Here is a 72,089-nt window from a genome sequence, read left to right as displayed (position 1 = left end):
CTGGTTTGTTCTCACTGGAACGACGGAGGTTAAGGGGCGACCTGATAGAAGTCTGCAAGATTATGAAAGGCATGGACAGAGTGGATAGTCAGAAGCTTTTTCCCAGGGTGGAAGAGTCAATTACTAGGGGGCACAGGTTAAAGGTGCGAGGGGTAAGGCTTAAAGGAGATGTACGAAGCAAGTTTTTTCCACAGAAGGTGGTGGGTGCCTGGAACTCGTTGCCAGGGAGATAGTGGAAGCAGATACGATAGTGACTTTTAAGGGGCGTCTTGACAAATACATGAATAGGATGGGAGTGGAGGGATATGATCCCATGAAGGGTAGGGGGTTTTAGTTCAATCGGGCAGCATGGTCGGTGCAGGCTTGGAGGGCCAAAGGGCCTGTTCCTGTGCTGTAATTTTCTTTGTTCTTCGTTCTCTTCGTTCTAACAGTTTAGATATAATCAAAAATAAAAGCAAAATACTGCGGATGCTGGAATCTGAAACGAAAACAGAAAATGCTGGAAAATCTCAGCAGGTCTGATAGCATCTGTGGAGAGTAAAGTAAAGTAAAGTAAAGTTTATTTATTAGTCACAAGTCTTACATTAACACTGCAATGAAGTTACTGTGAAATTCCCCTAGTCGCCACACTCTGGCATCTGTTCGTGTCAATGCACCTAACCAGCACGTCTTTCAGAATAGAGCCAATGTTTCGAGTCTGGATGACCCTTCATCCGAGCTGACAGTTTAGATATGATGCATTAACTGATTAGAAAGAATGTGAGAGTTGAGAGCAGTGTAGTGATCCCAGAGGACGGACAGATGGTTTACCCAGATTAGGTTGATCAAAGTTGCTTATGAAAACCACATGCTGCTCTCTGGTCAAAGTGTTAGGGATCACTTCCACCAACCTTCCTCCTCCTCGTCCATCTGAAGAAGGCGGCTGCCGACGAGTACTGCAACTTCACCGGGATCCGTTACCAGGATCTGACCAGGACCTGAGCTGGGCCCGGCCCCGGTGTCTGAGCACTTGTTAATATATTCTTATTCAGGGAACTGGTCGCTTACCTAATGCCAATCATCTATCCAAACTCTTCTGACCAATGGATACAGAACATGTAGCCAATCAGTCAGGGTGGTTACCATCCCCCCTGCGCGAGGTCAGCCTTTTAGTTGACATTATGTTAAGTGTTGTATACTTGTCCTTTCTAAACCATTTCTAAACCATTGCACAGATAAGACACCATCCTACCAGCTTAGGAATGTCAACATGGCAGGTTGAACCAAGTGACACTGATGTTTCCAGGCACAGTTTATATATTGAAACGTTTAGAAATTGCTTTCCAGAGAAAGCTCTTCCAGTTCTTTGTTGCTGTCTACTGACGTATGCATCTTTGTCTGCAAGAAAGATGGAAATGTGACAGTGGATATTGGTGCGCGATTAAATCACTCGGGAGGCTGGATCGTACCCGGGAAATAAAGGCTTTTATTAGTAACAAGAATGGAGCATACTGCATAACAATACAATCCCAGACTAAAGGGTCACCAGGCAGTGCAGTGACCTTTATACTCCTACAAGTAGGCGGAGCCAACCGGAGTGTACCACAGAACAATACCAACAGGTAGAACACCCCAACCCTAACCCCAACAGTGACAACAGCAACATATGTACAAGTACCCATAGTGCTAACCATCTATGGTTCAGTACCCATAGTGGTAACCATCTATGGTTCACCACAGATATCTTCCAAAATGTATGAGTTGTGCTGTTATGGTTGAATAACTGTAGTGTGTACAAGTTGTAAGTTGTGAGTATGAGGCTCGCAATAGTGCAAGTTGTGAGAGTGAGGTAAAGCATATTAATTTCAGGGTTGAGTACTGATTGATAGAGATTAATGGCGATGGGGCTCTGCAATCAATTGGGTGGGTGGATGAGATTAATAGTGCTATTGGCGGGACAGGCCATTTAAAGATGAACTCACTCATCCTGACAATTCATGTGATTGTTAAATTTCTTGCGGCACCGCATCCATGTTCTTGCAGCGTGACTCCTGGTACTTACCTCCATCATTACTTGTTCCCACTGCCTCACATGCACCTCTCCATTAAAAGGTGCAGACTTCCTTTCATACTAACCAATCATAATATCAACCCCCCACCACCCCCTACACCCCCACTCCCTTCCCGCTGATGCTTGCAGCCAGTGAATAGCACTGGTAGCACTGTCTATACATAACAATGATGTAATTCCAACAGTAAGAGGTCCCACAGCACCAAGTTAAAGTCCAATAGGTTTATTTAGTAGCACAAGCCACAAGCTTTCGGAGCGCTGCCCCTTCATCAGGTGAGTGGGAGTTCTGTTCACAAACAGGGCATATAAAGACACAAACTCAATTTACAAAATAATGAATTTGTGTCTTTATATGCCCTGTTTGTGAACAGAATTCCCACTCACCTGATGAAGAGGCAGTGCTCCGAAAGCTTGTGGCTTGTGCTACCAAATAAACCTGTTGGACTTTAACCTGGTATTGTGAGACCTCTTATTGTGCTTACCCCAGTCCAACACCGGCATCGCCACATCATCGTAATTCCAACAGGCAGCACACACGTAACATGCTCTCTGCAACACCATGAATAGCCATGGGTTAATCGCACACTGCAATTCTTGCACATGTTTTCAGGGTCTCTCTCATTTCTTTCCCCAGCCTGCGTTGCTCTGCAGCAAGTCTTTTTGTTAACGTCTGATGCACAAATAGAATTCCTACGTGTCAATACGAAAGCACTCCAAAAATACGCATGGAGGGCCTAATTAATATATATTTGATTTCTGTCACCAAAAAGAATACTCAGTGTCATGCCCAGAGGCTGTCTGTAACACACAGCATAGCTGTACCAATGTTGACAAATGCCCCATGATGGAAATCACACCAATATGTGACTCTGGAAGTCACTTGTGAAAAACAATAGCTTATATGCCTTCAGCCAGTGACATGAGCAGACAATAGAACAGGGGCAAAGTAACCACTGAGCATAGTCAATCATCTGTGTAAAATGACTGCAAAAAAATTAGTTGTCTTCTCAAAAGAAGATCACTTTAGTCGAAAGGATGTCGAGCTAACCTATATTCTTTGTTTACAAAAACAGGAGAAAGTGGCAGAAATCAGACTGAAATGCATAATTTGCACATGAATTCATTAAAGCGACACACTCGGCAAAATGTCACTTTTTCTTGATGGTTGCATAACGTGTGATATTGATTCAGTCGCCCATATACCTTTGTCCAGATTTTGAAGTCAATGGAAATTAAAATTAGGAGAGATGTATATCGGGCAGCTGAACTAATTTCACCCAGTTTACGCAATCTCCCCAAGTTACTCCCACAGTTCTTCTTTCTCACCAAACCAATGAGGCTTTGCCGTGCACTTTGATATTGACATTCCATTTAAGTAGGTTGATGACCTAGGGTACAATAAAGTAAAACAAAGACTGGTCACAGTTTTCAGAAAAGAAGATTAACCATTGATTCTTGGATTCCAAGAGTGACCTTGAATGTGCAACAAAGGCATTGATTGAATTTCTTTAACCCTGAATCAGTAACACCATAGTTTGAAAAATGCCATCAACATTTTTCATATATAGATTATTTAAAAATCCTCTCATTATGGATTTTATATTATACATATTATAGATACAATGCATAGTTGAAACTTTTATAGTTCAATAATAATTGCATACTTAACACTTTTATTGTTAAATACATGCAATCAAAAAGAAAACAATTATATGAACATTAAATACCATAGAATTTAAAACATCTGATATCATCTCGCAAGTGATAAGAATTAGATTTGAAAATATGCCCTTGTGAATGTGAATTTTTGATTGATGTTAACATTAAAACGGCAGCAGAATTGTGTGTGTTTTAAGAATGTCTGGTCCTCAGCACTACTTGCTGCCTTTCCCATAAAACCACATAGCAGCTCTCCTCAAATATTTACAATGGTTATACATCAGTGCTGTGTAGGTTTTACTCTTCACTGTCATGGTCAAGACACGATAACATTCCTTATATTTCATCCCTAACAGCGTAGTCTGTTCCGTGTGTCTTTGTTCATAAAGCAATCATTAGGATTAAACAAAGGTTTCATAAATCATCTGAGCCCTTTGTACCATTCTTCTACCTCCAAGACCTGTTTAATGCTTCTGCGTCACCTAATCGAGTGGTTTCATTCTGAACTGCTTTACCACATTAGGCTGTGCAAATAAAGAAAACAGATATTAAAGGGTTCTGCCATCTGCCTTTCTCTCCTTTCACTGGAGTTTTAAAAAATAACTCCTCTCACACGGAAAGAATGAGGCTGTGAAATTGATAAAGATGGACACACAACACACTCTTTTATCACAACAAAATCCCATCGAAATGCAATTCTGATGAATGGTAAAAGCCAGCTTTGTGGATTTTTAAGTGGTCTCAAGACTTGCAATGATGTCTAATGATTATTTAATGGTGCCGTACTTGACGCAGCCTTATGTGAAAGCCTTCTCTTTTGATTTTGATGAATAGGTTTTGTGACAGCCATTTAGGAGTAAACATGAATTCAGCGTCCTGCATGTGAAGAGGCCAGTTTGTAGATTAAGTTTCCAGAAGTAATTCACAACTTTCTGAGGTCACATTCCCATTCAGTTGGCTAGAGACTGAAAGACTATCACAGTCCATCTTTTGAGACTGGCTGCACTAAGGAGTCACTCTAAATGGACCTCTCCAGCACAAAGCACTCTTTCAGGGAGAAGCCTGAATTTTTATGACCTACTCTTTGGAAGCCCATCAACATGCCACTATGAGTATCTGCTAGGGCAAGACCTCATCAGACTATTAAAGAGTCCTGTGACCCTATTGATTTGAGGCATTTAAAGCACAGTTGAAGTTCAAAGCAATTTCTTTTCTTTTCTATTACTCAAGCTCTAGGTGCCAGCACTGAAACATCTGCCATTAGTTTTTGTCACAGGCCACCTCGTGAATCTGTCAGAGGACTACAGAGCAGTTTAATTCTTAATAAATTTGATTCCTTTTCAATTTTTCATTCAGTGATGAATATTCAACACCCTCTACATCTGCTACAAGCCATAACTTCAGAATACTTCCCTATAGTCTTCTCACAGAAGAAGATTGACGTTTGCAGTTGAAAGCACAGTGTTCCTTATAAACTCCTCTCTCTCTCTTTGGTGCCTCGAGGCAATTATGTTAATCTTCACCATAAAGTGTCGAAGGATTCAGTGTGGAAAAGTTTCACTTTTGCTATCTGCATTTTTATTGGTAATTAACTCTTCGTGCTAATTTTGTTTTATGCTTGGAACTCACATTCTTGTTATTCCATAGTATTAAATGTTAAGGTATTAACTGAATTACAATGCAAAGATATCACAATAAAAGGTTGTGTTCATTTGGAGTAGTGATCTTCCTCTCGAATTTTGTAAAATAAGGATCTTTTTGGGTGAATGTTATTTCTCCTTCACCATCCAGTTGTATCGTCAAACATTTCATAGAATCCCTACAGTACAGAAGGTGTCCATTCGGCCCATCAAGTCTATCCCGACCACAAGCCCACCCAGGCTCTATTCCCGTAGCCTTCATTTACTCTGCTAATCTCCCTGACACTAGGGTCAATTTAGCATGGCCAATCAAAACTAACCCACACATCTTTGGACTGTGGGAGGAAACCGGAGCACCCGGAGGAAACCCACGCAGACACGGGGAGAATGTGCAAACTCCACACAGACAGTGACCCGAGGCGGGATTTGAACTTGGGTCCCTGACGCTGTGAGGCAGCAGATTTCCCAGATCAGATACAGCAGGGTCAGATGTAGAGTAATACTCCTACCATTCTTTTCCTAACAATGTACTTTAACCCAAACCTCAGAAGAGTACGCCCTAATTTACATGTGTGAATGTTCCTTTATCACAGCATTATTATGTCTCTGATTGAGCCCACTAATTTTATGTCTGACATTTATGCTTTATGGCCAGTTTTATGCTGTGGGTCCATACCGATTAAACTCTTGGTTAGGACTGCAAAAAGCCATTTCACTTCATTAGTATATTTAAATAATCCTTGTATTATGATAGCCCCAAGGGATGGCACACTCATAATACAACATGCTTTGCTATGAACTAGTAGATTATAGTTTTTGCACTGATAATTTCACACAGTTCAGAGTCATTTTGAATTTTGCGATTTGTGTAAAATGGGCATTAGTAAATCAGCAGCCCCTCTTCTGATTTTTATTTAAGAATGTGAGCAAGAAAGTTATATCTCAAATGGAACAATGTTTCAGCATGCTGATTGTGACGAAGATCTAAAGATTATTGGGAATAAGCCTACCACATTGTTAGAACATGGCTCAAGAACAATAAAAATATGGTGCTGGTTTGCATTAGTTGATGGATTGGAGAACAAATCCAAAATGATTTTGGGCCAGATTCTCCAACCTCGCCCACGGCTGCGATTATCCAGGCCCGCTGCAGTGAATGGAGTTTTGGCTGAGCGCCAAATTCTCGCTGGCAGCCGTACTATGGCATGCAAGACCAGAGAATCCTGGCCTCTATTTTTACTGTGTACAATAAATGTCAGATCACACCTCGAGGGGAGTTTACCTGTCCCCCCCCCCCCCCCCCCCCCCCCGCCCACAGGAATCGTAGCGAAGGGGGGGGGGACTATGAAAAGGTCCATTGATCTCAGGTGGAATTTCCAGTTTTGGGGCGAGCCCAGCTGGAAAATCCCATCCCTACACTCTCACAGGACTGATAACATTGAAAGGGAACTGAGGTGAGCCACAAAGATGATTTCAGCTATCATAATATAATGCAAAGCAAGATTCAGGAAGTTAGAAGCGTTTTCTTTCAAAATACACTTCGAGGTAACCTAATTGAAATGTTCAAAGTCAGGAAGAGAGTTGGCAGAATGAAAATTAATGATCAGCCATGTAAAAGGTTCAAAAACCTGGGAAGACAAGTTAATAATTTAGGAGCATAGGAGTAGAAGGATATCACCTGAAGGATATCAGAGTTTGAGAATAAGTATCCAGAGAAAGCCTTTGAAGCAAAGAATATAATTGGGTTCAAATGACAATTGATTTAATTTCTGAAGACAGGGAGGATTCAGTGATAATGATCTGATTGCTACGTTTATCAAAACCGGAAAGCATTCTTATTGCGCACATATATGTTGCTGCTTATGATAACCAGATCATTTCTTTCCCTCCGAGGGACAGCAAAAAGGTGAGGTTGATCCATGCGAAAGCCTTGTACAAGTGTAATGTTTATTTCCTCCTTATAAATATCTTTTACTGAAAAATTGGATTCTGAGAGATAAAAGATTTTATGTTCCAGGTAGAATATATGAAGTCACTGCAGATGATCGACTGCAGACCTGTCCAAGCAGCGACCTATGGGCCAGACTGTGGCCAGCCAAACCATCCTGTTTTGCCCCGGAGACAGATTTCAAACAGGCAATCAGACAGGTGAGTAGAGTGAGAGATTATGCAAGGAGCTGCTCCTCCAATCACAGGCCGTGTGTGTGTGTGTGTTTGAGTGAAGGAGTGTGTGTGTGTGTGCGTGTGTGTGTGTGTGTGTGTGTGTTTGAGTGAAGGAGTGTATGTGTGTGTGTGCATGCGTGTGTGTGTGTGTGTGTTTGAGTGAAGGAGTGTGTGTGTGTGTGTGTTTGAGTGAGGGAGTGAATGTGTGTATGGGCATGAGAAAATACGTGCGTGTTTACCTTAACATAGAAACATAGAAAATCGAAGCAGGAGTAGGCCATTGAGCCCTTCAAGCTTGCTCTACCATTCAACGTGATTATGTCTGATCTTCTATCTCACCGCCATACTCCAGCACTCTCCGCATATCCCTCCCCACACCTCATCTACTGCCTTCTGTGTGACAATGCAAACACAAAATTTTGCAGATGCTGGAAATCTGAAATAAAAATGGGAAAAGCTGGAAATACTCAACATGATCTGGGCAATATTCAGACTTGGGCTGACAAGTGGCAAGTAACATTCATGCCACACAAATGCCAGGCAATGACCATCACCAATAAGAGACACTCTAACCACCATCCGCTGACATTCAATGGTTTAACCATCACTGAATCCCCCACTGTCAACATCGTTGGGGTTACCATTGACCAGAAACTCAACTGGACTTACAACATAAACACAGTGGCTACAAGAGCAGATCAGAGGCTAGGAATACTGTGGCAAGCAACTCACCTCTTGACTCCCCAAAGCCTATCCAACATCTACAAGGCACAAGTCAGGAGTGTGATGGAATACTCCCCACTTGCCCGGATGGGTGCAGCTCCAAGAACACTCAAGAAGCTTGACACCATCCAGGACAAAGCAGCCCGCTTAATTGGCACCACATCTACAAACATTCAATCCCTCCACCACCGACGCTCAGTAGCAGCAGTGTGTTCTATCTACAAGATGCACTGCAGCAATTCACCAAAGATCCTTAGACAGCACCTTCCAAACCCACGACCACTGCCATCTAGAAGGACAAGGGCAGCAGATAAATGGGAACACCACCTCCTGCAAGTTCCCCTCCAAGCCACTCACCATCCTGACTAGGAAAAATATCGCCTTTCCTTCACAGTCGCTGGGCCAAAAATCCTGGAATTCCCTCCCTAACGGCATTGTGGGTCAACCCACAGAACATGGACTGCAGCGATTTAAGGCGGCAGCTCACCACCACCTTCTCAAGGGCAACTAGGGATGGGCAATAAATGCTGGCCAGCCAGCGATGTCCATGTCCCACCAATGAATAAGAAAGACTCAACAAGTCGGGCAGCGTCTGTAGAGAGAAATGGTTAACATTACAGGTTGGTGCTCTTTCATCAGATGAAGAATGGATGAGGATTCTTACCAGACCTATTTCACTCACTCTCACCACCACACACCAACACATTCACACACCCACTCACAGTGAGTGAGTGAATGAGTGAGTGAGTGAGCACCCGGAGCCCGGCAACACACTCTGACCCTCTCACACTCTGGTCATTTTTATTAATTACTTTTATTTAACCAAACTATTTTTTGCCATGACATTGCTTTATTTTTGCTCAGCAATTGTCCCCTTACCTTAATACCTGGACTTATTGAATTTCAGTTCACTGCTTTGCCAAACCTCAGCCGGAATTCTCCCATCCCGCCCGCCATGGGAATTGTGGAGGGCAGGAGGGTGGACCATACAAAGGTCCATTGACCTCGGGCAAGATTCTTCAGTTCTGGGGCGAGTGTGGTCAGAGAATCCCGCCCCTTATCTTTCTGAAATTTGCTCATCTGCCCATTGAGTGAGAAGCAAGTGGAAATGTGGCGCCTCCTCCAAGCAAAAAGGTTGGACACGTCTGACCTACTGCCTTCTGTGTGGCAACACAAAAGCAAAATTTTGCAGATGCTGGAAATCTGAACTAAAAGTCGGAAAAGCTGGAAATACTCAGCAAGTCGGGCAGTGTTTGTGGAGAGAAACAGTTAACATTTTAGGTTGGTGATCTTTCATCAGAGGAAGAATGGATGAGGATTCTTACTGGAAGGAAAAAGAAAGAGTTTGCACTGAGGGCTAAGCACTTTAGACCTTCATAAAGAACCTGGACACAAGCCAAAGTGCAAGGGGATGGGGAGAGAGGGGGCTTATTAAAAGTGGGACCAGCTGGGAGATTGAGACACCTTGTGCACTGCAGAAAGATTCCTGCTGGAGTTACAGTAAGAAGGTTGTACTAGTTACGGGTAGGATATTGTGATGTTATATCTGTTGCTAGCTGTTCCATATAAAATTATCCTGTTACTGTTAGTTAGGCAGGAAATCCAAATATTACTATCAGTTATCGGTGTAATTAGCTTCTGGTGGAATGCAAAATTCCTCCCAACTCTTGCTCCCACCAAAGATCCCTCTCCTGCCTTCATATTCATGATTCGCCTACATGTAGGTGGCCTCTGGTTCTTGCAACTTCTTGCTCAGCAACTGCTGCTGCAAATTCATGAGCAAAGATACTCAACTATAGGGACTCAGCCTTGATAAGGTAAATGCCAAAAGGTACATAATTAGACAATTTTGTTGGAATTCTCTGCCTCATCTGCGACTGGGATTCTCCAGTCCTGCTGCTGGGAATGGAGATTTGGCTGAGCACCAAATTCTCTGTTTTCACTGACAGCAGTGGCGGGGTGTATAACGATGGAGAATTCTGGCCCGTGGCCGCAATCCTCCCAAATTGGGACCAGGTTGCCATGCCAGTGGCACCTAGTGCTTCCAAGTTTCCCATTGGCGCTCGCAACGCACTATTCCGAATATAGTAATGGGCCAGTTCTCCCCCATATGTTTCATGCTGACTCCGCAATGCCTGACAACTGATCCACTGAAGTCGGGAATCAACTGTTAGCCCTTTACTGAGGTATTTCAGTGCTCCCTTTGGCATCGCTCTCAGTTCAGCCAGCAATATGGCAGGGAGAAGGTCGGCACCCAGATTCCTCGAGTCAGAGATGGAGAGGATGTTGGAAGCTACGGAGAAGAGGAGGGCCGCCCTTTTTTGAGAGTTGGCATGAGGCTGTCTTCAGCTGAGATAGCAGAGGCATGGGAAGTGGCCAAGGCAGTCAGCGCCAGAAGCTTAACCAGGAGAGTGGGCATGTAATGTCGCAAGAAGATGAACAACCTGCTCTGGTCTGCAAGGATGAGTGCCCACTACCCTGCCCCTGGCATCACTTATGTCCCTAACCTCTGCCATCTCACCTTAAACCCCTTTTATCCCACTGCACCACCTTCTAACATTGTCACACAGAATTCCCATCAGAATTACCCTCCCCCCCCGACCCACCCCACAATCCATCTCACACCCCATGATTGGACTGGCCCAATGCCCACACTTTCCACCAGCTATCAACCCCCATCCTAATCAGACCAACCTCTCATTCGGTCATCTTTGTACCCCATAGACAAAGATTGTCTTCAACAAGAAGGAGGGGGTGAAGATGGGTAGGGACATTCCCAAAATATGAATCCTCATCCCCTCCGAAGAGAGGGCCTTGGAAATTGCGGGGGAGACCCAGAAGCGAACTGCAAGGTCAGCAGGCCCCAAGCAAGTGAGAGCCCAAAGCACCGTGATCTAGATGACCTTTCTCAAGTGAGTAGATCATCCTTCTCACCCTTGACATCTCCACTAGCTGACCCCATGCACTTTATCTGGCAGGATCTCCATTGGACGAGGCCGGGTCATCTGGAGTTGCATTTCGCCATGCTACCTCTGCATAATCCCCAGGCCACAGTTCCAGGGATATCCCGTCACTGCACTTAACATCACCAAACACCAGCGCAGAGACACTCACCTCAGTGATAGACTTTAGTGGACAAGTCTGTGGGGCACTCTCTGGTAAACACCACACTGTTGCTATGGCACATCAGGTGGAGGCTGGAACATCCAAGGGAGTGGCCAGTCAGAGGGCTGGTGTCTCCCTGGGAACTGTTGGTCGCAAGGCAGATTTCGGGCCTTTGGAAAAGTTTATCTCGGTAATGGTCAATATGCAAAAGCAGAGCCAGGCTTTACAGGAGGGTTTGTCAGCGAGCTTCCAGCAAATGCAGGAGAAGTCCAGGAGTCTCATCTCACAAGCAATGGTGCCGGCATTGAGTGGGACCTAGGCCAACACTGCAAGGGTGGTATCCCCTGTGGAAAGCCTGGGCCAAGATGTCCGTACCATGATGAATAACTTCCAAGGTGTTGCCTAATCAGTGATGTCCATGGACGTGGCTCTGGGCACCAGGACCCAATCAGACACGGACATGTCACTGGCATTGAGGGAGATTGCTGATGCACACCAGAGCTTGGCCCAGTCACACAGGACTGCGGCTGAGGTCATCCACAGCAAAGCCCAATTGCTAAGGGTCATGGCTGAAGGCATGGCAACCATGGTGCAAACAATGGCGGGCCTCCAGGACTGGTAGTGCCGGATGACGGAGAGGCTTCTCCGTATCCCGCCTGCTACAATTCCCATGGCGGGTGAGATGGGAAAATTCCGCCCGGAGTCTCCTCCTCCTCTGACGAGGCTGCCTGTTCCTCCTACTCCTTCACCACCATGTCACCCCGCTGCTGTGCGAAGTTGTGCAGCACACAGCCAGCGACTACTATCCGCACCATCCTCTGGCGGCTAATTTTCAGGGTCCCGCCAGAGTGATCCAAACAGCGGACCCACATCTTGAGGAGGCCTAGGCACCGCTCAAAGATGCTGCTGGTGGCAGACCGGGTCGCAATGTCACGGGTTTCCCTCTCCATCTGGGGTCTCCGCACAGGCGTCATCAGCCATGACCTTTGGCTTTTGTGGCACATGTTGTCCGACAGCTCATTTAATGACCAGCTCCTCCTGTACAGCCATGGCCTACAGATGGGCTGTCTTCACACCCCGTCCTCAGCCCGATGGGCCGCATGCATTGAGACTCTGCGGCAGCTCCCTGATGTTCAAGGCCTGGCTCCTGTGCTGCTGGATCAGGCATGAGATGGTCCTGGCACTGTCACCAATGCCTATCTACCTCAGCAGCAGACAATCCCATGAAGGCTAGCTGGTCTGGCTGCAAGCCAAAATTCATCTTTTCTTTGTGTGGAGGATGGAGAAGGGGACAGAGAGACAGACAAAGAGAGAGAGAGAGAGAAAGACAGTCAACATCGCCAAACACTCTGTGGCCCTCAAGTCTTTTCTTATCCCAGAGAGCATTGGAAGGCTGACAAACCCTCTCCATTGCAGCTGACCAATGCAGCCTACAGGAGTTGCTTCCTCCCAGAGTGAGATAGCAGGGTCACAGACACTGGCTCTGCTCCCTCAGACCTGCCCACGGCCTCACTGGATGTTATCACACTCTAAACTGCATGTGGCCACACCAAGGAACAAGAAACAAAGAACAAGTAACACAGGCCATTCCAGCACTCTCATCTCCCTGGACAATCCTCTCCCCCCCCCCGGGTAACTGGCGGACGCTCCTTAGTGCTTGAACCCTCAGACATCAGTTACATTCCCATCCACATGGAGAACCCATGTCCACAACTGCAAAGTCCCCGCGATAGGCTCTGCTGAGCTCCTCCTGCGTTTCCCTGGCAGCGCAGTGGAGGGTAGCTCATGGAGGTACCCTGGCACATTCCTGTACACCACCACCTGGATATTCACCTCCAAGCTGCTCACCATCCTGACTTGGAAGTATATAACTGTTCCTTCACTGTCACTGGCTCAAAATTCTGGAATTTCCTCCCTAACAGCACTGTGTGTTTACAGACACCTCAGGGACTCCAGCGCTTCAAGAAGGCAGCGCACCACTACCTCCTGAAGGCAACTAGGGATGGGCGATAAATGCTGGCATAGCCAGCGATGCCAACATTCCATAAATTAATTTTTTTGAAATGAGCATGTTGATGCCACGGAGGGGTGGTGTGGGAGCCATGCCCAGGATATACTCATAGCTGATAAGTTCCAAGTGGAGTAACAGTAAGTCTAATGATCAGGAAACATCTCCTCTGGCCCTCCAAACCATTCTGTGACTTCTGAGGGAATTGTCAAACCATTGCTCAGAGGATGCATTCTCTGTAGGGAGGATGGAGAAGCGGAGGGACGGAGAGGAGAACATGGATGTGAGTCGAGGCTAGACACTCCTATGCTATGTAAGGATGCAAACAGTGTTGTGAAGGAAATGCATACCAGCGTAGGGCTCTCATTCTGAAGTGCATGTCATGTTCTGGTGAAGACAGGTGAACTGAAGCAAGTGATATGAGTGCACTGGACTGATCTTTAAACGTGGCACCAAGACCTTTGAACCCGTCAGCTGACAGCAGGCAGCGAATCAGCTGATGGCCCACCAGGTGATTCAGAGCGAAACTCGCTTGTGCATGGTTAATGAGGCTCCAAGCGCAGAATCTGGTGCGGGATCTTGCCATTCCGCCCAGCGGGAAATATGTCAATGCACTTAGTCTCGAAAATGGAGAATTCCGCCCTTTATGTGGGAGGTATGGGGAGCTAGTGCTGACTGGCATCTGAAAATCTGGTAGAACTCTGAGCAGTCAGAAGAAACTACAGGAAGTAAGCGGAATCCAAAGGGGAAAAAAAGAGGGCTTTATCTAAATCTTTGCTTCATTAAGTTATGGATCTCCAGCTTTTTCTATTATAGGAACTCTTCCGTTTTAACAGCTACCACTCTTCATTTCAACAAGTGCCTCACAGCCAATCAAGTACTTTTGATGTGTATTCATTCCTGTAATGGAGGGAAACATGGCAACAAATTGACACACAGTAAGATCCCACAGCCACCAATGAAATAAATGGGGTAACTACGTTTTGGGGCTTCTATTGTTTTTTATCTTTTATATCATCAATCTCTGCTGTTACCTGCCATACTAATCAAAAACTAACCACGGCTCCACGACATTGTCAATAATGACAAAACACTAATTTGGACCTGCTCCCAAATGACGCCATTTCCTTTGTCGATGTCTTATAACAGGTAACAGCATTCCAGCTGGCAGGGTATTCGCAGATCTCTTCAGCCTCTATTTACAACAATCTGAGGTCCCTATCTGCTTCAAGAAGCCGACCATCATCCCGGTACCAAAGAAAAGCCAGGCAGTATGCCTTAATGACTATCGTCCAGTAGCTATGGCATCCATCATTATGAAGTACTTTGAAAGGTTAGTCATGGCACAAATCAATTCCTGCCCCCCAGACTGCCTGCATCCATTACAATTTGTCTACCGCCGCAACAGTTCCACAGCAGATGTCATCTCCCTGGTCCTACACTCAACCCTGGAACACCTACATAACAAAGACACCTATGTCGGACTCCTATTCATAGACTACAGCTCAGCCTTTAACACCATTATCCCTACGAGACTCGTCTCCAAACTTCATGGCCTGGGACTCGGCTCCTCCCTCTGCAATTGGATCCTAGATTTCCAAACCCACAGACCGCAGTCAGTAAGGATAGGCAACAACGCTTCCTCCACGATCAACACCGGCTCTGCAAGGCTATGTCCTCAGCCCCCTACTATACTCCCTACACCCCTCTGAATTTGTTTGGCCAAATTCCCCTCCAACTCGATTTTCAAGTTTGCTGCCGACACCACTGTAGTGGATCGGATCTCAAACAATGATGAGATAGAGCACAGGAATGAAATAGAGAATCTGGTGAACTGGTGCGACGACAATAATCTCTCCCTCAATGTCAACAAAATGAAGGAAATAGTCAACAACTTCAGGAAGCATAGTGGAGAGTATGCCTCTGTCTATATCTATGGGGACGAAATACAAATGACCGAGAGCTTCAAGTTTCTAGGTGTCCAGATCATCAACAACCCATCCTGGTCCCTCCATGCCGACAATATAGTTAAGAAAGCCCACCAACGCCTCTACTTCCGCAGGAGACTAAGGACATTTGGCATGTCTGCTACAACTCTCACCAACTTCTACAGATGCACCATAGAAAGCATTCTTTCCGGGTGTATCACAGCTTGGTATGGCTACTACTCTGTCCAAGACCGCAAGAAACTACAAAGGGCCGTGAATGAAGCCCAGTCCATCACTCAAAGCAGCCTCCCGTCCATTGACGCTGTCTACACTTCCCGCTGCCTCAGAAAAGCAGCCAGCATAACAACGACCCCATGCACCCCGGACATACTCTCTCCCACCTTCTTCCACTGGGAAAAAGATACAAAAGTCTGAGGACACATATCAACGGACTCAAAAAACAGTTTCCTCCCTGCTGCCATCAGACTTTTGAATGGACCTACCTTGCATTAAGTTGACCTTTCTCTACACCCTAGCTACGACTGTAACACTAGATTCTGCACTATGCTTTGTATGGTGCACAAGAAACAATACTTTTCACTGTATAATAATACATGTGACAATAATAAATCAAACCAAATCACAAATTCATCACTAATGTTGAAGAATTGAGGGAATGCTTTTCAATTAATGAATTAATATTGGAGAAAAGAAAAATCTGATTTCATCATTTCACAAGATCTGGTGCAGAACCTTAGTCTCACATCCTATAATCTGCCCAGTGCTGTTCTTTGAGTGCATTGCAAAGAGATTCATTACAGCATACATTGTACATGGTCCCTGGATGTGCAATTGTTATCACTGACACATTGCTATAGCAGCATTGAATAGAAGCTTAGACACATGGAGTTAATAGGCTTTCATCCGGAGAGATTTTTAGAAGCAGCTGAATTTCATTCTCATTGTCAATTAGTAAAACTTTCTTTTCATTTTTGCAATGCTTACCAAGATTGGATTGAGATAAGGGTGACCAATCCTGTTATCAGGCTTTTCACAATAGGACCACTGTTTCAGAGTTTGGTGGGTACTGAATTCAAAGATGATAAGCACCTTTTTAATAATGATGATACGTGGAGTCTTATATTTTTGAAATTGCACTGTTTGCAAATACTCCAGCAGTTTTCAGAACCTCACAGTAGTATTGGAATTTGCAAGGCACCAACCTTAGCTCAGTATAAGTACTTTCACCTTTGACTCAGAAAGTCAAGGGTTTAAGCTCCATTCTGGATACTTAAGCACATAATCTAGGCTGACACTTCAGTTGAGGACTGAGGGAGCGCTAGATTGTCGGACATACCACCTTCCTTAATCCCAATTTTCTGCACTCTTTGTGCCAAGAATTTCAGACTCAAAGTTACTTCAATTAGGGGCTAAGTAGAATTGTACAGAAGGTTAGAAAAAGACAATGGTGAGAAAGAGAACACATGAATAAAAGAAGTATGCAAACAGGAAGGCCATTTTATCAATCTTAGCTTACAGCTATGCGAAAAAGTGTCGAATTTGGTTTCTAATAGTTTGACCGTCTCCTGTTTTTGTGTTAAGCAGTTAAACATTTATAAGGAGTTGCAAGCACGGTAAGATCGTTTTCATATGACATGGCTTACATTCGAATGTAATTGCCTTCTCAAAGTGCAATGGGTAACTTATGCTTCAGGAAACTTGTAAAAATGGCACGAGCTCTGTAAGGCCTTTGGGCAGGTTCTTGTCTCCGAGGTTGGGAACCCCGATATTGGATCCATTTCCAGGTCTTGACCCCACACCAGGATAGGGAGTAGCCACAGTTGCTGCTAATTGGCTGGAGGGTGGCTTGGCAGACAGTACGCGGTGGAGGCTTTGCGATGGAGACAGGGCTACTGAAGTGCAGGATTTATTTAAAAGCAACAGTCATTTCTGTGACAGCAGTTTTGAAGCAAAATACAGGCTCAGGAGGTGAAGCATTGCCTTGGCAGCCAGGGCACTGCTTCCCCACACTTCACAGCTGCAGACCTTGAGATACAACTGTAGGCTGTGAGAGAGAGCATCTCAGCAGGAAGGCTGAAATCAAAAGGGTGGCAGGTGAAGGCCAGCCAGTCAAACAAAACAGACCTATCTGGAGGTGGTTGAAACTGTCATAGAATCATAGAATCCCTAAGGTGCAGAAGGAGGCCATTCAGCCCATCAACAATCCCACCCAGGCCCTATCCTCGTAACCCACGTATTTACCTTGCTAGTCCTCCTAACGCTAAGGGGCAATTTAATGGCCAAGCAACCTAACCCGTACATCTTTGGACTGTGGGGGGAAACCGGAGCACCCGGAGGAAACTCACGCAGACATTGGGAAAAAGTGCAAACTCCACACAGACAATGGCCCAAGCCTGGAATTGAATCTGGGTCCCTGGTGCAGCAATGCTAGCCACTGTGCTGTCTTTGCTTTCAACAGCAAGAATATAAGATCTGGGCGCAGTGCTGTGCTGGAAGAGGTTTAATGACATTCTTCACTTTGGCAAGGTATGTGCAAAATAAAACCCTAATATCAGGCCTCGAGGTATGAAATTGCTAACAGTTTGAGGGGTGCATGCTGCTCCTTAATGTAGGGGTGGCCTCCGGCAGCAGATGGCGATGGTGGGAGAGAGCATCAAGCAGGTGAACTGATGGCCCCTTCCTGCAAGGAGCAGTGTCATTGGCAGGCTGAGGGGATGGAGCCAGGTGTCATGGGACAAGGGAGAAAGCAGCAAGGACAAGGCTAGGATGTGTGAGTGGCAGTGTTCTAGGATCCTAAGGCAGCGGCCCTTTAAGGGAGGGGGGCGTTTCCCGAGGGCCGTGTTATCGGCAAGGATCCTATGGATCGTCCCGGTGGGGAGGTGAGCCAATTGGCAGGAGGGCGTGTACCACGAGGCAAGGAGGGACTCGCAGTTGGAGACAGGGGGCTTGTGAAATTGATGAAATCTCAAAAACAGATTCAAAGACGTTCCAACAGTAAATAAAATTTTATAGCTGAGTTTTGTAAATCTGCATTCCCTTTCTTAGTTAAAAAAAAGGATCAAGACACTTTATAATTACTATTCCAGGCACTCCAGATGACCACACACCCATCTGTTGGATGAGAACTTAATCACAGAATCAATAAATCAATGTGCTCATTACAGAGCTTGTAACCAATTATTAAGTGCCTAGGAGTCTTGCTACTACTGCAGACTGAGGACTACAGATCATTCCCATTGTCAATACAATATGGCTTTTCAATGTGTTTTTGTGGCTGTATCACAAGGTTAACTGAAACGAATGACCTTGATCTAATCACAGGCTTAACTCTGAGCAGGTGCTAAGTTACAGCAGGGCAATCCTTGTTCTAGTGAGCTTGCACATTGCAAGGTGCTAGAGACAACCCAACAGCTGGTCACCGGCAGGCCCAGCCCTGGCAAATAGGTTCAATAAAGCAGGTACGAGTTTGTGGGTGTAGTTATACCCCAATGCCTACTGTTAATCTATTGGCCCGCATCTCTCTTCCCCCTTCTCAGCATGCACAACAAGCCGTGAACAGGAACCGTAACCCAATTACTTAAACACGTTTAACTGAGAGCACGCCACACTGAATGTTTCGATAGAAGGAGCTGGCCTTACAAAAATTCATTACCACTTTCATGTTATCTGACTTGGGGATTTGACTTTCAATGTGCTGCACACCTTCGCTGATGACAGTACTTACTCAATATGTTTCCCAGCACAGAGCATTTCTTTTTTATTGTCACTTTTAATTTGCAAGCTGAAAGGTGACGATGGGCACAAAGTGACAACAGTAAAGTTTCACCTTAACCTGCTGCAGCCTTCCTCAAAGAAAGACCCAATTGTCCGAAAGACGTGCTGGTTAGGTGCATTAGCCAGGCTAAATTCTCCTCAGTGTACCCAAACAGGCGCCGGAGTGTGGCAACTAGGGGATTTTCACAGTAACGTCATTGCAGTGTTAATGTAAGCCTATTTCTGACTAATAAATAAAGTTTAAACTTTGATTGTGAGCATCTCTTAAACAGATCAGGTTGTCAAAAATAATTAGCAGTAAAAAGATATTTAGAAGGACAAATTGCAGTGTTTCAGCATACAAACTTGTGAATTTTCATGATAATTACCAAATATTATGATGTTTGCACTGTTAATCCTAAATTATATAATTTACACCAGGTTTTAGTGATTGTTTAATTTAATTTGATAGAAGGAAAAGCTTTGCTAAAGGGCTATCACTGATCGAGTGGATATTATGGATATTAATTTTAGTTAATAAACCGATAAGGCAAAAATGATCTTGCCTCAGCAGCTAAGTTTGTGTCAAGGTTAAAACATTTTTGGAAAGGATTTTTAAAAAAAATCTGCTTTGTAGTGATTCACATCTGACTGGAAATGGACAACTTTAGTTTCTGCAAGGGTTTGTCCGACAGCCTTCTACAACCTTTGCTGGAGATCTATGGAAATCCTGGAGAAATGGGGGAGGGAGTTAAATTGAATTATCCCAAAAATAGGTGCAGGGATCATGATGCACAATGCCAGTAGATTGTACGGTAGGCAGAATGTCAACTTCACGCTGCCTCCTTATTTCCATGTTTTCTGTGTACAACCATCTTTCCCCAAACTGTTCATTTGCTGCACACATCATTAGTGCCCAGTGTTACTTAAAAGTTATAAACACTCTTGCAGGTAAAAAAGTGATTTGCTAGCATTTATTTTCCTTTAGTATACTATTCACTGCTCAGAGAACCAAGAATCCCCCCATAGAATCTATGCAGTACAGAAAGAGGCCATTCAGCCCATTAAGTCTGCACCAACTCTCTGAAAGCGCATCTCAACCAAGCCCTCCCCTCCAACCTATTCCCATAACCCTGTGCATTTACTATGGCTCATCCATCTAACATACACGTCTTGGGACATTAAGGGGCAATTTAGCGTGGCCAATCCACCTAACTTGCACATCTTTAGACTGTGGGAGGAAACCGGAGCATCCAGAGGAAACCCACGCAGGCACAGGGAGAACGTGCAAACTCCGCACAGATAGTGACCCAAGGCTGGGTCCCTGGTGCCCAAACACAAATTAGGTGATTACTTTGCAGTACTCTTTCATTCAGCCTACAAGCCTGGTCTTGAATTCCTGGTAATTTATCATTTTAATTATCCACCCAACTTCCATTCAGAACTCACTGTCTTTGGCTTCTTACATTGTTATAATGAAGCTCAGCAGAAACTCCAGGAACAGCACCTCACCTTTCGATTAGGCATGTTACAACCTTCTGGGATCATCATTATCTTCAATAATTTGTGGATCATAACGATGGCTCCCATTTTCTCAAACAGCCGTTATTGCTTTTGTCACTTTCAGCTCCTCTTGATTCATGTTCTGATTCTTTAATTATCCCTTTTGCACCATTATTCTCTTTGTCATTTGCCTTTTGCCCCAATCCAGATATTCCCTGTTATTCTCTCACTGTTCTTGAGTCGGTTGGTACGTGACCTCAGGCTTTTGCATCTTTTTCCCGATGGAAGAAGGTGGAAGAGGGTGTGTCCGGGGTGCGTAAGGTCCTTGATTATGCTGGCTGCTTTTCCAAGGCAGCAGGAAGTGTAGACAGAGTCAATGGATGGGAGGCTGGTTTGTGTGATGAACTGGGCTTCGCTCACGACCCTTTGTAGTTTATTGTGGTCTTTGGCAGAGCAGGAGCCATACCAAGCTGTGATACAACCAGAAAGAATGCTTTCTGTGGTGCTTCTGTAAAAGTTGGTGAGAGTCGTAGCAGACATGCCAAATTTCCTTAGCCTCCTGAGAAAGTAGAGGCATTGGTGGGCTCTCTTAACTATAGCGTCAGTGTGAAAGGAACTAGAACAGGTTGTTGGTGACCTGGATGGGAACTTAAGTAAAGCATTTTCCCAGATTTAATTCTTCTAACATTGTTTTCCCTTAAAACATTCTTGAGTTTAAGGTGTTTCCTCATAGTATTTAGCTCCCACAATTTAAAAGTACCTTCTGGTCTAGTCTAAATGCCCAACTTGTACAACTAATCAATCAAGCTTAATAAGTGTTCTGTCTCTTCTTTAGACATATGATCACCCAATATAAGTAATTGGGATGTGTGCTAAGTATCTAATTTAGATTCTGTTGTATCATCATATAAAGTTTACTCTTGCCTTTTTTACAGAGATATCTCGCGCAGAAATGTCAGAAGTGGGGATGTTTGCCGATGATTGCACAATGTTCAGCACTATTAGCGACTCCTCAGATACTGAAGCAGTTTGTTTCAAATGCAACAAGATCTGAACAATATCCAGGCTTGGTCTGACAACTGGCAAGTATCATTCATGCCACACAAATACCAGCCAATAACCATCACCAGTAAGCGACAATCGAACCACTTCCACCTAGAAGGACAAAGGCAACAGATACATGGGTACACTACCACCTGCAAGTTCCCCTCCAAGCCGCTCACCATCCTGACTTGGAAATATATCGCCATTCCTTTGCAGTCGCTGAGTCAAAATCTTAGGATTCCCTCCTTAATGGTATTGTTGGCCAACCCACAGCACATGGACTGCTGCATTTCAAGGAGGCAACTCACCACCACCTTCTCAGGGGCAACTAGGAATGGGCAATAAATGCTGACCAGCCAGCAATGCCCATGTCCCATGAATGATTGAAAAAAAGAAAGCATGCACCATGAACGTGCCGGTCGACTGGAAAGGAATTTCTAATCAACCGGGTGACCGTGAACGACATTTTGGGTACATCTGTCCGAGGCAAAAACCTGCTCACTGGTAACAGATGCATGATGGTCATTGGACACCAGTGTTGAGACAGAGGTGACTTTGGGCAGCTTTCAGCAAGTCCTCTTCAGAATATCCTCTGCTCAGCCGTGGCTGCAATTGTTAGATGAAGTGACAGTGTTTCTTTGTCAGTGGTGTGTTGATGCTCTCTTCCATATGAAACTGCTGAGGCTGGGCAGAGGTTCTTCTGTATCTGAAAGAAAAAAATATTAGAAGGGGAATATGGGTGATAGAAGTGGGATGGAATGGAAAACATTAGATTCATGGTCACATCATCTGCATCATGCATTCATGCCAGATAGCATGATGAGAGGGTGGTGGAAGTTGAGAAAGGGCATAATGCAATAACATTCCATCATTCCCAATGTTCTCAGTGATGCGGGATGCAACGCGATGCGTCAGCGCTGTTCCCATCATGTGAAGCATCACATTCATCCACAGGGCTCAAGGGATGCAGGGGTCGCTGTTTCCCACCATTTCTACTCGGCTTCTTTCTATTCTGCAATGTTTTGTATTGCAGGGGAGATGGAATAATGATTGTATCACTCTGTGTTTGAGTGATGTGTTCACCATAGCTGAATAGCTGGAGGTGTGTGAATGCAGTGAAACATAGATATAAGGCTGGCAGCATTGGAAGGAGTATGCGGGTAAGGAGGAGTATCTGACTGTAAGGTCCAAGTACTGACTGCTGAAAGTTGAGTGATAGGGATGTGGTATATTGAGCAGAGGTTGGTGATGTATGGGTATGCCATGTGGAACTGCATTCATTAACCTTGGGTGAGGTCATTCTATATTGGTGCCAGTGCCCAGGGCCAGTTTCAGTGCATAGACCCCAATCCCCACCTCCCACATCCCAGCCATCTACTCCCATTCCCATCAAATGCCATTCCTTGATCGCACCTTGAGCCCCTGCAGGAAAATAGCCTCCCTGCTCCTGTACACTTAAGTCCTCCAGCAAAGCATCCATGAACCTGGATGCCTTCTCTCTGCTCAGTGTTTCGCTTGCTTTGTTTCCAATGGCAGACAATTCTGGTACTGACACTCAACAATACCTACCTTTCAGTCAGCGCACCTCTCCTTTAAGAGGTGCGGTCCCCCTTTCAGAACTGGAGGTTAGCTGGAACACATGCAAGCGTTGAATACAGTTAAGCCCCCTGTTGAGCATGCAGCCAACCAACAGCACAGGTCACACTCAGATGCTTACTCAATCAAGCAAAGGAGGAGGCAACATGAAGTTTGTTTGCAGCTTGCCTCAACAATATCAGGCCTGGGTGAATTCCGAATTGCAGTCCCCAAGTCCAATAATTGGTGCAGATCAATTTTTAGCCCCATGATCTTTGAAGCTTCTGCAAAAAAAAGGAAATTCCATTCGTTTTTGGATGTAGAATTAGCAATATCCATGCAGGAGGGAATTCGGTGTGAAACTCCGTTACACTGCTTTTCCAGACTTCCTTGGACACTTTTGTAAATTCCATTGAGTGAGGGTCAGTAAATGAATCATCACATTTGGAGGAAGGATGGTAGATCCTGAGATCCCATGGATATCCCACAAATTCTGTCCAGGTTATAGCCAACAGTAAGTACAGCTACATAAAGAATATAAACTTGCCTTTTAACAGCCCTAAGCGGACCCCTCCACAATGTTGTATCTTAATAATGATCCAAAATCTGAAATTCCAGTGTATGAACATAGGTGATAGGAGCTGGAATATGATGAACTATTCTGAAGTTATAAAACTATCATGAAACACTCTTAGCATTATGGAGAGCACATGTTGTGCCAATTGTGAATTCAGCATGTCCAAAGTCCCAAATGATGTCAGTAAACATTGGGATTTGTGCGATATCTTCGTTAGTTGTTTTGTGAAGCTAAAATCCTGAGGGATTTTCATCTGTAAATAATTTTCCACGGGAATGGAGGAGCGGGGTGAGACATGCAACCTGCAAGTACTGGCTTAACTACATGAATGATTAGTCTTGATGTTAATCATAAATAATTTTGTAGGCACAGATGCCAGTTGGGATTGAGGCCTGCTACCACACTGAGTTGCTTCAGCAGACAGTGAAGGATCTGGAAAGCTCCAAAGATTCACAAGCCTCAAGCTTCTGAAAGAGACACAACTCTGAAACAGGAAGCACTGCTTAGGTGTTTCAAATATTGCCTAGGTAGTTGGGTTCTTGCCATTTTAATATCCCCATATTGTTATTGTATTTGCCGTAATACATTTCCAGTTTCTGACAGCCAACAAACATTTCAAAAGTAAAAGCAAATTACTGCAGGTGCTGGAATCTGAAACCAAAAGAAAAAGCACTGGAAAACCTCAGCAGGTCTGGCAGCATCTGTGAGGAGAGAAAAGAGCTGATGTTTCGAGTCCAGATGTCGGCTGCCGTCAGTGGTGGTGGAGGCGAACTCAGTAGGGTCTTTTAAGAGACTCCTGGATGAGTACATGGAGCTTAATAGGATGGAGGGTTATAGGTAGGTCTAGAAGGTAGGGATGTGTTCGGCACAACTTGTGGGCCGAAGGGCCTGTTTGTGCTGTAGTTTTTCTATGTTTCCATGACCCTTTGTCAAAGCATTTCAAAGATATTTGCAACTGATTCCTCTTCTTTCCTTTATTGGTTCATATTTGATTGGTTGTTTCCATGTGTCCTTCATTGATATTTTTTGATGGTTTTTCTCACATGATTATTATGTTATCAATCTCTGCAATTGTAATTTGGTGCTGTTTCCTGTATGCGGAATTTGAACAAATCAGTTGAAACAAGGTTGCGCTGAGATCCTGTCAGCGGCTACTGTCGAAGTTCAGTGTTTGAAGAGAAACCAGGCAGAGGGGAAAATATTAATGAACGGAAGATTCAACAGAGCTCACTGACTTTCCAACCTCAATTCCAGATATGCACTCTTATTGAATGAAGTTCCATATCAAGGATTAGAGCTTCAAACCAAATTACAACCTCCAATTAGGGCCAGGAAAGGTGTCTATGGAAAGCTTACCCCAGGGGAAGGGGTCTTAAGCCTAATTTCTGGCTTTGATGAAGGAATTTACTTTAAATTCCTCAAAATGTTTAATGTGCTTTTAGAGCCTTGGGAAGAGTACAATGTTTTAAAGAGTCTACAGCTAATTCTGATCTTGCAGTTGGCAACAATTTCTCACAAGACCTGGTTGGCAACAAGAAGCCAGGGTGATGAGGTTGGGGGGCGGCGGGGGGGGGGGGGGGGGGGGGGGGGGGGGGGGATAGTGGGAGGAAGGGGCGTGGGTGAGTGCAACAGGTCTGGAGTGATAAGGGAAAGTAGGAGGGAGTAGTGCAGAGCTACAGAGTGGGGAAGAGTCCACGGAAGCATGGGGGGGGGGGGGGGGGTGGTCCTGCTATGCCACCTAAATTGTATTGATAGGTGCAACAGACAGCTGTGACAGAAATGGAGTGACAGAAAAACACAAGTTGCAGGAAGTACAGATGCATGTTTTTGATTTGATTTGATTTATTATTGTCACATGTATTAGTATACAGTGAAAAGTATTGTTTCTTGCATGCTATACAAATAAAGCATGCCTTTCATAGAGAAAGAAAGGAGAGGGTGCAGAATGAAATGTTACAGTCATAGCAAGGGTGTAGAGAAAGATCAACTTAATGTAAGGTAGGTCCATTCAAAAGTCTGTGGCAGCAGGGAAGAAGCTGTTCTTGAGTCGGTGGTACATGATCTCAGACTTTTGTATCTTTTTCCCGACAGAAGAAGATGGAAGAGAGAATGTCTGGGGTGTGGGTTCCTTGATTAAGGATGTACATAAAACCAAGATTGCTATAATTTACCAATTTATATGCTTTTTTATGCTCTCAGGTGGACAACCTTTTATCAATCTCAATATTACGAAGCAGGAGAACCCCAGAGAAAGTTGCCTGCTTATTGTGCAAGAGGTGGCGATGGGAACCTGATTGCAGAAAAAATGATGGCCACAAATCCGCTGTCAGTGAACTCGGGGGCCAATAATTTTAAAAACAACCACAGTCAGCATCAATTTCTGTCAGGAAAATTTAGCAACCAATTTATATCATAAAAGTGGTATTCTGACCCTTCAGTGAGTCAGAAGATCATGGGTTCAAGCCCATTCCAGAGACTTGTGTACATAATCTGGACACATTTAAGTTGAAGCTGTTGGCTGGAATTTTCCGACCATTCACGCCAGCAGGAATTTTCCATCCCACTGCAGTGAATGGAGATTTGGCTGGCCGACAACTTCTTCGACTTCACTGCGGCGGGAGCGTGACGTGAACGAGTGGTAAGATCACGTCCGTTGTTCATGACTGAGGTCCAAGCTGCTTGTCCAGTTGGGCATAAAATATTCCATAGCACTATTCCATGCAGAGATAGCATGTGCTCCCAGTGTCTTGACAAGCAGTCAAGTATCAAACTATGCCACGGTAGTGACTACAAGTTCAAAACTACTTCCTTGGCTGTGAAGAACTTCAGTTTAATTTATACACCTTGATCAAAACCCATCTCTGATTTTGTGGAAAGGGTCGTTTTCATCGCAAAGGGCAAACATATTCTGAAAGTGTTAAAAGCCATGGCAGTGAATGCTCTAAGGGTTCTCCCACTTGCCCTGTCTGCTGCAGGTCCTGATGGAAGAGATGGAGAATCTCCAGAGATATTAGACTCCACCCACACACCTCGTGTATCTTCAGAATAATATCTAAAGTAAATGATCCATGGGTTATCATAATGGTTGCAGGTCGGTTGTGCTGCATTCAACATTGACATGATCTTTTAGCACGCTGCAACACATATTTAACATGCTGCAGCGAAAAATTATTTTCCTATCAGCTTTTCAGCACAGATTAATTGCTCTCTCCTTCCTGTGCCTTGGTGCTAAAGCTTTGCTTTAAGAGTATTTTTTCATATTCATTCGTGGGACATTGGCGTCACTGGCTGGCCAGCATTTATTGCCCATCCTTAGTTGCCCTTGGAGGGCAATTGAGAGTCAACCACAGTGTTGTGGCTCTGGAGTCACATGAGGCCAGACCAGGTAAGGATGGCAGATTTCCTTCCCTAGAGGACATTAGTGAACCAGATGGGTTTTTCTGACAATCTACAATGGTTTCATGGTCATCAGTAGATTCTTAATTCCAGATATTTTTACTGAATTCAAATTCCACAATCTGCCACGGTGGGATTCAAACTGGGGTCCCCAGAACATTAGCTGAGTTTCTGAATTGATAGTCTAGCGATAATACCACTCGGCCATCACCTCCCCTAAATTAGCTAAATGATGGATTGAAGGGAAAGTCTTTCCCTATTGTTTGGACTAAATGTCTTAAGCAATGCATAAAATGAGGGGCCTGGACAGGGTGGATAGGGAGCAGCATTTCCCCTTAGTTGAAGGGTCAGTAACAAGGGGACACAAGTTAAAAGTGAGGGGTGAGAGGTTTAGCAGGGATTTGAGGAAAAACTTTTTTTAACCAGAAGGTGGTGACAATCTGGAATACCACTGCCTGGGAGGGTGGTGGAGGCGGGATGCCTCACATCCTTTAAAAAGTACCTGGATGAGTACTTGGCACGCCATAACATTTAAGGCTATGGGCCAAGTGCTGGCAAGTGGGATTAGGTGGGCAGGTCAGGGCCTTTCATGCCTCGGGGCAGACTTGATGGGCCGAAGGGCCTCTCCTACACTGTAGTATTCTGTGATTCTGTAAAAACTGGACAAGTTGGGCCAAAGGGTCTTTTTCCGTGCTGTAAACCTATATGACTCTCTATATATGTGTTTATAATAATAACTGAGTGCTAGTCTAAATGAAAATAATTCCCTGAAGGACGGTACCAATGCAAAACACACTGCTGAAGCTTGGTCTTGCTGTTAGAAGAGCATAGGATGCCATAGAACCATAGAAAATTACAGCTCAGAAACAGGCCTTTTGGCCCTTCTTGTCTGTGCCGAACCATTTTTTGCCTAGTCCCACTGACCTGCACTTGGACCATATCCTTCCACACCCCTCTCATCCATGAACCCGTCCAAGTTTTTCTTAAATGTTAAAAGTGACCCCGCATTTACCACTTTATCCGGCAGCTCATTCCACACTCCCACCACTCTCTGCGTGAAGAAGCCCCCCCTAATATTCCCTTTAAACTTTTCTCCTTTCACCCTTAACCCATGCCCTCTGGTTTTTTTCTCCCCTAGCCTCAGTGGAAAAAGCCAGCTTGCATTCACTCTATCTATACCCATCAAAATCTTATACACCTCTATCAAATCTCCCCTCATTCTTCTACGCTCCAGGGAATAAAGTCCCAACCTATTCAATCTCTCTCTGTAACTCAGCTTCTCAAGTCCCGGCAACATCCTTGTGAACCTTCTCTGCACTCTTTCAACCTTATTTACATCCTTCCTGTAACTAGGTGACCAAAACTGTACACAATACTCTAAATTCGGCCTCACCAATGCCTTATATAACCTTACCATAACACTCCAACTTTTATACTCGATACTCCTTATAAACTTATAAAGGCCAATGTACCAAAGGCACTCTTTACGACCCTATCCACCTGTGACGTCACTTTTAGGGAATTCTGTACCTGTATTCCCAGATCCCTCTGTTCAACTGCACTCTTCAGAGTCCTACCATTTACCCTGTACGTTCTACTTTAGTTTGTCCTTCCAAAGTGCAATATCTCACACTTGTCTGCGTTAAATTCCATTTGCCATTTTTCAGCCCATTTTTCTAGTTGGTCCAAATCCCTCTGCAAGCTTTGAAACCCTTCCTCACTGTCCACTACACCTCCAATCTTTGTATCATCAGCAAATTTGCTGGTTCAATTTACCACATTATCATCCAGATCATTGATATAGATGACAAACAACAATGGACCCAACACCGATCCCTGCGGCACACCACTAGTCACAGGCCTCCACTCAGAGAAGCAATCCTCCACAACCACTCTCTGGCTTCTTCCATTGAACCAGTGTCTAATCCAATTTACTACCTCCCCATGTATACCCAGCGACTGAACCTTCCTACCTAACCTCCCATGAGGGACCTTGTCAAAGGCCTTGCTGAAATCCAGGTAGACAACATCCACCGCCTTCCCTTCATCCACTTTCCTGGTAACCTCCTCGAAAAACTCTAATAGATTGGTCAAACATGACCTACCATGCACAAAGCCATGTTGACTCTCCCTCATAAGTCCCTGTCTATCCAAATATTTGTAGATCCTATCCCTTATCACACCTTTCAATAACTTGCCCGCCACCGACGTCAAACTTACTGGCCTATAATTTCCTGGATTTCTTTTGGAACCTTTTTTAAACAACGGAACAACATGAGCCACCCTCCAATCATCCGGCACCTCCCCCATGAATACTGACATTTTAAATATGTCTACCAGGGCCCCTGCAAGTTCAACACGAGCTTCCCTCAAAGTCCGTGGGAATACCCTGTCCATCAAAATGCAAAAGGCAGTAAATTCCACTGGTGGTTCAATAGATACATTTAATAAACAGACTGAGGTAAAATGACCACAAAGAATCCATGTTCGGTCCCTGGTCTTTGTTGAGTTAGCTGTTTTTACAAAAAGGTGCCACAATTGGCCTCAATGCAGAAAGTTATTAAAGCAGGAAATCAGTGATTACTGATCCAGTGACCACTGATGGAAGGACACATTTATTAACTGTGGATTAGAGCAGGGTCAAGTCTGGATGGGTAGCTCCGTTAAGAAAGTCAGCAAAATGGTGAGAAAAGATTTTGGTTCAGAAGACCAAGATGTGGAGTTAATCTGGGAAGAGATGACAGATGGCAAAAGAAAGAAGTTGCTCGTGGAAATAGTTTATACCCTCCCCCTAACAATAACTACACAGTAGGACAGAGTTTGCATCAATCACTAATGGGCACTTGCAAGAACCTTCAATAATCTTCAAATCAATTCAACAAATCAGATTGGCAAAGGTAGCCTGGAGGGTGAGTCCATTGAGTATATTCAGGACAGTTCCTTAGAGTAATACATTCTGGAATCTATAAGGTTATTTTAGTCCTGGTAATGATTAATGGGACCGATTAATTAAAGACCTCATAGTTAAGGATTGTGTTGGCAGGAGTGATCATAACATGAAGAATTTTACATTTAGTTTGAGAGTGAGAGATATGTGCCCATAACTAGTGTCTTTAAGTTAAATAAAGGCAATTACAAAGGTATGAAGACGGAGTAAGCTGAAGTTGTTATATATCTGGGGACTTGTGTTGTTGCACTGTCGCTTTAAGAGTCTAGTCACGTGTATAGTTTGTTATGCCATTGACTGCTTTCACGGGCTTTTGCAGTCTAGATCAAGCCTCTGTGGAATCAACAGCTTATCAATAAACCCTGCATTGTTGTTCTCACCCAGCCCCACGTGCTATCACTTTACGTTTTTTTATCCAACAAGTGCAGTAGATAGCAGAAATGGACAAGGTAAATAGGTTAAAAGGTAAGATCTTTTAGTAGTAGAGAAAAAGCAAACATTTAAGGAGATATTTCAAACACTCAACAAAGATATATTCCAGTGAAGAAGAATGGAATACCAGAGCATGCAACTCCATGACTAACTAAGGAAGTTAAAGGTGATATCAATTTGAAAAGAAAGGTGTGCAATGCTGTGAAGATTAGTGGTAGGGCAGAAGATTGGGATATTCTAAAAGCCAGAAAAGTATGACTAAAGAAAAGAGGAAAAAACTGAAGACTGAGCAAGAAATATTGACAAGGGTATTAAGGGCGAAAGGAGACAGACAGGAAAATAGAGTTAACGATCAGATCAGCCATGAACTTACTGAATAGCAGAGGAGACTGGAGGAGCTGAATGACCTACTCCTGCTCCTATTTCTGATGTTCTTGTTCCTACAATGTACAGAATGCTGGCAGAGCAGTATTTTTTGTCCATCTCTAGTTTCTCTGAGGGTATATAAGAATCAACAACATGGGGATATTCCTCTTAGAGCAATGAAGATAAAGGGGACATTAGATAAAGGGGTTGTTCATAATTGCCAAGGGTTTTAAAGTAGAACCAATAAGGAGAAATTGGGTTGTAACTTCTGAAGACTGAACTGCCCCCCGCCCCCCAGCCAGATCGAGGCCCGGGGTGTTCCATCCCCAGAGGTTCACAGGTAAGGATTGCACAGCAATTTCCTGGAAGTGCATACTTCCCCTGCACAATTGCCCCACTCTCCCATTCATCCAAAAATTCAGAAAGCAATATAGACCCATATCCTGCAAGGTACTGATAGGGTGAATATGTAAAGGATGTTTCTTCATTTGGGAAAATCTGGTTGAGGTCGCTGTTTGAAAATATGTGGCCATCCATTTATGACTGAGATGAGATTTTTCCTCTCAAGAGAGTCGTGAGTCTTTGGAACGCTCTTCCTCCAAAAAAGCAGAGTCTTTGAATATATTAAAGGCAGCGGTAGATGGTGTGAAAGTTTATTGGGGAAGGCGGGAATGTGGAGTTGAGGCAGCCATGATCTTATTGAATGGTGGAGCAGGCTCAAGGGGCCAAGTGGCCCACTCCTGCTCCTAATTCATATGTTCATAAGTATCACTAGAAGAATGAAGGGAAAAGTCAGCAGAATTCATTTTTACATACTGGATTATTACAACATGAATGTTTGACCACAAGATGGGGGTGGGGGTTGTTTGGGGGGGCGTGCTTTCTGGCTCTGCCCACTGCCAGGATCATCCGGTTCTGCTGAAAATCAGTGGACTTTTGGCTGGAGCTGCCAAATCTCCACAGCGGGATTGGAAAAATCCCGACCTATAACATTATTAAAGGGGAATTGCATAACTATTGGAAAAGGAAGTATTTCTATTAATTTCTAGTCACATCCTAAGAACATCGCAAAGCACTTTACAGCTTGTGAAAAATGCAACACAAAAACTATCAGTAGAACGCCCCATCAGAGTAAGGATAAAGATACTGAATATTTAATTTGAATTCTGATGGCATAGGACTCATTAAAGACAAAGTGCATCTCCACAGGGAGGCTCAGAATGAAGGAGGAATCATCACAAACTCTCCTTGCACCATTTCCAGTGATATCTCCTCAAAGAGTCGTGGGAGCAGATTGGTTGCTACACTCATTGTAGTTGTACAAAATTTAGAAAATGGTGTGGCTTCAAAAAGCGGAAATCAAAATGAAACAACAAACTACGAAATGATTCCAGAACTAGATTGAACGGATTGGAGGGGGTACCAATACATCCTGGAAGAGCATGGTATGGTGCCGCAGGTGGAGGGTGGAGTAATGATTGGGCCTTTGTACTTATAGGTGAAGAGGGAAGAGAAGCCATAATACCATTGGGCACATAGCAACTGGTGGTGAGATAGCTACCTTACCCACCCTGAGCATATATGAGGTGGATGCCCTTGAGCTCGAGGGCGAATGTGGGGGAAGTGCAAGTTGTGGAAAGGCAGACGTCTCAGAGGAAGGTAAGAATTCGGTGGACAGAAACGAGACAAGTGAGGTGAGGACTTCAAAACAAGCGTCCCCAGTTATTCAATAGTCATGAAGCGACCATGATGCCATTGAAATCAGTCTCACCCAGTCAACTAGCACGGACATTGTTGAGTGATAATACTGACCAATTGTCTTCCTCCCTCAGATGAGCCATCTTCCAGAGCCAACCAGAACCCCAGGACCCTCTATTGACACCAGATCCAGCCGCATCACACCCTCTCTCACAACCAGGCACCAACAGATACAAGCAAGTCATTGGGGTTCATTTCCTTGGCTCAGATGGTCGTGCACTGTGGGTTGGGCATACCACACTTGGATGAACAGCTGGCAGAGGCAGAGAGTGCCCTGGGTGACGGCTCTCAGAGGATCGTTGAAGACCAGGACCATGATGAGTTTGAGGCAGATGATGAGCTTCTGGAGGCAGATGCTGGATGTCCAGTGGAATGCACGGGAAGAACTGATGGAGATCCATGAGACTCAGCATGCCATGGTCTCTGCCATGGAGGAATCCATGAGAAGTGTGAGCACTGCATTGACCTGGAACATCGAGCACACAGCCTCCTCCATTGAGAGAATGGAGACTGATAGAGCCATGGAATCTCTACAGTGCAGAAAAACCATTTAGCCCATCAAGTCTGCACCGATATTCCGAGTCCAATCCCGTAACCCCACACATTTACCATGGCTAATCCACCTAATGTGCACATCTTTGGACTGTGGGAGGAAACCAGAGCACCTGAAGGAAACCAACACAGGCACAGGGAGAATGTGCAAACTTCATACCGTCAACGAAAGCCAGAATTGAATCCGGGTCCCTGGTGCTGTGAAATATTTTGTTTCAATGCCCTGAGTATCCTTCATGTATTTCCTTGGTGCAGGCCTCATCAGTGTTTTATAATAGCTGGTAGGGGTAACAAACCTTATTACAGAGGTTGTGAGGTGACACTGGGATCATGGCATTGTATGGTTAGAAGTCTGTGTGAAGGAGGCTGTGGCCTTGCACTCAGATAGAGGCCATGCCTTGGTGACCAAGCTGAAAGTGTTTGAATCAAGGCCTCTCTGGTGTCCTATCTCCCTGAAATTTCATCACATCTGCCTCCTCGTCCTCACTCCATGCCTGTCCAGATCCATCTGCTGAGTCTTCCTCTAAGATGTGTGGAGTGCCTCGGTATCCTCATCCTCAAGTGGGTCTGCCCATGCCAGTGCCAGGTTGTGCAGAGTGCAGCGGACCACAATGATAAGCAGTACATGGTCTAGAGGATATTGCACAGATCTCTCACTGAGCCCTGGAAAGGTCCAGATGTGTAAACATTGAGGCTTACTGTGATCTTTGGACATTGGTTGGAGGCAATCTCTGTCCCAATCATGCGGCATAATGATATCACGGTGCCCCTAGAATGGCAGAGCCTCCTACGGCACTGGACCTCAGACATGTTGGGGTAGCTGGATCGTTGCCTGTACACTCTGGAAGCAAGATAGTAGCATCTTTTGCAGTGCCTTCTGCCTTGCCCTCCCTGCTGGCCCTGCACCTCCTGTGCCTGTGCCTCCCCTGCAAAGCTACTTGTGGACACTTGACCTTCTCTCTCTTTTGCCCCTCTCATCCTCCTCAAGGGAGGTGCGCTGCCCGGTGCACTGAAGGCTGCAATGGGCAGAAATGCTCCATCAGAATTACCAGAACAAAAAGTTCGTCAGAACAAGGCCGACTTCAGAAGAAAGCAGCAGAAATGGTCTGAAATCTCAAGACTAAAATAATGGCAAACTCTTAAACTCTGAACTGCTCACAACTCACACAGCCAGTGCTCCAGCCCCTTTTCTCCCGCCCTTGGATGAGAAAAGTGAAAGGACAGGATGGGCGCCTGTCCGTGTTGCCCCTGCACTAACCTAAAAATTGGGCGGGCAACACCAAATTTCAGTCGAGTGCCTTAACTGGCTGAATATTTGATGTAATATTTGATGGCAGGCGCTGGTTCACAGTTGCTCGCAAATGTAATGGCATTGGGACGCACACCCGATGTCCTCTCGTGATATTTGCAGTCGGACACACGCTTGCCACGGCCAGATAAAATTCTGGCCCGTGTTTTCTGATCCTCACCCAAAATTCCCCAAATGGTAAGGATTTTAGGATCATTATTTTAACAAGATTCTGCAGATCGATATTTTTCGACCATAATTTCAGTTCAAGGTTGGTTAAGATCAATTTTCTCCCATCTTTATGATTCCACGATCAATTGAAGCAGATTTTTTAATGATGTTAGGAGTGTTAGCAGATTTAATGGTTGAAGAAAAGCACTTTTGGTGCAATAAATTTGCATGTGGTGTACTTTCATTGCTAATGACCAACAGAGTGCTTAGTAATGAAACAATTAAGAGTCACTTAAGCTCCTAGTGATTTTGATGTACAGTGGGAAAACGATCATGCATTAACCGTTGGCAGTATTTAGCCTAAGTTGCAAGCGAACTAAATTTATACAGTAGTTGCAGACGCATATTCTAGTCAATGTAGCTGAAGTGCACATTGGGAAATTAGACATGGTGCTTCCTATCCATTCATTTTAATATCTATGTTCACTGATGGATTACAGTCACGGACAAAGGGGAATAGTATCTGTCAGACCTTGAATTTAAATCTTCTACCAACGAGTCAGCACTCCCATAATCTCAATATATTGGAGTAAAGGTCAAAAATGGAAAAATTTTTAAGTTGTGTTTTCTGAAATGTTATCCTGTTTGAATCGAGCGTTTGCAATGATATATTGATTTTTCCTATTATTTTAATGTTTCGCAACATCAAAACAGGGGAGACAGGATTTTTCTTTTGCCCTCTCCCACTTCCAGTCCCATGAAGCATGTATATTCAAACAACTTTGAGAATTCATTGCATTATTAATGAAATTGCAAGTGCTGGTAATGTTGATGTTTGCTCTTATCAAGGTTATTGAATTCATTGGTGGAAAGGAGACATTCTCTCTGCTTTCCTCACTCAATGTCAATCTCGAGCACAGATCACAGAGTCATTTAATGAATCATAGAACGTTAACAGCACAGGCCGGCTCTCTCTCTCTCTAAAGAGTTACCAGTCCCACTCCCCGGTCTTTACCACCAGGGCCCTGCATTTTGTTTTCAGATAATTATCCTATTCCGTTTCGAAGGCCAAGTTTGAATTAAACCTTCCTCATTCTCTCGGTGGGAGAATCTTCCCAGTCCTGAGGGGGTGGGCTTGAAGGTGGGACCAGGAGGAATGTCAGAGATATACACTGAAAACCTCCGACCTCATCCACGTCTGGGATTCTCTGGTGCTGCTGAAGTGAATGGAGTTTTGGCTGGAGCACCAAATTCTCCATTTTTGCTGGCAGCGGGGTGGGCATGGATGGAATCGGAGAATCCCACCCATAATGTGTCAACAGGCTGACACATTCCTGCCTGCGGGTGATCTTCCCGGAGGTAGGTCGTCACATACAGAGCGCGGCAAGTAGCCAATCTATATAATTAACCACCATTTGTGGGCTGATTGGGGTCTGTCACCAGGATTTACACGGTGGTGGTTGGGTAACCCCCCCCCCCCCCCCCCCCCCCCCACTGAGGGCCAAATCAGATACATGCTATGAGGTGGCCTGCCGATAGCTGGCCTGAGGGCTCATGAGGCCTCCTGTAGTCGTTGCCCCCTCCCTAAGCCTCCTGCTCCACTGTATTCAGCTGTGACTGAGGGGAAACCACACCACAGGGATGGGATGGCTTTGTGACCATCTTTTGTTTAATTAAATTCAAAATCTCTTACAAGAACACCTTACCGAGCCTTCTGATTGGGCTTGCACACTTAGCAATTCACCTCCCACTGTCCTTAATTGGATGAGGGATCTGGAAGTGACCTATTGATTGGCTGTCTCTGGAAAAATCTCCAAGGTGAGAGCACTAACATCCAGTGTATGGGATCAGCACCCAGGAATGGCTCCAATTCTCAGCTATTTTCTGAAATGCTCAAGATTGCACCCAGGCAGTGTGTTCCAGATCCAAGTCACCTGCTAAATTCAAGTTTTTCCAAATGTAGCTGCTGGCTCTTTTACCAATCGCTTGAAAGTGGTATCCTCTGTTTCTCAACCGGACTGCCCGTGGGAACAATTTCTCCCTATCTACTCTGTCTTAGACCTCTCATCATTTTGAACACCTCTATCCAATTTCCCCTCTAACTTCTCTCAGGAGATTAACTCCTGCTTTGACAATCAGTCCTCGTAACTGAAATCTTCTCTCATCCTTGGAAGGATTCTTGTAAATATTTTCTGCTCCTTCGCTAAAACCTGGATGCTGAACTGAATGCACAGGGGTCAATGTTCACTTGCCATTTAGGGTGGAAAAATGGCAGTTGTGCATCGATTGCTGATTAACAGCCCACCCAATTTTCCCATCCTATTAACTTCAAAGAAAGGAAAATTGCGAGGGAATATAGAATCAAGAGAATCCTACAGTGCAGAAGGAGACCATTTGGCCCATCAAGTCTGCACTGACCACAATCCCACCCAGGCCCAATCCCCATAACCCCATGCATTTATCCTAGCTAGTCCCCCTGACACTAAAGAGCAATTTAGCACAGCCAATCCACCTAACCCGCACATCTTTGGACTGGGGAAGGAAACCGGAGCACCTGGAGGAAACCCACGCAGACACGGGGAGAAAGTGCAAACTCCACACAGACAGTGACCCAAAGCCGAGAATCGAACCCGGGTCCCTGGCGTTGTGAGGCAACAGTGCTAACCACTGTGCTACCGTGCCATCCCCTGTGTCACTGTGCCGCCCTATAATTGGTGGTCAATCAGACATCACCACTGCCAAAAGTGAAAATGACCTTTGTTTTGCTCGATATCCAACAATGACACTTTTACTCTCCAGAATCCTTGTGTTACCTTTGGGTCAAATTGTAATTAATGAGTTGAAACTTCTCCAACTCATTTTACAAAGACTGCTTTAAATCAGCAGAGAGAGAATACTTCGCTCTTGTTCCGGGCTACAATTAGATCCAGATACCAGGACTGAGATTTTGGTTTGGAGAGTCGGTGCAAATTCAGTGGGTTGAATGACCTCTTTCTACACTGCAGGAATTCTAAAGATAAATGCCAAATATCTGAAACCAGGCAACAAGCCCAATAGCAGCAATGAGCAAGACTGGCACACAATAGGATCATGCTAAATTAGTTCTCTTGCATAAAGAAGAGCCAGCTAATGTGGTAAGGGGCGAGACCCAAGAAATTTTGAAGTGGATGAAAGCTAAGTGGCAATGATAGTGAAAATGGGCCCATTGTGAGTTTGGAAGTGAGGGGAAGAATATCAAGCGCAGGGCAAATGATGGCCAGCACAGGCTTGTAGTTTCAATGTGGAGCTACCTCTGGCTCCATTTTCATTAAAATAAAAAGATTTGTGCTTACCTTTTTGGGTGCATCCTCAACAATCCCACCTGCCATGCAGAAAACTACAAATCAGCATAACAGCCAGGAACATTTTTTTTTTGCTGCTCCTCGAAGAATAGGCCAGCACAAATTTTGATGACTTAACTCCTGTGGGTTGAAGCCACACAATAACAATGCATTCACACCTTCATATGAATTTGCTCAATCCACTATTTCAACAAAGATTTTAACCCATTTCATATTTTCAGATAAATGCCTTGACTAAAATAACAGAAAAATGAATTTTTTTATGAACCCCCTTATTGTGTTTGACCATGGATCAGCCATTTGTGGATGGTAAGTGTGTATAAAACTCAATTAATATTTACTGAAAGTGCAGTGAAACTTCAGTTTTTTACCTTTTTGAAGGTTGTTCTTTAAAGTTCATAATGGGATATGTTGTGCATGACTTGCAGTTAAAATTTGTTTGATTGGCCAATTTATGTTTTCTCATTCCATTCTTCCTAATGTTCTTCACATCAAATCCCACTAAATGAATAATAATTTTACTGTGCAAATATAAAGTAAACTTATGGTCCCAATTTCAAATATGATATGTGCAGATATGGGATCATTGTGCCAGAGAGCATACATGTGAGATGATCTTAATGCTTTGGTGTAATGTTGTTTCATAGAATCCCTACAATTCAGAAGAAGGCCATTTGGCCCATTAAGTCTGCACCAACCACAATCCCACCCAAGCCCTATCCCTGTAACCCCATGCATTTACCCTTGCTAGTCCCCCTGACACTAAGGGGCAATTTATCATGGCCAATCTACCTAACCCGCACATCTTTGGACTGTGGGAGGAAACCGGAGCACCCGGAGGAAACCCACGCAGACATGGGGAGAGCGTGCAGACTCCACACAGACAGTGACCCGAGGCTGGAATCGAACGTGGGTCCCTGGCACTGTGAGGCAGCAGTGTTAACCACTGTGCCACCGTGCCACCCCTGTAATGCTGGATTGTTTGCAAACAGTTGCATTTTAATGTGTGGCTGATGAAATATCCTCAATTTTTAAGATATATGCATATATATGATAATAAGTGCATACAGATAACAGATGATGAAGTGATGTATTCAATGGCATGAAATCAATATTATCTAAACTTCCTTCACGCACATTAAATTCACTACATATAGACTGTGGTGGTCTCCTGGTGCAGTGGGTATTAGAACAAAGAACAAAGAACAGTGCAGCACAGGAAACAGGCCCTTCGGCCCTCCAAGCCTGTGCCGCTCCTTGGTCCAACTAGACCAATCGTTTGTATCCCTCCATTCCCAGGCTGTTCATGTGACTATCCAGGTAAGTCTTAAACGATGTCAGCGTGCCTGCCTCCACCACCCTACTTGGCAGCGCATTCCAGGCCCCCACCACCCTCTGTGTAAAAAACGTCCCTCTGATATCCGAGTTATACTTCGCCCCTCTCAGCTTGAGCCCGTGACACCTCGTGATCGTCACCTCCGACCTGGGAAAAAGCTTCCCACTGTTCACCCTATCTATACCCTTCATAATCTTGTACACCTCTATTAGATCTCCCCTCATTCTCCGTCTTTCCAAGGAGAACAACCCCAGTCTACCCAATCTCTCCTCATAGCTAAGACCCTCCATACCAGGCAACATCCTGGTAAACCTTCTCTGCACTCTCTCTAACGCCTCCACGTCCTTCTGGTAGTGCGGCGACCAGAACTGGACGCAGTACTCCAAATGTGGCCTAACCAGCGTTCTATACAGCTGCATCATCAGACTCCAGCTTTTATACTCTATACCCCATCCTATAAAGGCAAGCATACCATATGCCTTCTTCACCACCTTCTCCACCTGTGTTGCCACCTTCAGGGATTTGTGGACTTGCACACCTAGGTCCCTCTGTGTTTCTATACTCCTGATGACTCTGCCATTTATTGTATAACTCCTCCCTACATTATTTCTTCCAAAATGCATCACTTCGCATTTATCCGGATTAAACTCCATCTGCCACCTCTCCGCCCAATTTTCCAGCCTATCTATATCCTGCTGTATTGCCCGATAATGCTCTTCGCTATCCGCAAGTCCAGCCATCTTCGTGTCATCCGCAAACTTGCTGATTACACCAGTTACACCTTCTTCCAAATCATTTATATATATCACAAATAGCAGAGGTCCCAGTACAGAGCCCTGCGGAACACCACTGGTCACAGCCCTCCAGCCGGAAAAAGACCCTTCGACCACTACCCTCTGTCTCCTATGGCCAAGCCAGTTCTCCACCCATCTAGCCACTTCTCCTTGTATCCCATGAGCCTTAACCTTCTTAACCAACCTGCCATGTGGGACTTTGTCAAATGCCTTACTGAAATCCATATAGACGACATCCACGGCCCTTCCTTCATCAACCATTTTTGTCACTTCCTCAAAAAACTCCACCAAATTTGTAAGGCACGACCTCCCTCTTACAAAACCATGCTGTCTGTCACTAATGAGATTGTTGTATTGTCCCTGCGTCTGAGCCAGAAGCTCCAGGTTCGAGTCCCACCTCAGGACTTAATGGTCAACAAAGAAGAAAGAACAGTACAGCACAGGAAACAGGCCCTTCGGCCCTCCAAGCCTGTGCCGTTCCTTGGTCCAACTAGACCAATCGTTTGTATCCCTCCATTCCCAGGCTGCTCATGTGACTATCCAGGTAAGTCTTAAACAATGTCAGCATGTCTGCCTCCACCACCCTACTTGGCAATGCAAGGAAAGTGTGTTCATAACATGGCCAAACATGGTGAGTGCGTCACCTGCAAATCCTTCCAAACATGCCAATGACTGGTGTAAGACAGCAGGAGAGACTCCTGGTCAGCCACGCTTGACGTAGAGTGGCATCCTCTCAAGCTATAAGTGTCTGGTGACAGACTGGTGACCTGTTCTGGGAATTACTGGCTATGATGAAAGTCTGCCTCAGTGCAGAATTAGGTGCGGGAAGAGAATAGGAACATAAAGACTGCAGGTGAACACTGTGGGCACAATCTTATGACCTGGTCCCACCTGATTTTCAGCGAGGTGGTAAGATCGAGCGGGAAGCGAAAAATCAGGTTCGCGCCCAGTTTTCCACCTCCCCCAATTGTACCAGCACTGTTTAACCAGGGAAATTGGCTTTGCACCCAGAAAGGTGACGTCCATGAGGGGGGTGGTGACGGGGTAACAATGTCTGTGGGGGGGGGGGGGTCCTAATGTCCGTAGGGGCAGGGGGGGTTAAACATGTTTATTGGTGGGAGGGTGTGCAATGTTGCGGGTCCTTTTATGGGCCAGATCAGGTTCACTCCAAAGACACATGCCAGGTTTGATGGGTTCATTTTATCAAAAATATCCTCCTAGGGACTCCATGTTAAGTGAGCATATCAGGTATACTGGGAAGTCAGGGCGCACACACAACTGTGCCCCTGGATTTCAGCAACCAGCTTCCCCGGCGAGCTCAGTCTCCACCCCACCCCACTGCTGGCGGGAATTGCATCCTGGTACTTTTTTTGCACTAACTGCCATAAGATTGCATTTTCAAACTTGCCCAAAAAATGAGTGTGAATCTCTCCCGTTTTCTCACTCATTCAGCACTTAGAATTTATTTCATAAAATTCCGCCCTGCATTTTTTAGAAAAATATTTTGATTGTTAGTCAATTGCACCATGCCCTTGGACTGGTGAACCAAACTGATTGTGACAGTGTTACGCTTCAAGGAATGGCTGCATTATCAATTAGTAATAAACTGCAAAAGTAGTCAATTATTATTTTCCTCATTCTGCAAAGTTTGTTGCAGATTTCTTATGCAGATTCAACTGCTCATGAAAGAAATATATATTTTCGTGGATCTGTATGCATTGACTCATACAATGTTCTACCTTTATTCTTCATGAATAAAGCAACATAGATTGGTAAACAGCCACAGGAAATTATATTTTCCCTTGTTCCATTGTAACCTATTTCAGGTTTTAAGTCTACACGAGCGCAAATTAATTTATTTGGATTCCTTGGTGGTCTGGCAACCAGAAATCACTTCATTGTGCTTGAAAAAAAATTAACCTGATTAGCTTTCTGGTTCATTCACCTTGAGATTCACTAGGATGAAAAATAGTTGAAATGAAAGAATTAGTTTGGCATCATTTAGAATTCAATATCAAGTATGGCATTCTCACTCAAGATTATGAGGAGAATTGATGCCATTGCATGCTATGATTTTATAAAGCCCTGAAGACCCTTTAGAGTTACATTTGTCACATTCATCAGAATCCTGATCATCATTATTATTTTGTCAGCGCACATCAGAGAGCAGAAGCTAAATCATATCTTTTTAGAAAAGCTGTTTTTTTGGGGGCTTATCTCCTGTCAGAATCTCCAAACCACTTCATCCTCTAACTGAACAAATAGTGCCTTTTGCTTCCACACAAAACAATTGCTAACATTCATTACATCCTGATCTAAAAGTTGACAGTGAGTGACATCCAAAACGAATTTCTGCCGCTGCTGAAGTTCTGAATCTTTGAGTTAGGGTTAAAAGGCAAACAACTTCCTACCCAAACATGCCAGAGATTCTTTTTTTTTAAAGCCCGTCTATAACACTTTATAAGACTTCCGCAATATAAAAGATAGTAAATAGTATTTAATAAGTCATGAAGAAATTCTGACTGAGTGATGAGTTTATTCAGCAATAAGCTAACCTTGCATACTCAACTTGTACCCCGAAATAGTGCCTATTAATAAAATTGTTTCTGTGGTTATACAAAGTTCCTCTGTTTTTGTCCTCTGTCCCCATCTCCTGAGGTCAAGAACAACTGCAACTGCAAGGATGACATGCATGTAAGCCTCCATCAATACAGCCAGATCTGATCATGAGCTGCATAGTGGCTAGAACCGTGATCCCTCACTATTATCAGTGCTGAGATTGGAAATTCGACAGTGTCAAGCATTAAACCTCCATTGTCCAATTCTGTGGCACTTCAATATGCTACGTCATCAAGCTGCTGATCTTTAACTCATTCTTCATAGATATTTATAAATGGGGAGGCGATAGCCTAGTTATCACTAGACTATTAATCCAGAAAGTCAACTAATGTTCTGGGGACCCAGATTCGAATCCCGCCACGGCAGGTGGTGGAATTTGAACTCAATAAAAAATATCTGGAATTAAGAATCTACTGATGACTATGAAACCATTGTCGGTTGTCGGAAAAAACTATCCGGTTCACTAATGTCCTTTAGGGTAAGAAATCTGCCGTCCTGACCCGGTCTGGCCTACATATGACTCCAGAGCCACAGCAATGTGGTTGACTCTCAACTGCCCTCTGAACAAGGGCAATTAGGGATGGGCAATAAATGCTGGTCAGCCAGTGGCACATTGAAGACAGAGGCGAGGAAACTGTTTTCGCTCAAAGGGTTGAGTCTTTGGAATGCTCTTTCCGAAAAGGTGGTGGATGCAGCGGCTGGAATTCTCCAGTCTCGCACGCCCCACCGTCGCTGCCAACAGGAATGGAGAATTTGGCACTCAGAAAAGTCTCCATTCACAGGGGTGGGTCCAGAGAATCCCAGCTGCAGGCGAGGTCAGAGAATTGCGGCCTGAGTCATTGAATATTTTTAAGGCTGAGGCGGATAAATTCTTGATAAGCAAGGGAGTTAAAGATTATTGAGGGAAGGCAGGATTGTGGAGTTGAGATTAAAATCAGGTCAGCCATGATCATATTGAATAGTGGAGCAGGCTTGAAGGGCTGAGTGCTCCTAATCTGTACATTTGTATGTCCATGTAGTGAAAGCAAGCTCTGATGCACGCCATTGACTTAACTAAGTTCATATTGTCCATATGTCTCAACCCCATCATTGGACTCCTTCAGTGCCAATGTCCCATTGTACTAATTGAAATGACAGCATGACTTCCACCATTGCCACCATGTATCAAGGCAAACTCAACACCTCCTTTATCACTTGCTACTAGAAATTCAGCATCACCAACAGCCAGCAGCTCCAGCTCCCTGGTGAACTCCAGGGCCACTTGTTCCATAGTGCACAGGGACATCAGATAGGCACTCTATAAAACCACAGAATCTCTATAATTTAGAAGAAGGCCATTCAGCCCATCAAAACTGCACCGACTCTCCGAAAGAGCATCTCACCCAGGCCCACCCTATCCTCATAACCCCGCACATTTGCCATGGATCATCCTCCTAACCTACACATTTTTGTACATTGAGAGGCAAATTAACATGGGCAATACACCTAAGCTGCACATCTTTGGACTATGAGAAGAAACCGGAGCACCTGGAGGAAACCCATGCAGACACGGGGAGAATGTGCAAACTCCACCCAGTCACCCAACCTTTCTGGGTGTATCACAGCTTGGTATGGCTCCTGCTGTGCCCAAGACCGCAAGGAACTACAAAAGGTCGTGAATGTAGCCCAATCCATGACGCAAACCAGCCTCCCGTCCATTGACTCTGTCTGCACTTCCCGCTGCCTTGGCAAAGCAGCCAGCATAATTAAGGACCTCAGGCATCCCGGACATTCTCTCTTCCATCTTCTTCCTTTGGGAAAAAGATACAAAAGTCTGAGGTTACATACCGACCAACTCAAGAACAGCTTCTTCCCTGCTGCTGTCAGACTTTTGAATGGACTTACCTTGCATTAAGTTGATCTTCTCTACACCCTAGCCATGATTGTAACATTACATTCTGCACTCTCTCGTTTCCTTCTCTATGAACAGTATGTTTATGTCTGTATAGCGCGCAAGAAACAATGCTTTTCACTTTATGTTAACACATGTGACAATAATAAATCAAATCAAAGCTGGAATTTAACCTGGGTCCCTGTCACTGTGAGGCAGCAGTGCTAACCATTGTGCCACCATGCTGCCCCATCCCTAATCCAGAGCAACTTTCTCGCTTTCTCTACCTTTTTATTCTGTAAAACTATCACCCTTGTATATAGCCTGTACACAGATATTGCTCTTCAATCCATCTGTGCCTCCTATTGCCTTTTTACATCTGCTTTGTGGCTAAATGAGCAGTTTACACAATTCTCTGCCTCTGCATTGAGAATTGTATGTGTCATGTCTCACACCTTATCTTCAGCATGCTGATGTGACCCTCCCCTGCAACCTCACTGCCCATGAGCCAAGCCACTCACCTTGGCAGAACATAAAAAATCACTGAACCTTGAGCAGTACTGAATCCACGATCATCTGTGGCAGCCTCTGGTGTCCACCACCACCATAATCGCCAACCAAATCTCTCCTGGTCGTGGCAGGTGTCTTCAATGGCCAGTTGGGTAAATTATGCCTTTTTGCCTTTGGACCTCCTCCACCAGGACCTCCAGGTCCCAGCGGAAAAACATGGGACAGCTGGATCAATCCCTTCAGGTATGCTTAATCTATGTGATAGTCCATGAATTAACAAATTAATTAATGTGAATGGAAGGCTAGAAGGGTCATGGGCAGCTCAAATGCATTGCTATAATTCACTTTTATGTGCTTACATGGACTAACAATGCACATCATTTATGAATACTCTTAATATGTGACTGAGAGAAGGGCTCCGAAAACATGTTTGGTGGCGTGCATGTTGTGGCTGCTACTCCAAGGTGACATGCTTTGCTCAAGAACACTGACAGCACTACTGGCTTACTCTGTCTTATTCAGACGGTTAGATCACTAAACTATGCAAATGTGAGGGACCTGGTCAAGGGTCCATTGTGTGGGAGCATCCAGAGAAATGTGTGACAATAGAGCTAGTGGATGGGATAATGAACATTCATGATTGTGTCCTGGAAATCCACTCAGTGGCTTAGTTTAGCACATTTATCATTGGGAAGTATCAATGAAAGTTCTCCCATAGGGAAAGCCCTTGTTGGGCCTTCTGTTCTAGGATAATCTAACAGTTAGATAACATTTAGAGCTTTGATATTCACTTGGCCACTTCAAAACTTCTCCTCCAAGCCTCCAGATGTGCTGCATTCACCGGGACTGACAACTCAAGGTGGCGCTTTTTATATGTGCCTGAGTCACCCATCCTACACTGGGTCCACCTCCGAACCCTCATCTCTTCTGGAACTTCCTACCCTGATTCGTAATTCAGCCTGCAGCCCCCGACCAAAAAGCAAGCCCGTGGGCAGACATTTTTAAACATTGTGTTCACTGAGTTGGGAAATTTTCCAACTCTCCGCTCTGGACCCAGGAATGAAAATCTAGGCCTCTGATCCTGTACATTAGCTAATTCTCAAGTCCTGCTCGATATACAAGCCCTAAGTGTGTGTAATAACCTCTTGTGTGACACCTTGTCAACGTACTGAACCTACTGTGGGAGGAAACCAGAGCACCCGGAGGAAGCCCACGCAGACACAGGGAGAACATGCAGACTCCGCACAGACAGATAAATAATAGGTTCATGATATTATCATTTTACATTGGAAACATTATTTTCTGAAAATCATTTAACCTTGGCAGTTTACCCTGCTAGTCACAACCTCAAAAAACTCAACATTTATCAAGCACAATTTCCCTTTCAGAAATTGATATTGACTCCACCCAGCCATATTCTGAGGTTTCAATTTCTATAAATTCAATTTTGTTCAGTGGTAAAATTCAGCAATTTCCCATTGCATAAAGCAAAAAGAGGTGGCATATTTTGAAAACATTGCTTGTTGTCATAGAATCATAGAATCAGTACAGTCCAAAGATGTTCAGGTTAGGTGGAATGGCCATGGTAAAATGCCCCTTAGTATCAGGCGGGCTAGCTCAGGTAAATGCATGGGGTTATGGGAATAGGGTGGGATTGTGGTCGGTGCAGACTCGATGGGCTGAATGGCCTCCCTCTGCATTGTAGGATTCTATGATTCCTGTTATCTTGGTTTGGTAGGAGGGCCACAATGGTAGGTTTCTGATCCCAGAGATGTCAACAGAGCCCAATTTGCACATTTAAAGAAGGGCCTACCAGCTAGTAGATGAACTGGAAACACAGTACAGTTGGTGGCTCTTGGACACAGGTTTTTGTCAATATTTCTTACAGCCTGAGTTCTGGAGATGAAGGCACAGTTCATTATTTTTTATTGATCATTATTTAGTTGGATTCTTCGTGCACTGCGCCTGCCAGGTAAAGGGGCAGATCTTGATTGTTCAACTCCAAATAGCTTTTTTCTCTATTACCGCAACTTCCAATTGTCTCACAATTGAATCTAGCTAGATCTTCATGTGTTCTACTTCAGCTAGAAGTAGTCCCTTTTCATTTATTTGCTATACCCTATTGTTTCTCATCCACTGGGTAACCAAACAGAAACCAACACATGCCATTTTGACAGATGGGTGTCAGTACCTAGTCGAAATGAACAAACCAGTGTATTGGAAGGTCCAGGAGGGTTGCCTGCCGCTCACAGAAGTTTATTTTGGAAAATTACACAGCACTTAAACTAATTCATGGAACATGTCAGATAACCAACTATTTCCAGGTTTGAGATGTAATTACGACTAGGATGGGAGAATTGTAGAATCCCGACAGTGCAGAAGGAGGCCATTCGGCCCATTGAGCCCACACCAAAAACAATCCCACCTGGGCCCTATCTCCATAACCCAAACATTTACCCTGCTAATCCCCTGACACTGATGGGCAATTTAGCATGGCCAATCCACTTAAGCTGCACATCTTTATACTATGTATAGTGTGTATAGTTTCTCTAAGCCCACTGCACTGCAGGTCGCACCTTTAATGTAAATGTTTAATTCACCCACCAAAATGGCCAATTGTTTACCTTCTCTAGTCCAGGACCAGAATAAAACAGACTTTCACCCAGGCTTCTTTCAATAACATTAGAATAATTGACTTATTATAAAACAAAACTTATTTTTTAATAAAGGTTGCAAAGCTCATTAACATACAATTTGTAATTCAGAAATGTAACAATTTACCCTTTTTAATATCCCAATACACATACTGACACACACACACACAGGATAAAGGCATGGTTAGTAAGTTTGCAGATGACACCAAGATTGGTGGCATCATGGACAGTGAAGAAAGTTATCTCCGATTGCAACGGGATCTTGATCAATTGGGCCAGTGGGCTGACAAATGGCAGATGGAGTTTAATTTAGATAAATGCGAGGTGATGCATTTTGGTAGATTGAACCAGGGTAGGACTTACTCAGTTAATGGTAGGGTGTTGGGGAGAGTTACAGAACAAAGAGATCGAGGAGTACATGTTCATAGCTCCTTGAAAGTGGAGTCACAGGTGGACAGAGTGGTAAAGAAGGCACTCTGCATGCTTGGTTTCATTGGTCAGAACATTGAATAAGGGAGTTGAGATGTCTTGTTGAAGTTGTGTACAAGACATTGGTAAGGTCACACTTGGAGTACTGTGTATAGTTCTGGTCACCCTATTATAGAAAGGATATTATTAAACTAGAAAGAGTGCAGAAAAGATTTACTAGGATGTTACCGGGACTTGATGGTTTGAGTTATAAGGAGAGGCTGGATAGACTGGGACTTTTTTCTCTGGCACATAGAAGGCTGAGGGGTGATCTTATAGAGGTCTATAAAATAATGAGGGGCACAGATCAACTGGATAGTCAATATATTTTCCCAAAAGTAAGGGAGTCTAAAACTAGAGGGCATAGGTTTAAGGTGAGAGGGGAGAGATACAAAAGTGTCCAGAGGGGCAATTGTTTCACATAGAGGGTGGTGAGTGTCTGGAACAAGCTGCCAGAGGTAGTCGTAGCGGCGGGTACAACTTTGTCTTTTAAAAAACATTTAGACAGTTACATGGATAAGATAGGTATAGAGGGAATGGGCCAAATGCGGGCAATTGGGATTAATTTAGGGGTTTAAAAAAAAAGGGCGGCATGGACAAGTTGGGCCGAAGGGCCTGTTTCCATGCTGTAATCCTCTGTGACTCTATGAATCTATGACAAGACAAATAAGGTCTCTGCAGATGTTCGAGTAAGGGAACACTTTATGAAAAAGGATAAAGTTCAAAAAGTTCTTGAGGTTGTCGATTTGGTGTTCTGGCATGTGAAGATGGCCACAGTAGTTGTCTGGAAGTCTTTTCCAAATGATCTTTGGTGAAACACTGTCTTTGTTAATTCTCACTTGTCGCAGCTTTGCAGGCTTTCAAATACTGATGAGAATTTTCTAGTTGAAGGTGAATACCCACTCTGGCTCAGGAAATATAAGGGGGGGGGTGGGGTGTTCACCTTCAGAATGCAAGAGCAGCATTCTTACTTCACAGTTCTCTTTCAAGACACACACTGGGTTCAAAGGAAAATGTTAAGGCAGAACTTCTCCAAGGCCAGGTATTTTTCAGCCAAACAGCAGGAGCTCACAGCCTGGCAACAGCAGTTATTTTATTTTAACTCAAGTAAACAAAATAGCTCTTTTCTCCCCAAGTGTCTTGCTGGTCATTTGCTGAAGTTATTTCTTGAACAGGTAGCTTGCTCACAGACCAAAGTGAACTTGTAACCCTTTAAAAATAACTCAGGAGAGTGTCTAAATAATTCAATGTCCTTCCATTTAAAAAAAGTGTTGTTTTGGCGATATGGATTCCTAACAGTGTTGCAATCACTGGGGCGGCATGGTGGCACAGTGGTTAGCACTGCTGCCTCACAGCCCCAGGGACCCGGGTTCAATTCCGTCCTTGGGTCACTGTCTGTGTGGAGTTTGCACATTCTCCCCGTGTCTGCATGGGTTGCCTCCGGGTGCTTTGGTTTTCTCCCACAGTCCAAAGATGTGCGAGTTAGGTTGATTGGCCATGCTAAATTGACCCTAGTGTCAGGGGATTAGTAGGGTTGTGGGAATAGGGCCATGGGTGGGATTGTGGTCGGTGTAGACTCAATGGGCTGAATGGCCTCCTTCTGCACTGTAGGGATTCTATGATTCTATTCTATGAATCAGCTTTGTTGAAAGCGACTGACAGCAGAATCTTTGAATGCTATGATAAAAAATTTTCCTCTCCTGACTGTCGAGTCCCGAAGTAAAATTGCCATGAGTGCACAAGATAAACTATTGATAATTGGGCAGCATTAATGTAATCATTTTACTAATGAAGCCACAAGATTAATTTAAGGAAATTTAAATGTCGCACTAAGCAGTAGGAAGTGTTCCTTTTAGATCAAATTTTTTCACGATGGTGAATTTACATTCTGTCCTTATTTGACCTCCACGCCGGTGTTTTCAGCAAGTGTCTTGTCGTAGTGAAGTAAAAGCAGAAAATGCTGGAAGGACGCAGAAGTTCTGGCAGCTTCTGTGGAGATAGAAACAAAGCTAATGGCGTAATTTTACTGGTACACCCGCCCCGGATTCGGGGCGGGCGAAGCTCGCAGAATGGAATTCTTCATTGGTCTCGGGCAGGATTTTACGAGCCTCGCCCGACCGCCTCCTTTACAGGCACTCTGCCAATCCATTGAGCAATGTCTTCAGGAACTCTTTGATCTTGTTAAGCCAATTGGTGACATGGGTATGGGGAGGTGTGGTCCAAAAGCTCCTCAACAGCAGAAAAGGCAAAAGAAGGCTATGGCCCATAACTTCTGATCAGCGGTGGAAAGCTCTGGGCCACCAGAAATAAAATATTTTTTTGCACACTTACCTGCCCTGAGAAATAAAGTTTATTCATTAGTCACAAGTAAGGCTTACATTAACACTGCAATGAAGTTACTGTGAAATCCAAATAGTGCCCAAACTCCCAATGGGAGCATCAGCCTTCAGCCTTCAGTGGAGCCAACTCTGCAGGCCCCAGCGCAACGTAGGAGGACCCTAACCATGCCCCCTTCTGACACGGTCAACCCCATTGAGGTCCAGCTTCGAAATAGCAGTTTTGCATTGATAGGAGTTCCCTGCTGTTATAAAAGGTATTTTGAAGCTTTTAAAAAAAAATTTTGTTATTTATTTTAAGTAGGTAATCCTATTGCTATTACATTTAAAATGTAATTTTTTTATGATTGAAGATGAGCATTATTTAATGTATAAATGCACATAGGTTTTGTTATTTTTCCTAAATCTGTGAACCTATTTAAATCTGCATTATGTTATTATATAACTTAATGTGTGATATGCTTATAAGTGTCGGTATGTTTTAATTTAGAATATGGAAACTGAAAATTTAATTGGGAAGATGAGAGGTCAGTACTTCTCGGACCATGATTTGGATACCTGTATGAAATGGGGCAAAGGAGAGTTCACATTTTGGGCTGTAGAAAATCTAAATGTGTTTATCATTTGTATTCTTCTGCCTTGCTTACTTCATTTAGAATGATTTCATATTTAACTGTTCTGTATGTTTCAATAAAGCATTTGTGTAATTCCATATTTAATTGTTTTGTTTCAATAAAGCATTAATAAAATTTTGTAGTTTAATGGAAAATTTTTGACAAAATGTTAGAAATATAAAACTTTGATACCATGTTAACATTTAACTAAACATATTACTTTAGCTGGCACTATGACATTTTGTTTAATTGCCTCATCTTCTCAAATTTCTTACAAAATACATTTTTTTTCTCTAACACAACGATCAATGAAATATTTTTATACATTAATACAACAGTTCTGTTGTCCAAACAAGGAGGTGAGGGAGAAGTATGAGGAGAGGTAAGGGGGCTGTGGATGGGAAGGGAGGGGAGGGGAGGGGAGGGAAGGAGGGAGGGGAAGGGAGAGAGGGGAGAGGGGGAAAGGGGAGAGGGGGAAAGGGGGGAGAGGGGAAAAGAGAGAGGGGGAAGGGGGAAAGGGCAGGGAGGAGGTAGAGGGGTAAAGGGGCAAGAGGGGGTTGGGAAGGGTTTGGACATAAAAACTCTACATTTTATATGTAGCCTGACTTTTCTGTGCCTAATGTGAAGCATCAAAAAGAACGTCAGTTAAAAAGCCAAGCGAAAAGCATGATGCACCAGTGGTGGTAGAACAGGAATACAGATTTCCAATCTGCACTGGATTTTCCAAAACGGGACTTTGGTTATAGTGAGGACAAAAGTCCTGCTGCTGCTGCCGATCAATGCTCATTGGAACGTGAACTGACAACGGGGCTGTCGAATTCGCCGACTCTCTGCCGGATGGGTACCGAGCATTCACCATTCTGAAAATTCAGGTTATGGTCTTTGTCGTCAGAGAAATCCAAGAAAGATATTGAGAACAACACCTGGAACTCTTCATTGCATTAATTGACCTGATCAGAGTATTTTACTAAATGGTGAAGCTTTGTGGATTGTGCTCCAATGATTTGCATGTCCCAGAAACCTCATCACAATCCTACAATTGCTTCATGATGATGTGACTGCAGCTGAGTTGAGTGGGTGATCTGAACCAGACCCTTTAAAAATGCAGACCAGGGTTAGTCAAAGCTGTGTGATAGCCATACTCCTTACAATCCACTTGACAGTGGCTATTCACCTCATCAAAGATTAATTGCTCTCTTATATCAGTATTAAATCCCACTTGGATAGGAAATCCTAACCTCAATTGCCTCCATACCAAAACTAAAATAACCATGCTAGATATATATGATCTGCAGCTTGTGGATGACTACAGTGTCATTGCCCAGATTTCTAAGCTACTCTCGATCACTTCAGTTCTGCAGACAAGAAACTTGGCATGCCCATGATTGTTGTCAAAACAAAACTCAAAGCCATATCTGGTCGGCTACATATTCCACCTGATGTATATGTTGAGGGAGAAACTCTGGAATATGTTAAGCACCACCCATACCTTGGCAACTTACCTCTCTGAAATGGTCACCAAAAATGAAGATATCCAACACCAGATCAGCTGAACCTTCTACAAATTATGACAGCAAATGTTTGACAAAAAAACCTCTGCAAGTCAACAGAAGTCCTGATGTACAGAATAGTCGTCACCACCACACTCTTGTATTGCAGTGAGACTGTGTATCACATGACACAAGGCACATAAGAGTGCGAGAGAAATTCCATCAGCATTGACTCAGCCACATGCTTCAGATTCAGTGGGAGGACATGATAGTGCCATTCATAGAATCATAGAAACCCTACAGTGCAGAAGGAGGCCATTCGGCCCATCGAGTCTGCACCGACCACAATCCCACCCAGGCCCTACCCCCACATATTTACCCGCTAATCCCTCTAACCTACACATCCCAGGACTCTAAGGGGCAATTTTTAACCTGGCCAATCAACCTAACCCGCACGTCTTTGGACTGTGGGAGGAAACCGGAGCACCCGGAGGAAACCCACGCAGACACGAGGAGAATGTGCAAACTCCACACAGACAGCGACCCGAGCCGGGAATCGAACCCGGGACCCTGGAGCTGTGAAGCAGCAGTGCTAACCACTGTGCTACCGTGCCGCCCTTTCTTGAGAGCAGCTCCACAAGAACTCAGGCAAAACTCCTGCAAAGTCGCCTTCGATGGACTGGACTGGGCAGTCTGGGGGGATGGCCAAAAGTATCTTCCCTGCCAGGTGTTGTTTTCTGAACTCTCAAGTAGTCAACGGTCCAGGGAGGACACCTTAAAAATCTCCTTGAAATGTGGCGTTAATGACTGGGAGGAGTTTTGAAATTGTTTTAAATGTCAGCGACCAGTCCATCAAGTTGCATCGTGCTTTGATGAGGCAAAGTAAGCACTCCTGAACTCCGGATCCCACGACCTCGTGGCACCTCCTACCCAATGTGCCAAATGATCTATAGGTGGAGAATCAACCTGTTCAGTCACATGAAGATCCATGATGTGGAGATGCCAGCGTTGGACTGGGGTAGACACAGTAAGAAGTCTCACAACACCAGGTTAAAGTCCAACAGGTTTCTTTGGTAGCACGAGTTTTTAGAGCAGTGCTCCTTCTGAAGGAGCAGTGCTCCGAAAGCTCGTGATTCCAAATAAACCTGTTGGGCTTTAACCTGGTGTTGTGAGACTTCTTACTATGAAGACCCATGGCAGTAATGTCTGACCCTGAGTGATGACATATCCTGATCGAGGCATAGCTGATGATGATGATAGAACCTGTCCAAGAACGGCACAAATCCTGGATGATGACTGGAAAGAAGTGGATAGGGTAGGAGATGAGGCACAGATATTGCAAAAGGAGGATGATAAAGAACAGTAAATGATACTGATGACAGAGAGAAGGGGAAAAATGAGACTGAAGCTTTCAGGTTTACAGCAGGAACAAAAATGTGCTAACGAATGGATGGAGAACAATGAGAATTACAAAATTTGCAACAGTCCATGGGAATCACTTTCAACTTCAAAGTCTCAATGGTAACCTGACAAAACAGATCACCTACGACTTTTGGAACAGCCTTATTTACATCTCTTTAATTTCAATTACTCACTAAGCCAGCATTTCATAAAATCACTACAGTGCAGAAAGAGACCAAACAGCCCATCGAGCCTGCACTGACAACAATCCCACCCAGGCCCTATCCTCATGACCCCACACATTTAACCTGCTAATCCCCCTGAAATGTGGCAATTTAGCATAGCCAATCAATCTAACCCGCACATCTTTTGTCCTTCCCTAATTGTCCTTGAGAAGGTGGTGGTGAGCTGCCTTCTTGTACCACTGCAGTCCATGTAGGAACATCCACATTTCTGTTAGGAAAGGAGTTCCAGGGGTTTGGCCCAATGTCAGTGAAAATACAGCTATATAGTTTCAAGTCAGGATGGCGTGTGACTTGGAGGGGAACTTGTAGATGGTGGTGTTCCCATGCATCTGCTTCTAAGTGGTAGAAGTCATGGATTTGAAGGTGCCACCAAAGGAGTTGTTTAACTGAGGTTGGTTGGTGGAGACTGCTTTGGGCTTGTCAGGAAATTATGGTTTGGATGTTTCAGAAATCAGTCTGAGGCCTGTCCTGCATTTCAAGGCCTACCAAATGACTAGAGTTTGGATTTGGTCTAGGAATTGAAGTTTGGTGACCTCTATTGGTTCAGAATACTGTTCATGGAGCTCCTTTCTTCATGAACATTTTAACTACATTTTCTGAAGCTTTTGATGGGCTCATCCTGTGGTTTCTAGGATAATAAATGTGGCAAATTTCAACTTTGCCTCAGAGGTGATGAGCTGATGGATCAATGTTTGAGGGAATGAATGAATGGAGTCTTCTGAGACCGTGTAGAACTTCAACAAAAATTACTTTATTCAACATGCATAAGGGAGAGCAGAACTCGTGGTTGTAACTACAGCTTACTTCCAAGCTACTCTACTGAGCATTGGTTCTTACACATTTTTATATCCCTTTCTTTACATTACAAAGCGTTACATTTACATCAGATCATCATATTGTTACTTTGAGTTGGTTACATTTCTGTTTTTGATTACATTATATGGTTCCATTGTCTTGTGTGCTTTAGCCTTTAATCATTTTCTGGACATCTCCTGTCTACCTGTTTACAATATCAAAGCGTTGTGTTTGTCAAACTGATTTCGATGAGGTGTTAATTGTCCCATCTCCCAGATACTTGATTAGTTTTTCAGAGGCACAATGGTTCCTCCAGACTTCTTGGAGCCTTGATAAGTGATACCAATTCTCTTATGGTTGCTGTAACCTTGGAATGATCCCACCTGGGATGTGGCTGTTTTAATGCTGTCTAAGATGTCGTTATTTGTATTGTGTCCTGTCTGTCTGCAGTGAGTGTGGATACTACAGTGCTGTCTGTTTAACCTTTTCTATACATTCCTCTCCTGCTGCAGCAAACACTCCCTGGGTTTGCCCTACTACAATTAGATCATCAGCCCATTGTATTCCATTGAAATGAATGGAAGAATAGTCAGCTGGGTTTGTCTTCTTCACAGTAAGAGTTTTAACAACACCAGGTTAAAGTCCAACAGGTTTATTTGGTAGCAAATGCCATTAGCTTTCGGAGCGCTGCTCCTTCGTCAGATGGAGTGGAAATCTCTATCTTTGTCTTCTTCAGGCAGCTTTGATTAAAGGTCCCTCTTATAGCATTTGTCTAAAAACAGTGCCTGTATCAAGCATTGGAGAGATTTGTAACTGCACCTCATTGTAATAAATTCACAGTTACCCATTCACCAGGAGACAATAAGAATGAGAAACTCAGAGTGATTGCCTATAGATTCTCCAAGGAACAAAAAAGGTGATAAGGTTTTCCCCTTAGAACATGGCTCTGGGTAAGCAGCGGGAAGAAATGATTCAAGATGAGTGAACTCAATGTACAGGTCAGTGCTAATGTTGAAACTGCAACATGGAATGTTAACGATGTGTAGGCACAGTCAGTGGCTGGAATTCTACTGCCATGCCCGCCCCACAATCGAGGTAGGCAATGCTCGCGGAACGGAATTCTCCATTAGCCTCGGGTGGGATTTTACGAGCCTCGCCCGAGCAAGGTCATAAAATCCCTGCTTGTGTCTTAATGTGGAATGAAAGGATCACCTCAGTTACTGAAGATTGGAATAATGCTTTTTTACAGGGACTTATTTTAATTTCATTCTGCCTAAGTCAACAGTGTGGATCAAGGTCGAATGTACAAAACGTCGTGAATGTAGCCCAATCCATCACACAAACCAGCCTCCCATCCACTAACGCTGTCTACACTTCCCGCTGCCTCGGCAAAGCAGCCAGCATAATTAAGGACCTCACGCACCCTGGACATTCTCTCTTCCACCTTCTTCTGTCAGGAAAAAGATACAAAAGTCTGAGGTCACGTACCAACTGACACAAGAATAGCTTTTTACCTGCTGCCATTAGATTTTTGAATGGACCTACCCTGCATTAAGTTGACCTTTCTCTACACCCTAGTTATGGCTGTAACACTACATTCTCTCCTTCCCTTCTCTATGAACAGTATGTTTTGTCTGTAGCGTGTGCAAGAAACAATACTTTTCACTGTGTGCTAACACATGTGACAATAATAAATTAAATCAAATTAACTATTAGCAAGAATCATGTTATTTCGGAGCTCTAAATTTAGCACCTAGATGGTTTTACCATTTCACAACATAGAAGCGTTTGAAATTCAGAACAAAATAATACAATCTTCGTTCAGTGTGACCTGAAAGGCATATGTGCACAACTGTTCACCCCGTTAAGTGCAGAAAGCCTCCATTTATTGAAAAAAAATCTTATGTTCACCTTGACATTGCCAGCAAGCTGCAGAAAGTGGATATAATGACCTGACAGAAGCAGCAGTTACTTGCGACACCCAGCCTGACATTGATGTTTGACTAATGTCAGAACCTTGTCCCATCCATTTCAAATTTGTCTGCACTCATTGTCCTGGTCACTGGAGTCAAAAGGATAACAGGAATAGCCAGGCATTATTTTCGTGCACCTGTAATTGGGATATCTTGTTACTGCCTTTGTCAAAAAAGGTGAATAATATTTCCCAAGCTCGATTTGTTAATAAACCTTGCCTCCTTGATGCCCAATTTATCGTACAAAATCACTTCATAAGGCACATTTGTCTCCTGTCAATTATCAGAAGCCTGAAACCATTAGTTAAAAAAAAGTCACGCAGGAAAACCTTTAACAAGTCTTTTTTCCTAGAAGGTTTAGAGGTAGACACACAGAAAGCCATGCTCTAATCCCATTTTATGACCGCCAGTGCTTTGTCACAGTTCACAGGAGCTTGAAAGAAAAGCCAGGAGCTGTCTTTGCACCGGCAACCTTACTGAACTCACATAACAGGGCAATTATTTTTCAAACTTGATAGAAAATGATGAACCTGAGCTTCCTTGGAGTGGAATCTGAGTCAGATTATCATTCTGCTCCTGGTTTCCCACTTGGAAATCCAGTCGCTTCTTTCTCGCCTGACCTTTCAACCCAAGCTGGATGAGAACTGTGCAGTGTTGCGAAGGCTTTGTGCAAAAGGCAGGAGAGTTGGAGGGAAGGGGTGGAGGGAGTCCCATTGGGTTCGGCTGCAGGCGGGCGGCAGCATTTGGGTTACCCTGGAGTAAGAAGTATTTTAAATTCTAACTATTCTTGAGCAAATATTCTAGAAAGACAGTTTTTTTTAAAATGTATTCATTCACGGAATATGGACTTCACTAGCTGAATACCCTTGAGCTGCCTTTTTGAACTGTTGTAGTCCAGGTGGTAGAGGTACATCCACAGTGCTGTTAGGGAGGGAGTTCCAGGATTTTGACCCAGTGACAGTGGGGGGACTGTGATATAGTTCCATGTCAGGATGGTGAGTGATTTGGAGGGGAACTTCCAGGTGGTGGTGTTCACAAATATCTGCTGTCCTTGTCCTTCTAGATGGTAGCGGTCATGGATTCAGAAGTGACTGTCTGAGGAACCTTGGTGAGTTCCTGCAGTGTATCTTATAGATGATACACACTGCTGCCACTGTGTGTCAGCGATGGTGGGAGTGAATGTTCGTGGAAGGGATGCCAATCAAGTGGGCTGCTTTGTCCTGGATGGTGTCAAATTTCTTGAGTGTTGTTGGAGCTTTACTGATCCAGGCAAGGGGAGAATATTCCAACACACTCCTGACTTGTAGGTGGTGGACAGACTTCTGGCTGATGTTAAGACCCAGGATATTGATTCAGTGATGGCTAGGTCTTGGATATAAAGGGGCAATGGTTAGATGCTCTCTTGGTGGAGATGGTCTTTGCTTGGCACTTGTATGATGTGAATGCTACTTGCCACTTGTCAGCCCAAACCTGGATATTGTCCAGGTCTTGCTGCATTTGGACATGGACTGCTTCTTATATGTTTGCTAGTTATAACATACTTTTGGATGGTTCTAATTGTAGGGCAATTGCCCAACAGAAGTCTGAACTTGCTGGACAATTGCTCTGCAATCCTTACCTGGGGATTTCCAGAGGGGGGATAGGGGGGAGAGGTACCCCCCAGTAATGACGTTTTGGAGCTTGGAATTTAGGGGCCCAAACTTTTTCATGAAAAGCAGGATGTGAAAAATGCATTCCTTCTACTTCCACATGCTGTTAGAAATTAGGGGTAACATGCATTGCAAATGCAAGACTTCAAGCTTTGTCACTTATCCAAAGTGGTCTGGGCCAAGGTTTTCACCTCGAGTTGGGGAATTGCAAATTGGGTCGATTCCCAACTTATAAAATCCAAGGCCATCTCCAAACCCTATACCAGTAATTTATTTATCACTTAGAGGCATGGTGTGGGAGGGGTCAGGTTTTGTGAGCAACACCGTAGTGCAGGAGGAGTGCAGCTGCTAGTCAGAAGGCCTGCCTCGGCCTTCGCAGACAGCAGCCACCTCCCAACATTTCTAATATGCACCCAGAAACCCCACCCATCACCTCCCATGCCCTCTCCATTCACACTCACCCTGTACCCATTGTGGGCATAAGTCAGGATATTTTTTGAAATGGACATTTAAAAAAAATCTAGCCAAGTTGACCCACAGAGGTACATCATGCTAAAGAAATCTCTCATTCATAAACACCATTAAAAATGTAAATCCACCTAATTAGTAATCTATTGAAAAAGCAAATTAACACTTACGTACGTACCATATCAAAGACAAATAATCATTTAATAACTGTCAATCAAAATGTGGACATAGTCACCCGCTGTGATAAGTTGTTCAGGAGCTTTTGAAACACAGCCAAGCATCCATAATAGGCTCTGCTATAACAACAAACCCTAGGAAATCTAAACAACAGTGTCTATTGAAACTAAAAAAAGCAGATGGATTTTTCAAAAGCTACAAATGGTATTTCATTTCCATTTCAAAGCGGATTGCCCATCAATCAGTGCAGCAGAGGATGAAAATTATTTTTTTTAAACTTTCATCAGCAGGGTAGTTCTTTTTCTAAACCAAAGATCTCCTGACATTTAAATCACAGTACAATGCATGACAGAAGTTTCCCAGCATATTTTTCTACAGTTTTGAATGCATTATGGCACTTTCTCTAATGGAAAAAGTGCTCTGACCAGCAATATGTTGAGATGAATTAATGGACAATATACCTTTTCAGGACAGTACTCGATGATGAATAACTGCAGTCAAAACACATCTACATTACAATGCAATATCTAATCAATACATTTGAAATTGTTAAAACATTTAACACATACCTGTCAGATTGTTCACAATACCTCAACAGGCTTCCCCCCATCGTCACGAACGTTCCAACAAGGTGGGGTTTTTAGGCTTATAATAGCGGCATCAGCACAGGGAAATAATTGGTAAGGAGGAAGCTCAAATTTGCTATAGGGCTAACAATGGTTACCCTGAGCTCAGGAGAGGTGCATCTGGAGTTGGGACTGAATGTTTTCCCAACTCACGAAAAGGCCGTACAAAAATAATATGCTGTTATTTTTGCAGTGAATCATAGAATCTTACAGTGCAGAAAGAGGCCATTCAGCCCATCGAGTTTGCACTGACCACAATCCCGCCCAGGCCCTACCCCATAACCCTTAGCCAGTCCCCCTGACACTAAGGGGCAATTTAAAATGGCCAATCCACCTAACCTGCACATTTTTGGACTGTGGGAGGAAACCAGAGCACCCGGAGGAAACCCACGCAGACACGGGGAGAAAGTGAAAACTCCACACAGACAGTGACCCAAGCCGGGAATCGAACCTGGGTGCTTGGCGCTGTGAAGCAGCAATGCTAACCACTGTGCCACCATGCTGCAGTGAAAACATTTAAGATTTCAGCTTTCCTAACCCCATTCCCACCTCCATCAAGTGATGACGATATGACTCCAGGTATTTGCTAGATAAATTAGCTGATAGACGTTGCTGGTACAAATGTCTTCTTTGTGGCAAAAGTTGCCACCAGCTTAAAGATGCTATCCTAGGGGAATTGTCTGATTCCTACAGACCATAGTAACTTCAAGAGAAGGCAGCAAAAATCCCATTTAAACATCTATCTCTTTCACTGAGTTTACGGTGGTCTACATCGAGAAGTACCAAGGAAGTTCCCAGTGTTCTATGAATAGACTAATGATCCGATTCTAACAAATTGGCAGTGTAAGATGAGTTTTCTCTTTTCCAGGTAATTACAGCAACTTCAGCCATTTGCAAATTGATTTTCTGCTGAATTCTAATTTGTAGTTTAGTAAAATTTTCTGAATAGAATATGTATATTAAATTATTATAATAAGCTTCCAAATGAATATTTAAACAATGTGCTGCTATAATTCCACGTCGGCTTAATCTTCCTGTGCATTTGTTAAATTTTCTTAAACAAGTAATCATGAAAAATGACTGCTGCCAGTCTACAATTGATTTGTTAATAGTGCATCAGTTCTGTTACATTTAAACGGGTTATAACTAAGCAGTGATTTTTTAAAATCCAGCCTTCTAACTCTGCAAATACAATAAAAGGATCCTGGTTTTATTCCTACGCCATAATAAAGACACACACAGCTATGTTCACTTCAGTATATGTCCGGGGAACAAATAACAAAATGCATCCAAGAATCAGTAGGTTATTGGCTTAAGCTAAAAGAAGGAATAGGATCATGTGTAGCATGTTGGAAAGGGTTAAAGTAAGGTGTCACATCCAGAGTGGTTGCTCATCCCTAATTACACGTTCATGGATCTCAGTTCAATCCCCTTGATTCTTCATTTGACATCCCTGTGCCTTTGGCTCAGTATGACACGCCACGTTGTTTGTCAAAGTTGTTCACTTGAGATATGAAGGTTTTATTTTTTAATTGGCTCTTGCCTTGTCTAATGGAGGCATCTAGAGACAGTTCTGACTTGAAACAATGCCACAACACACTTCTAATTGATGCCGTGGTACCTGTCCTTCAGAGCTACGCTTGACATTCATGGTAGACTGATACCACTCCTAAAGTGTGAATCTTACCACAATGGACGATACAGGATTGCAAAATACTTTGTTGCTAAACTATTACAGCAGCTTCACATACAGTATGCCTAAAATTCAAAATGCTTTTCTATTTTGCATTCTGATCTTCAGTTGTCATTTTCTAATATTCACAAAAATATTATTTCAGTTGCCTCTGGTTATTTTATTCACTGTAATTAAAAATATATCTGAAATCATAGTTAGAACTATGAGACGTTTATATATTAACCTATTTCTAATGTTGTACTTACCATCACTTGGTCTTACACATGCAAAGTCAAGACCACCTGCTATATTCAGATCAAACAAGGTTAAAGAATAATTATTTCAATATGGAGGAAGGAGTGGCAGAGGAGGCAAAGTGAAAGGAACAATGAAGGAGTGAAGAGGAACTGATATGAAGAAAAGAAAGAGGAATCAAAGAACAGTATGGAAGAAGTGCAGGAGAGAAAAGGGAAGAGCACTGATGAGGACTGAGAAAGGGAGTGTAATAAGAGATGAGGGTAGCTGCTTTATGGTTAGAGGGAAATAACTGCAGAAGTACCTCACTCAACTGAATAAATAGAATGTACCTCAACAGTGAGAATCCTGATTTTCCAAAAATTAAAGAAACATAAAAATGCAATTGAACCACTCTAGATTTTCAGGCATTATGTCTTTTTTTAATTTTCATGGGATGTGGGCATCATTGGCTGGGCATCGCTGATGTGGGCATCACTTGCTGAGCCACCATTTGTTACCCATCTCTAATTGCACTTGAGTGGCTTGCTTGGCCTTTTCAGAGGGCAGTTAAGAGTTAACCACATTTCTGGGGTCTGGAGTCACATGTCGGCCAGACCAAGTAAGGATGATGAATTTCCTTCCCTAAAGGACATGAGTGAACCAGGTGTGTTTCTTTTTAACGACAATTGACAGTGGTTTCATGGTCATCATTAAACTTTTATTGAATTGAAATTTCACCATTTGCTGTGGTGGGATTTGAACCTGGTTCCCCAGAGGATTACTCTGGGTCTCCAGATTACTAGATTTGGGTGGCACGGTGGTACAGTGGTTAGCACTGCTGCCTCACAGCGCCAGGGACCTGGGTTCAACTCCGGCCTCAGGTGACAGTCTGTGTGGAGTTTGCACGTTCTCCCCATGTCTGTGTGGGTTTCCTCCGGGTGCTGCGGTTTCTTCCCATAGTCCAGAGATGTGTGAATTAGGTTGATTGGCCATGCTAAATTGCCCCTTAGCGTCAGGGGAATTAGCAGGGTAAATACGTGGGGTTATGGGGATAGGGCTTGGGTGGGATTGTTGTCGGTGCAGGCTTGATGGGCCAAATTGTCTCCTTCTGCACTGTAGGGATTTTATGATTCGACTAGTCCACTGTGCCACCATCTCCCCAAATGTGGGCACCTAAATATTCCAAATGGCAGGCAGGATTATTGCAAACCAGAAGTACGCTGCTCATTGTATTGGGTAAAAGGAAGAAAATAAATCTTCAAGACCCAAACGTGAAATAGGCATGAGCCCCTTTGCACATGCAAATCAGGCTAACATTAGCAAAGTTTAACATTGGAAACTCCTAACACCGCATGACCTGTTGGTATAACAAATATTGTAGGTATATATAGACACTTATATAATATGAGATTTTCCATACAACTAGTTTAATGCAGGAGTTTCCAATGTATCTAAAGTGGAATTGTGACTCACCTAGCATTTGTAATCAATAATAAAAATAGCAAATCAGCAATATGAATTCAATTTCCAAAACTACTGCATATTTTCAATTGTGTTTCTTCTTGAATAATCTGAACAACTTGAGACTGTGGGAGGAAACCGGAGCAGCCAAAGGAAACCCACACAGACACAAAGGGAACATGCAAACTCCACATAGACAGTCACCCAAGGCCGGAATCGAATCTGGATCGCTGACGCTATGAGGCAGCAGTAAAAACCACCATGCCACCATGTCACCCATGATGGCTGACTTCTCGACCATGTAGAGTCAGATTTGCAATCATTCAGAGATGAGAGGAAAAGGGTGGATGAGGCAAGCATAATTCACTGTCGTGAGCCTAACTGAAGGATCTATCTTCAAAACTTGAAGCAATGATCCCTGTTGTAGCCTGTTGCAAAAAATAATGGGTAAACAAAGCCCCTTGAACTAATTTCTCAACTACTAAGTGCACTGGGGTTCACTAGACTTGAGAAAAGAAAGAAATCAGAACACCAGTTACATTCTACTTGTCGCATTCTCAGGATATTCCAAACCCTTTGGGGGAAATGTTGGCTACTGGTATGAGTATAAAATGGATGCTATAATTTCAGCTGGCTGATGTGCATTACTTCCAATGTAACATCAGGAGAGGTGCATAATTGTCATCTGAATAGCTAGTTTGGGATAAGTACCAATTCACCACAAAGTGATCAGTACTGAAAACCAACAGATGTGGGCCACTTAAAATAACCAGAACAGTTATAAACAAAAGCAGATGCTCCAAAATTCTGAAATTATTGGAAAGGACAATCACAATTATATGGAGAACTTGCAATAACTGACAGATGAAAGTTAAAGTCTTGTTGCACCTGATGGAGAGTCAAAGGAGAGAACCATACAGTATTAAGTAGATTACTGGAGTTTCGGATGAATGAACTCTGGCAGGGGCAATGCAACCGTAAAAAAATTGAGACCATTAAGTGCTTCAAAATGTTTCACCTTTGACTAAGAGACAGGGAAGGAACTGGAAAAATATGTCATTGAACTGAAAAATTTATCAGCTGCATGAAATTTTTAAGAATTGCATGAATCTTTGATCAGAGAGGATTATATGTGGAATTAGAAATGACTTGAGGGACTCTTTAGAGACCGATTAAGATTTATCAAAATTGCTGTAAATGTGGAAAATTCTGAAAAGGACACATTGGAGCTCTATAGAACAAGAGCCACATCTCATTTTCTCAGTAAGAGAAAAGACTCTATAATCCAGCCAGTTAAGATTATCAAAGAAGGTAAGGAGTACCACAGCACACAATACTAGTTCAGAAGAATGAACAATAGACATGTTCTGCACATGATCAATCTTTCAAGAATTACAGAAACATATTAATTTTGAATTGCAATACTGAGAATCAGAGGAAAATCAAGCTTTTCATTAAAGAAGACACCACACCTGGCAGACCTGGAGAATCATCAAGTCAATTATTCTTTCTCTCGAAGGAGAACGGGTGAATGCTCTTCAGTGTGATCACTATCTCAATCACATTTATTTCTCTCTGCATGTACCAGCAGACCAGCTAGGTTCCAAATAGACTACAATGGTTCCCGGTCAAGGAACATCTTGATTTTCAAATTCTTATCCTTGTTTTCAAATGCTCCATGGCCTTGTCCCTCCCTGTAATCTTCTCCAGCCGCCTAACCATCTGAGATATCTGTGCCCCTCAAGTCTTGTGCGTTCCCAATCATAATTTCTCCACCATTGGTGGTCATGCTGTAAGCAACTCCACATCCAACTCGTAAACTGGATGTAACTTGGTGAAGAGGAAGTGATGTACAAAGATAACTGAGGGCGCGATCTTACAATCTCGTCCCGTCCATTTTTCAGTGGGATGGAGAGGTACATAGAAACAGAAACATAGAAACATAGAAACATAGAAAAACTACAGCACAATACAGGCCCTTCAGCCCACAAAGTTGTGCTGAACATGTCCCTACCTTAGCGATTACTAGGCTTACCTATAACCCTCTATCTTACTAAATTCCATGTACTTATCGAAAAGTCTCTTAAAAGACCCTATCGAATCCGCCTCCACCACCGTTGCTGGCAGCCCATTCCACACACCCACCACCCTCTGAGTGAAAAACTTACCCCTGACATCTCCTCTGTACCTACTCCCCAGCACCTTAAACCTGTGTCCTCTTGCGGCAACCATTTCAGCCCTGGGAAGAAGCATCTGACTATCCACTTGATCAATACCACTCAACATCTTATACACCTCTATCAGGTCACCCCTCATCCTTCGTCTCTCCAAGGAGAAAAGGCCGAGCTCACTCAACCTATCCTCATAAGGCATGCTCCCCATCCCAGACAACATCCTTGTAAATCTCCTCTGCACCCTTTCTATGGCTTCCACATCCTTCCTGTAATGAGGCGACCAGAACTGAGCACAGTACTCCAAGTGTGGTCTGACCAGGGTCTTATATAGCTGCAACATTATCTCACGACTCCTAAACTCAATTCCTCGATTGATGAAGGCCAGTACACCATACGCCTTCTTAACCACAGCCTCAACCTGCACAGCTGCTTTGAGCGTCCTACGAACTCGGACCCCAAGATCCTTCTGATCTTCCACACTGCCAAGAGTCCTACCATTAATATTATATTCCGCCATCCTATTTGACCTGCCAAAATGAACCACCTCACACTTATCTGGGTTGAACTCCATCTGCCACTTCTCCGCTCAGTCTTGCATCCTATCAATGTCTCGCTGCAACTTCTGACATCCCTCCACACTATCCACAACACCTCCAACCTTTGTGTCATCAGCAAACTTACCAACCCATCCCTCCACTTCCTCATCCAGGTCATTTATAAAAATCACAAAGAGTAAGGGTCCCAGAACAGATCCCTGGGGCACTCCACTGGTGACCGACCTCCATGCAGAATATGACCCATCTATAACCACTCTTTGCCTTCTGTGGGCAAGCCAGTTCTCGATCCACAAAGCAATGTCCCTTTGGATCCCATGCCCCCTCACTTTCTCAATAAGACTTGCATGGGGCACCTTATCAAATGCCTTGCTGAAGTCCATATATACTACATATACTGCTCTTCCTTCATCAATGTGTTTAGTCACATCCTCAAAAAATTCAATCAGGCTCGTAAGGCATAATCTACCTTTGACAAAGCCATGCTGACTATTCTTAATCATATTATACCTCTCCAAATGTTCATAAGTCCTGCCTCTCAGGATCTTCTCCATCAACTTACCAACCACTGAGGTTAGACCCACTGGTCTATAATTTCCAGGGCTATCTCTACTCCCTTTCTTGAATAAAGGAACAACATCCACAATCCTCCAATCCTCCGGTATCTCTCCCGTCTCCATTGATGATGCAAAGATCATCGCCAGAGGCTCAGCAATCTCCTCCCTCGCCTCCCACAGTAGCCTGGGGTACATCTCATCCGGTCCCGGCGACTTATCTAACTTGATGCTTTTCAAAAGCTCCAACACATCCTCTTTCTTAATATCTACAATCAGGCGAGAGGCAAAAAGTGAGGAATGCACCCCCGGTTTCTCACCCCCCAGCCATCCAACCCCCCACCCCCAACCACCCCCCCTCCCCCCCCCCCACAACCACCCCCCCTCCCCCCCCTCCAACCACCCCCCCTCCCCCCCCCTCCAACCACCTCCCCCCCCCCAAACATACACACACACATCCCAGATTCCAAGTGGTCTTGCTTTAAGCAAAACTTCATAATCAGGAGAATTTAATACTGCTTACAGTGCCCCCGTAAAAGGTTTGGGAAAGTTAAAATATTTGAACACTAGGCTGGGAAGAATAATTTATGATGTGGAGATGCCGGCGTTGGACTGGGGTAAACACAGTAAGAAGTTTAAAAGACACAGACTTAATTTACATGAATAATGGTTGGAATGCGAATACTTACAACTAATCAAGTCTTTAAGAAACAAAACAATGTGAGTGGAGAGAGCATCAAGACAGGCTAAAAAGATGTGTATTGTCTCCAGACAAGACAGCCAGTGAAACTCTGTGGGGGTTACAAATAGTGTGCCATGAACCCAATATCCCGGTTGAGGCCGTCCTCGTGTGTGCGGAACTTGGCTATCAGTTTCTGCTCAGCGACTCTGCGCCGTCGTGCGTCACGAAGGCCGCCTTGGAGAACGCTTACCCGAATATCAGAGGGATATTCGGGTAAGCGTTCTCCAAGGTGGCCTTCGCGACACACGACGGCGCAGAGTCGCTGAGCAGAAACTGATAGCCAAGTTCCGCACACACGAGGACGGCCTCAACCGGGATATTGGGTTCATGGCACACTATTTGTAACCCCCACAGAGTTTCACTGGCTGTCTTGTCTGGAGACAATACACATCTTTTTAGCCTGTCTTGATGCTCTCTCCACTCACATTGTTTTGTTTCTTAAAGACTTGATTAGTTGTAAGTATTCGCATTCCAACCATTATTCATGTAAATTAAGTCTGTGTCTTTATATGCTCTGTTTGTGAACAGAATTCCCACTCACCTGAAGAAGGGGCTTGCAGCTCCGAAAGCTTGTGTGGCTTTTGCTACCAAATAAACCTGTTGGACTTTAACCTGGTGTTGTTAAACTTCTTACTAAGAATAATTTATCCAGTACCAGCTTATAACAACTAAAAGAAGCCCATAAAAACATTTTTTTCCTATTCTTTTCTTCTCCCTTTGAAATCCTTTAGCCACTTTTGCGTCTAAGTTGCTGCTATATGGGCAGAACCTAAGTAAACCCATGAAAAGTCAAAATGGGCTCAACAGCACCGCCATTTCAGTCAAACAGTAACCTATGGTCAGTTAAGACAGTGGCCATCAAAAGTACTGCAAGACAGTACTAAATTAACTCAGAGAGCTGGAGGAAACCTGCATAGCTGTCAAAAACCCCAGATAGCATTAAAAATCTTGCAAGAAGTTAAAGGTGACAACAAAACACTCAATTGGAAGGCAACAGATCTCCCATCTGAATTTACTTTGTTTCAACAACTTGCAGAGCTGTGATTGCTGGATCTTCATCTTTTCAAACCAGATAAATAAGCCACTAAAACTGAAATTGCAATAGGCAATGAAGGCCTCCATAGACTGTACACTTCAGGTCTCTCCAACGACCATCGGAGACATCCAGATAAAATGTAGTCAACACTTGAAGACCAATTAAAAGTGGAGCTCAACTTCCAAAAGCACCATCTGCAATTCATGTCCTGAGGCAACAACTGTCAGAGACCATTGACCAATTCATAAGTAATTGCAAAGACAAGGGGCATCAATGTGATTTTACACTGGGTGAGCTAGCTGACAGAGTTCATGATAGCTTTATCCCAGTGGAAGCATTCCAAAAAGCAATTTTGGACCAACCCAACGGTTACACCATGAAAATGCTACCATTTTGTTAATTAGTGTCACAAGTAGGCTTACATTAACACTGCAATGAAGTTACTATGAAAATCCCCTAGTCGCCACATTCCAGCGCCTATTCAGGTACACTGAGGGAGAATTTAGAATGGCCAATGCACCTAACCAGCACATCTTTCCAAATGTGAGATGAAACCAGGATACTTGGAGGAAACCCACACAGACACAGGCAGAACATGCAGACACCGCATGGACAGTGACCCAAGCCGGGTCCCTGACGCTGTGAGGCAGCAGTGCTAGCCACTGTGTCACCGCTACAGACCTAGCTCCTCCCATCACCACATCAGTACCTGTCACTACAAAAACTCATCCTGGTTACCCCAGACATTCTACGCCATAGACACCACAAGTCCAATGGTCATAGGCCTAGCGGTGTGCAAGAACCTGACTTTGGTCACCATCCATGGTATCATCGAGACAACGACAATGACTACAAGCCACAAGATGCACCATTGGAAACCCTGTATTTCTAACTCTGCATTGCATATTGTCAGCTAACATGTTGTAGGACACTGTTCGAACTGAATACATCTACCTATTACAAACTTGCACACTTCTTGTTGCAGAGCCCATGTGAAATTGCTATTCAGCTGGTAAGTGTGGATAACACATCCCAGTCATCTTCTGTCAATATGCCCAGGAATATTGATGTATTACTCAAAAAAACAGGTGAAGATGAAAGATACCCATGACAGGCATGTGGGAATGAATTACCCAACCTGAATTTCGGACAGGAAGTTGGAGTACAAAACCCAACACATAGTCCTTGGAATCTATCAGAAATCATCAGCATTTGCCCAGAACCAAGATCGTACTAAATACGCACACCAAATGACATGACAGTGAGATGAAATAGAAGTCAAATCAGGACAGTACCACAACCAGAGAGATCAAGCAAACCTGTTGTGACTGGATGCAAATCAAACAAAGCAACCCTAACTGGCAATCTGAAAATCTACAGCAGCCTTCAGCAAAGATCATTATAATTAAATCTGGACGGATGAGCAAGCCGCTGATATATTTTTAGAGAATTGTAAATTTATTGCTTTGTGTATGTTCAGACACAATGTTGTTTTATTTTCCTTGCATGGAAATAGTTTACCCCATGAATCAGTCTGCAAGCAGCAGTGGTAGAGATTAGATGAACTGTACATTGTCGACCAGTAGATACTATTTGTATATAGTCTTATCTTCAAATAAAGAACAGACATTCATGATTCATCAATCCTTGTGTATTACGCTTACATCAAAGAGAAGAAGAATGTAACACTCTGGGGTATCTGAAGGACCAGAAGTTCTTCCATGAGGTGCAACTCCTGCAAATGCAGCTGGAGAGGAGGCAGGCCGCTGATTGGGCTGCTCCATGGCCGAGGGGGATTTGCCGGCCTTTCTCTGGCTGTCTGAGGCCTGCAGTGCCCTGACATACTGAGGGGCTCCCATACCTATGCAGGGGCCCCCTGTGTCATGTGGCTACTGAAGGGGCCTGGGATCACCAGTAGAGGAGTTGAGGAGCTGCTGTTACGCTCATAGCACCCTGAAAGGAGGCTCTGGGTGTGGGAGGCAGCTTGCTTCTCCTCCCTTGTAAGGTACACCTGTATCTGCCTGCTGACCTATGATGGATGAGAACCTGGTGGTTACTCCACTCGGCAGTGGCCTGCCCTCAGGTTACAGAGGAGCATTATGGAGCAGGCACCCGCTCTGAATTGCTGGTGATTGCAGCCTTCAATATTGGACTGACTACAGGTCCATCCGGAGTTTAAAAATGGTGCCAGTGCCTGTCTCACTTCAGGTTACACAGAAACTAACTTCCTCTTGGCCTACTGGCTCAACAGAATCGGACAGGCCCGGCACCTCCAGTCCATTAACCCACTTCCGGGAGTCACCACTGAGACCTGTGCCACAAGAATTAAATGCAGCCTGATATCTGCAGAGTAACAGCAACCATTTACCCTGTCAGTTCTACAAATATTGCCACATGCTCCTGTTATATTGTAATCAATGACAAATGGTTATGAAGCATCATATTCAATTCAACTGCAGGCTAGTTATTTTCTCTGTTGCTTAGTATGTGAATACTGACAGCTTGAATTGGCACAAGGTCGGCCACCCTTGGTGCTTCTGCTTTCAAGTTGTTTCACATTAGCCTGGCATTCCCTTTAAGTAACCACTTGTGGAAGAAATTGCCCGACTGTAGGGATTCACTGGCATCACAAGGGTCCTAGCCTTTGTCAGTCAAATCTCAAACTGTAGCCTTTGACTGGTGTTGAAGAATTTAAGAAGTGCAGCTGAGAGTCAAACTTCATCCCCAGGAGTTTCACGGAACAATGCGAACGCGGAATAACCGCTTCAATCAGCAAATCCCCACATTTACAATCTCAAAAAGAGAAAATTTGGATTTATATGAATGTATGTCGAGGAAGAGAAAAAATTGTATCACTGTAAGCATCAGACCAAATGAAGGCAGTCTTCATCGTCAATATACTGTTCACAGAATCCATCATCATTTCTACCATAATACTCTTTCTATCAAAGATACCATCAGCATTATATCTTTAAAATTGCTTAACATTTGATCACTTCAAGTGACTTTGACCTCAGTTGTCCTTGCCGTTTTCGATCCCTCAAATTGACTCCATATTTAATTCCATGGATAATATCCCTTTGGTTTCTGAAGGTCAGGTTGTGGACTTTGAGAAGACATTCGTGCTGAATTCCGGCTGCAGTTTTGTGAGATCAAAGCTCAAGTTTAGTCAAATCATTATAAGCGAGAATCCTTTGTATTCTGATAGCTGTAAAAGATCACGGGTCACCTCGACTGAAATCTGGTCCCGATCTGCAACAGGACAAAGCCTGAAACTGAGAGCTGTTCTTGTGAGGACTGAGAGAGCCGGGGCACTGCAGAAGAAGCTAGCATTGTTGCTGACTTCTTTGATGCTTGACCTGGAATCATTCCACTGGAACAAAGTGGAAAAACTTTCCATCTCCTGAATCTCACAGTACAGTGGAGATTTGATATGGGCAACTCAGTATCATCCGAGAAAAACTGACCTTTTGAAGAAGCTGCCCTCTTGAGACCGATGTGTCAACAGCAGCATTCTAATCAGCAGGAAAGATTTGCTCTGTGTGCTATACGGAGCAAACTCATAACCGCATTGTCTACAAACAACACTGTTTACATCCCTCCAGTCCAAAAAAAACATCCATTATTCATT

The sequence above is a fragment of the Mustelus asterias genome, chromosome 7 (assembly GCF_964213995.1).
Source record: "Mustelus asterias chromosome 7, sMusAst1.hap1.1, whole genome shotgun sequence".
Taxonomy (NCBI): domain Eukaryota; kingdom Metazoa; phylum Chordata; class Chondrichthyes; order Carcharhiniformes; family Triakidae; genus Mustelus; species Mustelus asterias.
Note: the sequence above shows the minus strand (reverse complement) of the source record.